We start from the raw sequence: 72,089 nt of genomic DNA, 5'->3' as shown, positions 1-72,089 counted from the left end.
TTAATTAACTAGACTTCTTAGTGATTTTTATATTTTATTTTTTTAATGCAGAACGTCGACGAGATTTTAACATTAATCGTTCTTCCCAATAATGACACTTTAAGATATACAGATATTGTATTGATAAGACAGGTTCGGAGATAATTAAAAGGTCCCCACAATTTGTTGGAATCTCAATATTTATCACAATTCCTAAAGGCACATATATACATGTAACAGGTTGATAAGTAAGGAGATCAAGCATTTATTCTATACAATGTCGGTCCTCTGGTATGTTCTGGTTTTCGTACTCGTCATGTGGACTGCAATAACAACAGCATCAGACGTTGAAGAAAGTCCTCATTCCAAGCATGTAGATGACGATGTGGTTTTAAAAGAGCTTGTGTACGAAATGAGACAAACCTTAAAATTCCAGGCCTCTCGTATCGACTCTTTAGAGAAGAGACTTACAGCTTCGGAGAGGAGGGTGAATTTACTTCTAGACGAACGACAACATAGAGAAATACTCTTCGAAAAATTAACAAGCCGTCTAACTAAATTAGAGTCCGAATGTGATCCTATCAAATCCAGGTTAATTTTACCAAAAGATAATGCCACCGCTAAAATCAGCCAGAGAGAAGGAGAAAATGTTAAATCACGGACAGGTAATTTCACCGTTTGTATTAAAAAATTTGAAACATTTTTAGATATTAACTTGTTAATAATTATGTCAGAAGAACGTTGACTTCTTTTTCTAGATATAATTATTATGCCATCCACTTGAAAAGTGGAAGGGTATATAGTGATCGGGATATTCGTCTGTCTGTCCATCCGTCGGCTACGCTTTGGGGTACCCATCTTTCATCCGCAACTTCACTTATACGATTGAATGAATTTTAATGAGGCTTTCGTAGAATCTTTGTTACATAGGGCCTTTGTGCACTTTCTATTTTACTTTTTCTACGGAAACATCTTTTGGGTTCCCATAACAAAACATGGACACTGCCACTCTTTCCATAATATTTAAGAGAACCTATCTCTTATCCACATCACATCGTATCCCACTGATTAAAATTAAATCATATATACTATTTATTACAGAATGCCATTGTGCACCTCCTGTTAAGTTTTTGATCTGACTGTTATTTGGCGTCTCCCAATACACAACAATGGACTTTACGGGGGTATCATATAGTAAACTCATTGCTCGCAGTACCTCCAGTTTTTTTTATACTAAAGATTGACATGAAACATGAAAAGCATTTCATAACTTACATGACCTGTATTTTTCTATTTTTAGAGCGCCTCCTTGCTGCTCCTACATCCACATCCCTACCTTCATCTATGATTGCCTTCCACGCATACATGTCAAGTACATTAAAAAGTCCCGGGGGCAATCAAATATTGAAATTTGATGTCGTAAAGAAAAATGCCGGAAATGGATATCATCCAGCTACTGGAGTATTTATTGCTCCAGAATCGGGGCAGTATGTATTTTCATGGACAGTAAGAATGCGAAATAACGCATATCATGCTACAGAACTAGTAGTAAATAACGATGTTTATGATATTATGTATACCAGTGCTCAATCATATGACGGTCATTTGACTGGAATAATCGTGGCTGATATCCAATCTGGAGATGATATTTATGTGCGTATTAGTGCGACATGTTCAAATCACGGTGAAATTTGGAGTGATCGTTGTGGATATTCTTCATTTAAGGGGTGGAGAATCTTTTAGTGCAATGTCTTTCACTTTAAGCCGAAAGAAGTTTCAAGAAGATTTTATTGCTATTTAGAATGATGAATATCAATTCATTGTTACACTGAAAAAAATAAAGTTATTAAGAAGACAAGTAAATTTACTGTCCATACAATCACTAACTTAAAAGTAGTTTTTACTAGGTATCGGGTGGATTTATTTGATAACATTGGTAAATATTGAATTTATAAGTAACTATCACTAGGTATCTAGGGATTTATACGACCCTCTCCACGTGACTACTACTACATACTATCTCGGCCCCTAAACAGAATAATTACTAATCATGACGAACGCTTTGCGAGGCATACATTGTACTAGTTAAATTAAATAGATGTTTCTTTCGATACAATAATTTACTTTTTGTAAAAATCCAAGCTTTTCTTTTTGGAGATAACGAACAGTAATCAAGATCAAAAGTCCACAAAACAATACGAAATAGGAGCAGAGCAAACACGGACCTGTGGGATCAGGTGCCATGGAGAAGTTTACATCCCCTGCCGACCGGTCATACGAGGGCTGTTCGGAAATTATTGAGACAATTACATTTACTCCATAAAGGATGGAGATAATTTCATGAAAATTCATCAACATTTTATAAAGAACGAATAAAACACTTATGCAAAATTTCAAATTCCTTTGATAATAAGAAAAGTTTCGGTGAAATAATAAACTTGCATATGTCTATCGACCCGGAGCAGCATCGCTACGTCATTTAACGTTACGTCAGTCGGAGATCATTTTGCATGTGAAACGATCGGGAAGCGTTTAATACTTTTCCTTCTTTGTTATTACATATAACATGACAAAAATTATACAGTCTCTTTTCTTAAACTATTCTTTAAAAATGTTTGCTGTTGCTACCCCAGTGTGAAATTTTTAATTGTGGGAAAGGATGACTTAGAATCATGCAGTGCCGATTTATGCAACGCGGGTCAACGATATTAATACCGTAACGATATTAATACCGTACGTAATAACTGATGGTCTTCCGGGGCTTTTGATTTTACTCTGGTTGAATAAATTGTAAAAGAAAAATCTATACCAATGAAATAACAACTCTAACACATTATTTTTTCTCATTGCTATTGTTTTAGCAGGTCGTTCTTTCTGGAAAAGACTTCTACATTGAGCTATACAAAATTTAGGTATGTTGGCTGCTCCGCCCTTGACGTCAAAAATCCATTTTTTCGTTCTTACCAGATTTCTCTAACGCACTTAATTTTTTTTATGATCTCCGTATTTCTGATCAAAATTCTAACAAAATTGCACAACATGAATTTGAAATAAAACTGAAAAATTATACGCATAAACTGAATTATTTTCGCTCTTATTATGGGTCCAAGAAGAGTTAGAACGTTGGTGTTACATATTTTCAATATCTGATTTCGTGACTGCTCCAGGTACCCCTACTATTGACGCATTTATATATCATTGTACAGAAAATATCTGTAAAATTTGTAAAATATTTTTTGCTTTTATTAATTCTTAGTGTATGGCAAATGTATATGCAAGTTTTCACCGAAAGACGTTCATTAGAAAGCAAAATATACACGATGTCTCAATAATTTTCGAACAGCCCTCGTACCCGCCGTGTGCTCCCTGTCATGATTTCCACTTTTCTTTCCATTCTACGTTGCTTTTTTAAGAATTATTTCACGTAGGGTCTGAAACCCAGGACATTTGCTGAGAATGAAAAAAAAAATGAATCTCTTTTAGGATTTTACGTTGAACAAGTTAAGCAATAAATGATTTAAAAAATTATGTCAAATTGAAATGGGAAACAATAAATAAACATGGTGGAACTAATTGCAATAGTCAGTAGTTTCTGGACAGTATCAACAATCCCGCATATTATTGTCATTTGCTTCCAAGGCCACTGGTACAGATATATAGATTACCTGGGTTCCGATAAGTCATTTGTCAGCTGTGGTTATGCTTCTAATTACCTGGTGAATTCTAACTGTATAGAAATTACAGGTAAGCATTTGCTATCTTTCATTTACTTTAATATTGGCTAAGGTCTGATATTCTCTTGAGACGCAAAATTCTTTTCTACCTGACAAATTTCAAATCTTACACAAAATATTTATCATACCCCCTCCCCCACCCCTCACTTGAAAAGTGAGATCGGGATATTCGTCCGTCCACATAGTGCCATTATGTACCTCCTTTTTAACTTCATGATCGGAAACATATTTCGAGTTTTCCATACCAAAACATTGACACTGCCATTTTTTAAAGAATATTGAAGGATATCCATCTCTTATTCGCAACTCTTCCTATACCACTAAATAAAACTGAGTGATACTTTCACAGATTTTTTTTGTCACATAATACTTTTATACACCTCTTATATTTCCATTTGATCTGACACTTATTTTGGGGATTACACAGAGCACAACATCGACTTTGCCATTATAATTATATAGGAAGTGGGGTATCACGTAGAAACGTAGTATGCTCATTGTTCACAGTATCAATAGTTTATACCGTTCATAATATTAAAGGGTAATTGGATATGATTACATATGTAATTGCAATATGTGTTAAGAGAAATTGTTGAAGGTGCATTGTTTATTATTTTGTACATTACAAAATATTGAGAAAGGAGAAGAATGGACATTGTACTGATATGTCCCATCACTGAAAATGCTTACTTAATTTAATTGGTGTGCCTCGTAAAGCAAAGCGTTCGTCGTGATTTGTAACTCATTCTGTTTATTAGCTAAGGTAGTGAGTAGTAGATGTCTGCGGTATAGCGGTCGTATAAGATACCTAGTGACATTCTAGATTTACTAATGTTATGTAGTAAATCTACCAAATACTTAGTGAAAGATAATTTAGGTAGTGATTGCATGGACAGTGAATAAACTAGACATCTTAGTGATTTTTATAAATTATTTTTAATGCAGAACGTCGACGAAAATTTGATTTTAATCGTTCTTCCCAATAATGACATTTTAAGATATATGGATATTGTATTGATAAGGCAGGTTTGGAGATAATTATAAGGTCCCCACAATTTGTTGGAATCTCAATATTTATCACAATTCCTAAAGGCTCATATATAACAGGTTGATAAGTAAGGAGATCAAGCATTTATTCTACACAATGTCGGTCCTCTGGTATGTTCTGGTTTTCGTACTCGTAATGTGGACTGCAATAACAACAGCATCAAGCGCTGGAGAAAGTCTTCATTCCGAGAATGTTGATGATGATGTGGTTTTAAAAGAGCTCGTGTACGAAATGAGACAAACCTTAAAACTCCAGGCCTCTCGTATCGACTCTTTAGAGAAGAGACTTACAGTTTCGGAGAGGAGGGTCAATTTACTTCTGGACGAACGACAACATAGAGAAATACTCTTCGAAAAATTAACAAGCCGTCTAACGAAATTAGAGTCCGAATGTGATCCTATCAAATCCAGGTTAATTTTGCAACAAGATAATGCCAGCGCTGAAATCAGCCAGAGAAAAAGAGGAAATGTTAAATCACGGCAAGGTAATTTCACCGTGTGTATTAAATATTTTGAAACATTTTTAGATATTAACTTGTTAATAATAATGTCAGAAGAACGTTGACTTCTTTTTCTAGATACAATTATTATGCCATCCACTTGAAAAGTGGAACGGTATATAGTTATCGGGATATTCGTCTGTCTGTCCATCCGTCGGTTACGCTTTGGGGTACCCATCTTTCATCCGCAACTTCACTTATACGATTGAATGAATTTTAATGAGGTTTTCGTAGAATCTATGTTACATAGGGCCTTTGTGCTCCTTCTATTTTACTTTTTCTACGGAAACATCGTTTGGGTTCCCATAACAAAACATGGACACTGCCACTCCTTCCATAATATTTAAGGGAACCTATCTCTTATCCACATCACATCCTATTCCACTGATCAAAATTAAATCATATATACTCTTTATTACAGAATGCCATTGTGACCTCCTATTAATTTTTTGATCTGACTGTTATTTGGCGTCTCCCAATACACAACAATGGACTTTACTGGGGTATCATATAGAAAACTCATTGCTCGCAGTACCTCCTGTTTTTTTTTATACTAAAGATTGACATTGAAACATGAAAAGCATTTCATAACTTATATGACCTGTATTTTTTCTATTTTTAGAGCGCCTCCTTGCTGTTCCTACATCCACATCCCTACCTTCCTCTATGATTGCCTTCCACGCATACATGTCAAGTACATTAAAAAGTCCGGGGGGAAATCAAATATTGAAATTCGATGTCGTAAAAACAAATGCCGGAAATGGATATCATCCGTCTACTGGGGTATTCATTGCTCCTGAATCGGGGCTTTATGTTTTTTCATGGACATTAAGAGTACGAAATAATGCCGATCATGCTTCGGAGCTAGTAGTAAATAATGACGTCTATGATATTTTGTATATGTATGCTCATACACATGACGGTCACGTGACTGGAATAATCGTGGCTGATGTCCAATCTGGAGACGATGTTTATGTGCGTATAAAAGCGGCATGTTCAAATCACGGTGACGTATGGAGTGATGTTTGTGGACACTCTTCATTTAAGGGATGGAAAATCTTTTAACAAAATGTTAAACCTTTAAAGTTTTTTTTTCAACTATATTAAAAAACGATACTGGAGTATGATATTCCGCCTTGCAATGGAGTTGAAGCGGATAAAGTAATGTAGTTGTTTGTGTGTTTGTTTGTTTATGTGTTTGCAAGGATTTGCATAGGGGTCAGCTAGAATGTTATGTCATAATTTATAGATATGTTCGGAAGCCCATTTAGGACCTATCAAAGAATATTTTTGAATTCGATATAACGATTTTTAGAATTCGTTATAACGAATTTAATTTGTTATAACAGATTTATTGAATTCGTTATAACGAATTTAATTTGTTATAACAGATTCATTGAATTCGTTATAACGAATTTAATTCGTTAAAACAGATTCATTAAATTTGTTATAACGAATTTAATTTGTTATAACAGATTCACTGATTTGTTATAACGAATTTAATTTGTTATTACAGATATATCGAATTCGTTATAACGAATTAAATCTGTTATTACAGATTTGTTGAATTCGTTATAACCAATTCAAGAATTTGTTTTAACGAATTTTTGAATTGGTTATACCGAATTCAAGAAATCTGTAATAACGTAGTCCTAAATGGGCTTCCGTAGATATGTTCCTTACGAGGAGATGCTTTAATCATTTTGCATTGCCCTTAGATCTCGCATACCGATACACAATTTTAATAGGAGTTAAACTATTTTGACACACAAGTTGCTGAAACAAGAATATTTTAAGTCATAATTCCGTAAGTTCTATAGTCGGTAAAATGACCTTGTCAGCTATATACTAGCCATCATATACACGCTTAATTGTCAGCGGGATTATCCGTTATTTTCCGATCATGACTAGAAGCACACGATGGGTTTGACCGATGGGTTTGACCGATTGGTAGGAGTTGCTCATTCCTCTATGGTATTTCATCCCACCTCTAATGTTTTGGAGGTCCTTTTTTGATCCTCTCCTATTTTTGAGCCTGAATACTGTTCATTATCTCCATATTATTTATTCAATATGAACTTATTCTTAAATAATGTTGTAAGTATTTAAATTGATTTACTGAATTTGTCATATGATTCAATGTAAATGTATTTATTATTCATTGTACCCTAGTTTAATTTAGACTGTTCGTTTTTAGATTGATTGATTGTATGGTGTTTTACTTCCATTGATAATTTTTTTCACTCATGTAGAGACGTCACTATATACCGGTAAAGGGTTTCGAAATTTGACCTATACTTTGGACTAAGGACTACTGATAAAAAAAAAGTAAATTATCTATGTACGTTTCAAAAAGCTATGCTTTTTGTCTTTTTATAAATAAGTAATACGGTTAAAAGTGATGTACTGGAGGTCAGGTATAGCAAAGCGATGCATCACTTCGCAAGAGGACTTTTCTATAAATTAAGGCAACATTTGATTTTTATCTCGATTCAAATTCGTCACTTCCGTTACGCACAGAAGAACAAACTAACCAACTAACTCGTACACAAAACGCGATGAGATATCCATAAATAGATGAGGACAACACGATGTGTTTGAGAAATACTTTTGCCCCTTATAACAGCATATGGTGAAGGTTGAAGTGTCTCGAATGCAAGTCAAACTTCCAAAGTCAAGGTCAAAAGCTCAACATTCTTGGTGTCAAGAGGAAGGTCTTTTCATCAGAAACATATGTGAGAAGCAAGAGAGCCCTAGTACTAACTGTTCAAAAGTCATAGCCAAAGTTAAAAAGAATTACAAAATGGATCAAACTCTAAGGTCAAAGTCAAAAATATTTTTGCCAATTGAAAGGTCGATCTTGTCACAATAAATATATGAAAGCCCTTATACTAACCGATAAAAAATTATGGCCAAAGTCTAAGTTTGGTGTATTTTGTAAACATGGATCAAACTCCAAGGTCAAGAGGTAATATTTGGTGGTACCCTAAGAAAGATCTTGTCCCAAGTGTGATGCATGAAAACCATAACTCTACACAGTCAAAAGGTTACACATATGTAATTCTTATAACAGGACCTTCCTTTAGATACTAACAATTTTCACCTCTTGACCTTGAAGTATGATCTACTCTAAAAAATGATCTTTACCATAGCATTTGAACAGGTGGTGCTAGGGCTTCACAAGTGTTAAACATATTTGATTTGCATTTGAAAAATTTTAACCTTGGCGATAAGTTGCCTTGATTTTTTTTAAAAATATTTACGAATTTTTCCGTTGTTTTTCTATCGTAACAAGAAGCAAACGGCGGATATGACCGGTCGGCAAGGGGTATTTACTACTCAATGGCACCTGATCCTACCTCCAATGTTTTAGAGGTCCGTCTTTGCTCTGCTCCTATTTTGTATTGTTTAATGGATTTTAGATCATGAATACCGTTAGTTATCTCCATATGTGTCATGTAAACCTGTATTTTATTTTGTGATAACAGACATACAAAACACATTTTCATTTTATTAAAGTAATTTCTCTACCGAAAGTTCCCAAGTTACTTTGAAAACAACCTTCATTCCCATTTTGATTTATAGTGTTATTTCCTTAATGTGTCAAGAACCTTGTCGATGTCAGACGTAAAACGTGCATTAATAATTCTGATCCTATCGTTCATAACAGTATTCATATTCAAGAAAAAAGGTCACTTAAATAAAAAAAATGCAATTACTTCTCTCCTTAATGAGCGATTATCAAAATCATCATTATGTAAACAGTTTCCTACACATAACAAATAACGTTGACATATCCATAACATGATGTCGCCGTGAAAGTAAAATTAATTTGTAAATAAAAGTTTTTACTGCAGAATTTTCTTTCAAAATTTAAAATTTAAAAAAAAAAATTTTAATCTGAATTTATAATAAGGTTAGAGAAAAAACTGAAAAAATAAAAATATGATGATATCGTTCAAATTGAAAAATAAGCAAAAATTTGGAAATATAAAATGATAATGAAGTTTAACTCAACCAAATCGAGAAGTTTCACACTGAAAATAAAATATGCATGTGTAAATCTATTTCATTGATTCTATTTGGGTTTTCACAGAAAATTTTCTTTTAGTACTTTGCACTATACAAATTATATCTTAGATTTTGTGCCAAGTTATATTGAAATCGCGAAAACTGTAGGAAAAAAGCATTAAATTTCGACAAAAATTTTGACAGTTAGACGTTATTATGTTAGTTTTGAATTTAGAAAAAAAAATTTGCTTTGAAATTAAAAATATTAAAAATTTGAAAATATAAAATGATATTGAAGTTTAACTCAACCACATCGAGAAGTTTCACACTGCAAATAAAATATAAATCTATTTCATGATTGTTTTTGAGTTTCTGACAATTTTCTTGACTTAACACGATCAAAATATATTTTCTAAATTGCGAATTACGAAAAAAGCGTTAAATTTCGACAAAAATGCTGACAGTCAGACGTTATTATGTTAGTTTTGAATTTAGAAAAAGCTAATTTGAAATTAAAATATTAAACTTTGATTTTGTGCTGAAGTAAAGAAATAAAATCTACAAAATTTAGAGAAAAGTGAAAAAGTGATGTAACCTGTTTTAAAACGAAAAATAACTAATGTGTGCATTTTAAAAAAATTGGCATAAAGTGTCCTTCAAACATTAAACTGTGGCTTTGACATTTGAGATCACATCTCCTGTTTACAGCGATTTCCAGGAATTATTCATGTACCTAAGCAAGAATCAGTTCTAAAATATAATCAATAAGACAAATTATAGAACTATATATAAACTTTGTATTTCGCAAATCTGTGTATTTTGCCAAAATATTCCATAACAAGGCAGAGGTTAACGATATGGATTGAAAAAGATTTATATTGAAAAATTAGCATACACATATTCAAAGCCGTAAATTAATGAAATAAGGAGACATTTAATTTTTTTGGAAGATAAGAAAAAGACAAATTATGAATGCATTCAGTCACTTTCAGCGTCTTGTAAAATACCGTCTGATGCCAAATTTTTGCATTTTCGTGATTTCCTTGAGTTAAAACATGCTTATTTTTTCTAACAAAAAGTATAGTAGGAATAAATTTGTTTTAGGAAAAGTTGAAATTTTCTGTCACCATTTCTCCTATGACCTTGATAAAAGGTCAAGAAAAATTTTTAAAACAACATCGCAATGCCTTGAATTTCTTTGTTCCTTTGTTTTATACATATTTTATTGCATAATTCATCCAAAATGATTGGTTACAAGCTCTTGCAACTAAGAAAAAAATTGTTTTGAACGTAGAATCATTCTGTATTTTTATTCCTTTATTTTATATGCTTATATGTGTACTTCATATGCATTCTGAAAGAAACAATCAAGATACTAGTACTAGTATATAAATGTATCCATTTTTAGTAAGTAAATCTTGTACAGATACATAATTGGAGTATTATGTTAACATAGAACCTACGTTGTATATGCATGACGTCATATCTAGTGAATTTGTTTAGCCTTTCTTTTTGGTGCTATTGATTTTTTTTCACTAATTCAAACACCAATGCAATGAAAGTACATTGTTGAATTGATCTATTGCTTGGAGAAATACCTTTGCCAGCACAGTATCTTCAGCGAAACACAAGATAAATGAGGTTATTTCATTGATATATAAGTCTTGGAGCCCCTTGAGGAAGATTTACAGACATTGGCATGAAAAGAATGTTTTTGAAAGACCACATAAATCAATTCACCGGACTAGAAAATGGCATGGATACAAGAACAACTCTCATTCTTAAGGAAGTCATGAACGGTACATACTTCGGTGAACCACTTATTTGCATGACCAAATTTTGTACTTTTCCTACCAGCTATAACACTGATTCACTTTTAGAAACGACTTTACACGTGAAATGTACGAAATGAATAATTTAACTCTTGAAAGTGAATCCCGTTAGACCGGAATTACTCATTTAAATCACTTGACTTATTTTAATATAAAAAAATTGCACATAGGATAACTTGAACATAAAATTTAAAGAAAAAAACTTAGTATTTGGTAACAGTTTCTGTAGCAACATTTAAAGAATAAGCTTTGTACGTACGCACAGTACTGAGTGATGAAAAAGTTCCTTATTAATCATTATTTTTTAATTTTGATTTCAAAGAGAAAATCCAGGGTTACTTTCGCCTAAAATCCGAATTACTCTAAAGTATATCAAATATATCTTGAACATATTAGCTTTCGTATTTTTTACATTAATCATCAATATATGCATTATTTTGTCGTATTTTCGATATCAGCAATGTACAACTCCACAAGATAGATAAAGTATACAAATTAAATGTTAAATAACAATTATAGGAAATTACACTTCTGAATTAGGAGACCTTAGAATTTATATCTTTTTTAAATTATTAAATCATTAACACAGAAATAGAGATAATTTTGATCAATTTTATTACTTCAATCTAACATTAATGGCAAAGACTAGTAAGCGGTCAATTTTCAAACATAATTTCATACCGTATATTGTTGTTGCTCTTTATATAAGATAAAATTCCATATATATTTTTTTTCAATTCGAAAAACCAAACTAATATACATGTACTAGTATCTGCTACCACATATTAATTTCAAATAAAAAATATAAGTGCATAGGCGAATAGAAAGATAGACCATTTCCTTCCGTTGAATAAATCTAATTTTTTAAGGGAAAACTGAATCTCGTACTTTTTTGTGATATACTGGAAAGACTTCATCCCTAAAGTTGCAATTTTGAATTGTTTCTTCAAATTTTATAATTGTAACTCAACGATTTGATCATAGTCTGTGAGTGTCAGGATATCGTTTATAATTTTTTTTAGAATAATTATTAATTCGAAAGGTTAACATGCACAAAGTTTTTCAGGCAATACTTTATGTTTAATGTCCTTGCGGATTTTTTTCACTCATGTTGAGCCGCCTTCAGCTGTAAGTGTAGGTGGGGGTGCATAGACTTACACTCCTCCCCTTTCATCTTTGAGCAGAAAGGGGAGTTTTTTTGGTACCAGTACCTACGACGATACAAAGCCTCGGTTTACACAGTCTTATTGAAAGGACCGGTCTGCACATCCTGTAGTTAGATTCGAACTTACTAAACAAGGAACAACTCTTTGCACCGCGCGATTCTCGAGCAAACACGTCAACCACTGCTTCAACTGGACAACTCATAGGCGTTGTTTATCTACTTTGTGAACAAAATCTTGATTTATCATTAAAAAATATTTAGAAAGCATGTAAAAGAGAAACATATTTTTAATTGGCAAACTTAAATCTATTCCAATCGCAAATCAGAGAGTAACACTTAACTCTCTGAAAATTAAACGGAAATCTTTATGAAATCATTTTTATTTGTATTCATAAGAAATTTTGATAATTTATGATACAGGTAGTAGTATTTCTATTTTGTAAATTTTATCCATTCTCATCAGAAAAAAATGGAACTATGTACTCTAAAGCTTATTAACATAAAAAGTATAAATATATTCCATTTTTAAGGAATTTATAGCCAATATTTATTTTTCTCATCAAAATGACAATTTTGTCTGACAGCTCTTTGCTTTTCATTTTGTATTCAAAGGAAGGAAAAAGTACTATTACACGACCTCTGTTAAACATTTTTATGATAAAACATTGAAATTATCAAATTATGCAACTGCAAAACCAATGAAATCCTCCCGCTGAATGTTCAAACATTGTTTGACAAGCTAAACAGTTCCTTTTGTATAGGTGTGGCTAAACCACGATTTTAAAGTTATTTCTAAGTTCAAATGGCCGAGATTAATTTAGATTCATTGAAATAAGACGATAACTATTCTCTGTTAAAATAAATTCAAAATGCACTTTCTCTAATTAAAATTCAACATGCAAGATCGTTCTCTACTTCCAAATATACTCAGACAAAAGGCTATGTTTAAAAGTTTGCAAAAAAATTATTAATATTCTTTTTATGTTCTGTTAAGTTTGATGCAACCCATTGATAATTAACATATATATTAAAACATCAGAAGTAAACATGTATTATGAAAGATATTGCAAATGCACGAGTCCGGTAAAATCGTGTATAAAGCGGATTATTGAAATATATAATGCGAACATTAAGCTGAAATTTGCCGAAAAGATCTACAATATTTGACAATCCTAATTTTCTTGGATAAAATATACAAAACATAACGACCTTATCTCAATGTGTATAGGTTATTATCTTAGGGCACAAAACCAAAAATGCAGGGTTTTATCAAAAATGCGTTAGATAAATATTACTTGCTAAATTGAGAGTTACAATTATCGTATTCAATGTCTATAAGGTCGACATTTTTTTCAGTGCATTTGTCTTATTTTGACATTTCTGAGTACTTTTAATGGGAAGAGATAAGAAATGAAAAAAAAAATGTCGGCATTTGACGTTTTAATTATGGTGCACCTTGGTTGCTTCCTAGGTGCAGTGGTTGAAGCTTTTGCTCTTCAGTCGCGGAGTTAAGAATTTATTCCTGATGTTGCGGGTTTGAATCCCACTGCTTGGCGTAGAGACCGATCCTTTGGATGAGACTGATTGGATAATAAACTGAGATTTTTTGCTGCCTAAGATGTTAGTACGAAATACAATCCCTCAAGGCCTAAAATCAATTTCTAAAACGATCCAAGCTAGTGAAAAAATAATTTATGACATAGGCAGGGATATTTAAGGTCTCATTTGAAGTTCAATTTTGCAAATTCTATGACCAATTACAATGCTCTCATCGGCAAATTCGATATATCATAAATGCTGACTGACGTTTTTTATACTAACTGTTGGCCTATTTTACACAAATGAAATATCAACGAATTTTTCCGTTTGACCTTTCATGACAAGGAACAAACGGCGGGTTTGACCAGTTCGACAGGGAATGCTTAATTACTATCCCATTACACCTGATCCCATCTCTGATGATGCTTTAATTTTAGAGGTCCGTGTTTACTATGTTCCCGATTTTTATTGATTGAATGGACTTTTATTCTTGATAGCCGATCGTTTTCTCCATACTCCATACTAAATTTAATTGAACGTCCATATCTTTTTCTTCGGCTTACAGCAATTTCCTTCTTGGATCACATAAATTTTATTTAAACAAAAGCAGACAAGCCTTTGATTATCATGGATCTTTACTCGTTCTAAGTATCTGATCTCAACTCTGGAATTTCGAAAGGCGTGTGTTTTATTATGCTTAATAATAAATCATCTTTTTTGATCCACTGCTTTTCCTTATTTAAACATTTTTATATTGAGATTATTTTTAAGGATTAGACGCTTTTTATACTGGAATATTTTGAACATACCGTTTCACATCCACTTACCTCCCCTTCCTTTTACTGAATCTCAAGGTGTTTATGAGGAGTTGCGAGAACATGTCTGAAATTCAGAAAATTCGTTTTCGCGTTAAAATATAAAGATAGAAATTGTTACCCCCAATAAAGAAATACTAGTCATTTAGAAAGAAATCATTTCTTAAAAAATAGGTTAAACTGCGCCACATTTTTCTTTAAATTAATTTCAAGATTTCCTGCACGTTTTGCACGGGAGGTGTTAAGGAAGGCACTTGATCGTTGTGAGAGATATCCAGTAAATCATACAATCATCAGACATAACAGCGGAAACCATGACGGAAAAAAAGTGACTGGGACAAAATCTCCAGCTATTTTTAATATTGAATTGTTGAACGGGAAAGACTGTTTGAGATGTAAGATGTTCGAAAACATTTTAAGATCTTCCTTAATTGGATCGATTAATTTTCGTTCCTGTAGGTAGAGGATGATTGGTAAAACTGTTGGTGTTTTCCTGTTCTGTCATGATGACACTGATCTAAAACGTACATTTAACATGTCGAAGATTTCGAACTGTGAAAAAGCACTTTCAATATGAGCCATAACTTCAAGGAAATAGCCTCTTGTAAATTCACATATAATTCATTTAAAGTACTATGGATCATTTTTTCTGAATATATGCATGCAAGTGTTAAATTTTGTAATGCATACACTATATGATAAAAATTAAGAAATCCCAGGAATTATTAAAGTAAAAAGGTGAGTATAATATAATTTTAAAAAAACTTCAAAGTTAAGAATACAAATTTCTGAAAAGGGAAAATTGTACAGATATTTTTTTTTATCTTTCTATGAATTTGATCTTCAAGATATGCATGTGCATATGTGTCAAATATGTAGAAACTCTAGGTTGATGCTGTGTCCTTTTATAATCCTCTAAAAATGGTTTCTCCTTATAACTCCCACACATTCCATTCCAGTTAAAAGACCTACTTGCAAAAATACGTTTGATTACAAATATCAAACTATGCAGTTAGCAATGATTATTCTAATGATCTCTAATATTAATAATTCATTACAGACATGTTAGTTATATAACACGTAAACATACGTAAAATAACGTAATCCTACTCGATCAGAAACAATATTATTCTACTTAATGTCAACTTTATTTTTTCTTTTTAAAATGCAAACACTAGATAAACAAGTAGGATTCTTCCGTAAACAAAATGCAAGCTATACATGATATATATTGTCACTGGAAAATCATTGACCTATGTTTATATGAATGCTTGTTTATAAGTAAGGATGGTTTTTTGATCGGCGAATATATCTGTTTTTTCAGTGATTTCGAAATAGGTCAACACCGTAGCAATTTGTACGGAATGTTGTTTGTGATTCGAATCAGGTTAAAAAACAAAAGATACAACTACTCCAGACTTGGAATTTGGAGTGTTCATAGTATTAGATGAACTACTATTCAAACCAATTCAATTTTAAGGATGAAAATACAGCGATACAGTTAATCAAACATTGCTCTGAGTGGACACACAGCACAGCGTGACGCGAATGACAGTATACTATCCAAAACATAAAAAATTAAAAGTACGAACTATATTAATGATAAAGTAGCTCATGAAACATATGGAGATAACGAACTATATTCAAGAATTAAAGTCCATAAAACAATACAAAATAGGAGCAGGGCAAACACGGACCTTCAAAACATGAGAGGTGGGATCAGGTGTCATGGAGGAGTGAGCATCCCCTGCCGACCGGTCACAACCGCCGTGTGCTCCTTGCCAGGATCGGAAAAATCACGAAAAAATCCGTCGACAATTCGGTGTATAAATAATGGACTAACAATTAGTATGAAAAACGTCAGTCAGCATTTCACTCAATTATAAATTGTATTTGCTGACAAGGTCATTGTATCGACCATAGAACATACGAAATAATGATTTTTAACGAGAATGCTGAAATTCTTGTTTCATCAACCTGTTTGTCAATAATTTACCTCGTTCTAGAAATTGTTCATACGTAAAGCATGCTCTTGCGTATCGGATCAACTAAAATATATAAACTCCGCATGCAGGTAATGAAGGTATATTGCTGCATAAGTAAGGGAAGCTGATGATTGTAAAGTTAAAGTTATTACGTTTATCATACAGCTTGGTTGTTAGATTACCACTAACAAGTGAAATATCTAAATATGATTAGATGTGTCAGACTCTGTGGTATCTTTTATCTGAAGCTCACCGAGATATATCGTATCGACATAAGAATGAGAATTACCATCGTTAACTGACAATACGTCGTCGATATATTTGAAAGACGAGTTGAAGTGTTTTCTTCTTTTCACGTATAAGATATTGGACAAATTCTGCTTCATATGAATACAAAAAGGGTATGCTTATAACGGGGAGCAATTGGTAACCATGGAATTCCAATAGATTGTTGGAAAACCTAATCTCCAAAAACCACATATACATTGTCAATCAGAAACGCATACAAGCAAAAAGATCTTTTTACTAAAATTTTTCATTTGAAAAAAAAAATCCAAATCAATATATCAATTCTAACTTGTTATTGTATTTTTTGGATTGACGATGAAAAACAAGAACCGTTTTGAAAAGATCCCAGGAGAACTATAGACGAAGGTGACTTTGAATTTTGATTTCCAAATTTTCTTCATTGCTTGCATTAAGTTTGCTAGCTTCTGATACATGCGTCATAATTCAAATCAATGTTAAATGTGCTTTTTGTTTTTAATTTTTAAAGTCATATTATTACAAGCCAGGATTAACATAATCAAAATGGTTGCTTGATATTTAGTCTACCATCTTCATTGCGAAAGCTTAAGTGTTTTTTTTTAATTATGGGAGTCACTAAAATTGAATATCTGTAGCGTTTGTCAAACGAAGGGCAATTTTTTTTAATTCAAAGAAAAAAACAACCATTTTGTGAGAATATCATTCATGTGAACACTGAATGCAATCATTCTTTGCAATATTCAGACATCATTTTAATCATATATTGATGAAAATTTCATAAATTCATTTTGATTTTATTACTATAAATGTTTTAAGTTTGAAGTTTATACATCAATGAAAACTTGTATACATGTATATCTCTCAAGAAATGTATTGTCTTTAACCATAATCAATGTAGGTCACATTGTACATTCCATTCAAGGTCAGTTTTTATGACAAGACTTATTTTATGACCTTTCCAAATTGTTCTCAATTAACATAGATCTTGGGGTAAGCTGTTAAAGTATCAATCATCTTTTTGGACCATAGAATGCCAATTAAAAGATAAATTTGCAATTCTCGAACATGGTTTGTTCTACTGACATTTTGTTGTGCTCTTTGGTTTACCACATTCAACAATTCATGTGTTACTGAACCAATGAAATTATACAGATAAAATGAAAAGAGAAAGTTCGCATAGCAGAAGGAGAGTTTTATAATTTAAAAAGAAATATTTCCTGCAGGTGCAATCTTCCAATCTCTATAGAATAAATAGATTGTTCTTATTTACGATTATCATGCTGTTTATTCTTTAAAATATTGTACATTTCATTTTTTTTTTGTCTTTTTTTTTTGTTTTTTTAAGAGAGTACGCTTGGACAAGCACAAAAGAAAGAAACTCGACTTGAAATTCAATAATTTATCAGAAAATTATAAAAATGTTCAATCTTTTAGGTCATCTAAGTCACTCCGTTGAACTATTAGTATTACTATCCGTTTTCGATAAAAGTACGTCATTACATAGAAAATATATAAAAATAAATTATAAGATTGATTTAATAGTTTATTACAACAATCCTTGCAAGGAAAACATAGATCAAAAACCTTACTGACAAACAGAAGTTCCTGACGGGAAGTTAAGATCTGTTGTGAAGTCACCTTTGGAAAAAAATGAATTTATCGGTTTTATCTAATTATGAAGATAATTCAAACCAAAGTATTTTTTTCCATTACTAGAAGCCATGGAAGTCATAATATATCTTTTAAAAATTAAAGAATTAATTGAATATAATCCATAGCAATTTTTATATTAATATGCATATTTAAAGAATAAAGGAAAATCAGATTTTTTTAAAAGGATCGAAGTTCAGTAACGAAGGCTAAAATATTGTCCGTGTACAGGTATAAGTATACTTTGTTGTGAAAAAAAAATACTCGGGCTTGTTCTTCATGAGATATAAGCGATAAATTTAATATTTCGAAGGTGATTTCACGCGACATCAACATCGGATTACTTTTTGTGTGACCTAACAAATATAATTTTTTTTTTCACTTTTGAATTTTGATATCTTTTAAAAGAAAAATACTTTGGGGACATAATTTGACAAAAGTTGATACAATTTATGAACAATTATTTTTCAAGAGGAAAAACGAATATATTTTTTCGCGATTGGAATCAGACTAAGCGGCTTTAACCTTTGCCCGTCACTGTTTATGATCGATCATTTTCAGCTTTTTCTCTGGAACCACTTAATATTTCAAATAATTTCATAGAACAAAATTTGTGTAATTCATCATCCCTGGCCTCCCCATCCTCTCGTTTTATGAGTGGTGGGTAAATAATTAAAAAAAAATTATGCAGTTTTTTAAAAATCTTTTTCATTGAGCAGCTAAACCATTGGCATGACTGCGATAACGCACTTAGCAATTTACTTAAAATTCGTTACAAAAAAGTGAAGAGTTCTTGCGGTAGAATAGGGATCTTTACATCGAATAGTAAAAATGCAAATTCAGCAAAGAAACTCTGTGATGTCGAGATTAGATAATGTGAATTCATGGTCCTTTGGTCAGTTGGGATTTTTGAAGTTTTAAAACTCTTTTGGTTATATAATGGAAAAATTCCTTTACTCCTTAAACATAGTCTCTGTTTCTGAGTTTTTAAGCAGGTATAATTAGTAAATACATGTACTGTATCTATGATGACCAAAACCACCTTTTATATAACAAAACAATGAATATCATTACCCTTTGGTCAATTGTTATGGAGAAGATGGGTGGGGCTCAGTTGATAATATGTAAAAGCGAATTTTCGTCTTCGAAAATACTTTCTGCTTCGAAAAGGAAAGAGGGGAAATACATGTAAGTACATTGTCAAGATGAGATTTTTTTTATGAAGTTAAGAAATTCGGATACCTTGTCATATAATTTTTTATTTTTAAAAATAAAGTTTATATATCTTTCAAATATGAGTATAATAAGGGAAAATCCTTATTGTCTATTTCTCTTTTAAAAATAAATATCTTTGTCATAGTGGCTTATGGTTCTTCTAAGAAAAAGTGAAAAAAGAAATTCTTCAGTTTAAATTCCGCATATTATGACTCATCTGTTTCTATGATGAATGTTTTATTACAGAAGGATAGTAATGACAAAGGATGTATTCGCTTTAGGAGAGAACAATTTCCCGGAAATAGTGACATTTAAAAATCAATCTTTATATGTTGTTTTCTACCGTATATATGTCTAAATTCTTTAAATTTGTATTTTATACCTAAAATTTATTATTTACAACTTTACAATAAACCTCCAAAGTTGATCGAAACACCATTTTGTCCTTTAAAGCGTTGAATTTTGCATGAATTTTGGCCTTGACGTCCATCAGGGCAGGCCTGCCCCTAAATAAAATTGTCATATTTTGATAGGTTAGGATGTAAGGAATAATTTAAGATAAAAATTTTTTAGGGGCACCCCTGCCCTGGGGTCGAAATTCACAAAAAACCTACAAAAAATAAGGAAACCAGATTTTCATAATCTTCTTTAAATTTATGCCATTCATTCTTATAGTCAGATTAGCTCAGTTGATATATGCGCTGACTTTAATACGTTGAATACTCTCTTTTTAAAGTCGGGGGTTCGAATCCACCTGATACAACACTTATAAAATTTTAAATTTCGCCTTTTCAAAGACTATTTAAATTTTTTATTGTAGACTTGTGTATTTTCCCTTCAATTTTTTATCCCTTATGCATGCCCATTCTTGATATAAGAAACACTAAAGAGATATCAAATCGTAACAATCCAATGTACAGTTGTCAGTCAGGTGGAACGAACCTCAGTATAAGCACACTTTCTCCGAGGACAAGAATAACTCGCTGTGTGTTACTCAATAACGGGTATTCTTGGCAGCATTGAGCTGCGATGAATTTCAATTGTATATATTCCTTAGAATTTAATCACATTGATTTTGGCTACATATTTCATCAAATGCACTTCCTTGGATTTCATTTAGGCCTTTATAATTTACACACATTAATAACAAGTTTTTTTTTATTATATCCACGGATAAATAGCCTAGACATAAAGAATAGAATTTCAGAGACAGTAGACATTACCTTTATGCACAATGAGAAGTAAAGACAAATATCAATTATTACATTTGGAGATAACAAACTCAGAAAATCAATAAAAAGGGTTCCTCCTATCTCTACTCACTGAAATAGATTTAGGAAAAACAAATTGTTATATGTATTCAGCCTAATGTCATTAATCAGAACGGAAATCGACAAGCTTTTTGTAGAGAATAAAACCAAGCCCGGTCCTATAGGTCAGATCCCTATTTATAATGAAGTGATCCTTAACAAAATTCCATGAGCCTGCTGCTTTAATTTTTCTTTTATCAATGTAGGTTGACTGTCTTCTGGTGTCTTCAAATAATTACGTCATTATCAGCCATTTCTTTTTTACCGAACGGTCAACCGATTTCTTTGCCTATCCTATCTTGACAAGCGGCTTACGGTGGATGTGATGATTCGACAAGGGCTTCATATTTCTTCATGGCAACAGAACCCTCCTCCTCTGATCCTTTTGATTGAAAGATATAATTTCTTGTTGTAAATCTATCAAAAAAGAAGCAAAAAATCAAAGATTCCATACGTCATTCATGTTAAAAGTAAATTGGGAAGAAATCTTTTCTCTTACATTCTGTTTTATTTAACAATTGCGAGAAAACTAAACCAATTAGTACTCATTAGAGGTTTGTGTGACAAAGAACAAAGAATTCTATTCAACAATACCTCCCTTTAGATGTTCTTTGAATGAGCGTGTTCATATTAGATGTACAAATCGTTACGTATGTGGTAAGCCACCTTTGTCAAAAAATAAAAGTAATTTAAACTAATGCTTGTGTTTTGTAATGACAAGAAAAAAGTGAATATGATTAACTGATAAAACTAATTGTTCGATGTTTGATTTGCGCAGGAAATTAGGTAGAATAAAATACTATTGTTTCGTGTCATTTGTCATGTTTGTTCAACAAAGAATTGAACCGAAATAAAATCATGAATTCTTTCATCTCTCCCCTCTCTCTCTTTCTTAGAGAGAGAGAGAGAGAGAGAGAGAGAGAGAGAGAGAGAGAGAGAGAGAGAGAGAGAGATCATATTAAATCATTATTATTGTTTTATTGTACCAGTTATTCCTCTCAACTTGCAAGTCCCTTATCTTTATCGTTCAGTTTCTGACGGATCAAAAGCGTTCAAGTACCCGAGGAAAGAATTTGTACAATGTTCATATGTTTAAATAAAACATTTTTTCATCTACAGCGAAAAAAGGGGAAATGTGTATTTAATGGTCCCCGGCCTACCCAACCACCAGTTTCAGGAGAGTTTGATACTGTCAAAATGAATACAGTCTTTTATTTTTTCCCTCATTTCTGGACATCAATCAATCTAATTAAATATTTGGAAATAATATAATTCAAGCTCGAAAGTCCATTAAACAATACAAAATAGGAATTGCTCTAAAACATCAGATGTCGGATCGGGTGACATGGAGGATTTAATCAGAGGTGGGACTCGTGTGCCATGAGGAGCGAGCATCCCCCGCCGACCGCAGCTTGGGATTAATAATTTAAATTCTGGTTGGACCGCGTGATTTTACTGGATCAAAGAAATTGATAACATCCATTAGATCTTAAACGTACCAGTCTAATATTCATTCCCATTCTTACATTGACTTGATATATATCATTGTCCTAAAAATGAAAGACACCGTATTCTGATTCATCTGTTTCACTGATTGATGTTTTATAACAGAGGGACATAGATAACACATAAATAAGAAAACTTCATGAGCGTGCTGCTTTATTTTTTCTATTATATCAATGTAGGTTGACTGTTTTCTGGCGTCTACAAATAATTACGTCAGTATCAGCTATTACTTTTTTACTGACCGGTCACTAAGCCCTCCGCTGATATACTTTTAGAAATCTGTGTTTTATTTGTTCATAATCGTATTGTTTCACTGAATTTCGAATATGATTGTTTAACATGAGGAATGATTTTTACTGTGTTCAAATAAATGGAATTTCGACAACAATTTATTATTTTCATTTAACGATATAAATTAATCAAAAAATAATTTTAATACTTAAGGAAAGTAGACTTATCAACTGGGTCAGAGTAGTCTAAATATTTTTAAAAACCGCATCGTGGTTTCTAATGATTGACTTACCAATGTCATACTACAAAATCTTTGTCAGTTCTTAATGACTATCAATGTGAGCGACATAGGCAAATATATACATTTAAAAGACATATAAATCTGTGACTATGGTTAAAGACAGGGACCACTGAAAATTTCAGTGGTCGGATCAGGTGCCTGAAGGAGTAATGATGCTCTGTCGATACTAAGTAGGATACCCCATCTGTTACATGTAGTAGCTCCATATTTTGATCAAGTAGGTGGAATAATTCTATAAAATGATGACCCAATTAGTTTTAAAAAAATACCAAAAATACACAACACGGCCCAATTATGCGCTGTTTTGCGAACGAGGTTATCATCATAACTATTGAAGTTACAAAATGCTGATAAATCTTAGTGAATAAACTTCCTACAACAAAATTGACTCTTTTTAGTATGCATTAAAAATATAATGAAAAAAATACCGGTTTGAAGAATACATGTGCATAATTTTTGTCAAAAATAATACAAAAATATTAAAATCTAGCGCTTGAGAAAATCCTTCTTGAAAATAAAGAAGATAATAAAGTGGTGCTAATGAATTTGAACCTTTTTTGCGATGTTAATAAATACATGTTATTGCTATGGTCTTTTATTTAACACTTTCATTTATGTCAACATGGAAAGAATTAATCTCTTGTTGTAAATCTATCAAAAATGAGCGCAAAAAATCATAAGTTCCCATACAACATTCATATAAACAGATAATGGGAAGGAGGATGTCATCTTATACACTCTGCTTAACCTAACCATTCTGAGAAAACCAAAACGATTAGTACAGGTGATTAGAGGTTTCTAGCTGTCGCAAAGAACAAAGAATTCCATTCAATAATTCCTCCCTTTAGATGACACACTTCTTTGAACGAACATGTTTATATTTGACGTACAAATCGTTATGTTTGTGGTAAGCCACCTTTGTCAAAAACCCAAAGTAAAATATTGCTTGTGTTTTGTAATGACTACATTACAGTGAATAAAGTTAACTGATTAAACTAATTGTTCGATGTTTGATTTGCGTTTACAAATAGGTCAAACAGGGAAATTTTGTGTTACATCATCTGCACAACGAAAAGAGGAGCCAAAATAAAAATCAGGTTTAAATTCTAAAATCCCTCTCCTTTATCTTTTTCCTCATTATATTCTTGTGTCCAGGTTTTTTCCTCGCAACATGCAATCTATCAAATTTATCGTTCAATTTCTTGCAGGTCGACAGTGTGTTCAAATACTTGAGGAAAGACGTCTTAATGTTATAAATATTAAAATAGTAATACCTATGATTGAAATGTTACTTCCAAAAGTTCAAGAAGAAAAAAATCATTCAAAAAGATAATTTATGAGCAATTTCATTCTCAGAAGCATAAGGTGAGAATATTTCTTATAATTCTTTCAGTTTCAATTCATGTCAGAAACTAGTGATGCTTGTGCTTCTCCAAAACATTTCTTTCAAAAGCTCAAAGAAATGACACCTATCCGATACAATATGTTGATTTGTAAGAGTTGTACCAGGTATTAAACGGAAGCTTATATATGATTTACGTCAAGTGAGGAATGTAAATCAATTTTTAATCAATGCTATCTTAATTAATAGCTGCCATAGGGTAAATTACATATATTTTATCTTTCATGTTTTGTTATGGACCTTGTCAACTTTGATCATCTTTTTCTGTGACAACAACATTATATATTTTTTTTTTAATATTTTTTTTTCAAAATGTTTGAAGTAGAGTAAGAGCTTACTAGAGATTTTCCGCTAATTATTATCAGAAATAGTTTAAGTGTTATTTAGTTCGGCTTCAAAATAAACATTCTACGAAAAGTAAGGCAGAACAAAATAAATAAAGGTATTTTCAATATCTCAACTTCTATTGTAATTAAGTAGTTTTTAACCAATTCGAAGATTAATGCATTTTAAATACGGTTCTGAATTATGTATCAAGGAAAAAAAAAATCTACAATGGGGTATGCAATCATGACATCTCATACATTTATTCTTAAAAAATATTTAACATTGAAGGAGATCTGTAATCAAAATTCAATAAGGATTCGGTTGCCATTTGTAAATTGTATCTTTATAAAAAAAATTACAATATCATTGTGTTAGAGCAACATTTTTCAAATAAGAATGCTAACATTTTCAATTATTCCATTCATAAGCATATGGTGAAATTCTGAAATGTGCAGATTGAAATGAAATTTTATTGCAGATAGTATTTTAACGTATTAACTTACATATCAGGCTGTACGATTAACAACAAGCTGTATGCTGTGAAATCTACAAAAATGATAGCAAGATTATTCAATTTGTAAATAGATACACAAGGCAAAAAAGTTATCTGGAGTAATACAGGACATAAATGAGTGTAATTCTCTTTCTCACATAATCTGCTAAATAACTAAGAATCAGAGTTGCTCACTCCATAACACTAGTGTTTTGGTATTATTTCATACACATTCAAAATTAAAATAAAGCGTGAAATCGTTCCTTCTTTCAAAGTTGTGGTTGCATATTTGCGGTCAAGTTGACTTTACTAAATGCTGCAAAGCTGTTAATAAATTGTTCTTTCAAGATAAAGTGCAAGCTAGGATTCTGATTTTTATATAATTTAAAGCAGACTTAAAATGTTAATGAATAATGTCTACTACTGAAAGTATTATAATTTGATTTAAGTGATATTATGTCTGATTGATTTAAATTAAAATATATAGTAACTGCCAAGCTAAGAGTACTCAATAATGTGAATTTAAGTTTAAATCACTAAAAGATTGACAAAAGAGACACATTTATTGACATAACTTTGAAACTTCCGTTCAACAGGAATAATGTTATATGGCTCAATCTAAAAAGATCACGACTTAGCAGAATCAACTACTTAATTGCATTCCACATATATATTATAGAGTTACTGACCTTATATTGTTAAATATAAGCACTAGTTGGCTGTACAAATGTACAAGCCTGCGTTTCAATCACCGGTAAAAGATCTAATGCAGTACATGTACTATACACCTATGTCTTGCAAAATTGCAATGAAATAATTTGGCAATCGATGATCTGTTTTTCATTTTTGTTTGAAGCAGAATTTATTAAAAAGACTACTATATATCAAGAGAGAAATACTTCCTATGGTTATCAATTCGACATAAAGATATACATATAATTATATGGACGACGTTTTATCAATTAGCAATAGTTTTATTTTCATTCATATGTAGACGACACGATACCAGTAAGCTCGGAATAAAAAAAAATACCACAGAGTCTGTCACATGTGTTTCGTATTTGGATTTTTTTACTGCTTATTAACAATAAGTGGGGTCAGATAACAACTAAACCGTTTAACAAACGAAATTGCGATCACTTTTAATACTACGGAAACTGCTGGAAGATCATAGGTTTATGTTTGGGAGTTTAAGGTCCGCATTTGTAAATTCTATGGTCGTAATAATGATCTTGTTAGCAGATATAACCTCTCACTGGGTCATGTTTCATACATAATGCTAGGTCTTTGTTTTTATACTACATTTGAATTTTCCGTTTTCTCAAATATGACAAGAAGCACACGGCGTTAATGACGGGTCGGCAGGGGATGCTCACTCCTCCATAATACCTGATCCAACCTGTGATTTTTTGAAGGTCTATGTTTGCTCCGCTCCTATTCTTAATGTTTAATAGACTTTTAAGCTCGAATACCGTATGACATCTCCACATATTTCATCCATGACCAATCCATGGGCTGACTGCAGATGTGGCCGGTCGACAGTGGAATGAGGGATGCTTGCTCCTATTTGGCACCTGAATTTATCTCAGGCATTTCCAGGGGATCGTGTTTAAGATCCTTTTAACCTATTTTAAACGTACTATATTTTCAGTCGATCACAGTTCGCTATTATCTTATTTTAAATTCTTTTCAACCACTTTTTCGATGTAAAGGTTAACCTTTCTTATTATATTCTTAGCAAAAAGAATTTTTTAATCATAAGGATAAAATGATAATGCAACTCTAGTCCTAATGAATGAAACGTATGGAAAAACGAACAGTATTTAACCTCAAAATCCATTAGACGGTACAAAAGAAGAGCAGAGCAAACACAGACCTGCAAACCGTCAAAGATTGGATCAGGTACCATTGAAGGGTGAGCACCCCCTGCCGACCGGTCACTCCCCTCATGTGCTCCTTGTCATGATCGAAAAGTAACAGAAAAATCCGTCGAAAAATTCAGTGTGCATTTGGCCTAGTATGAAAAATGCCAGTCAGCATTTGACTTAATGAATAAAGCGAAATAACTCCAAAGTAATGTGTTCGTGAAATAAAATATCTTCAATATACGAAGGGCATTTGTTAGAATTATACAGTGTACATTTAGGTACTGGAACTATATACATACTTACCACCATAAACCTTTTGGTACGTTGAACACATAGGGCATTTACCAGACCGCTGCAAGCATTGCATACCCTGTACCAAATCTGAAAGCAATATGGGAGGAAAATGATTTTGCAATGCTTCATCATTTCATTACGGTATGCTAGAATTTAAAGACTGTGCAGATTTGGACCGTTTTTAAATTCAATAAGAAAAGAATCTGTACTGCAAATTGTTTTGTACATGTATATAAAATAATTTAAATATAATACTTCTGCTTTGTAGTTGTCTTCAGTCAGAGCTTTTAAACACACACATGTCAACCACAAAAGTTTAAACTCTTATTTTTTCCAACATTAAAATAGTAATAAAATTTGTACGATAAAATGTTTAACTCCGACAACTTCAGTTCAGACCATATTGCTCGAACTCTTTGGAAAAAAATGAATTAAACCCCAGAAAACGGTATAGTTTGGGATTTGTTTGTACGAAGCAACATTTTATTGCTCGAAAAGCCATAGTAGAAAAATAACAGAAAAATCCAGTAATATTACTCATATTTAGAGTACTTTTAACATTGAAATTACCTAAATTATATGATACTCGTAAAATGAAGAATGACTATCCACGCTAAATTATTGTCATCGCTTTTTTATCGTATAAAAAAAATCTTTTTTAATGAAAAATCACTGACAGAATAAAATAAATTCAATTAACATGTAGCATTGAAGCACAAGATTTGATAGTCATTTTTTTGGTTTGAATTGAAACTGAAAAAAAGTTTTTGTCAGTAAACAGAAAACAATAATCATTCTCGCTATGTAAAAAATGTCAATTTCATTCTGACAAATGGTTTAGAGTTTCACGTAAATTTCAAAAAAGACATGTACATGGATGTATATTCGCACGGATAAATATTTTAATTTGGTTGTCTTAAAATATATATATAGAATAACTTGCTTTATTAAATCTCCTTTTTAAAAATGTTTTATGATCATTTATTTGTGATACTTTGTTCAACATTTACCACATTTTTGGCCCACATGTGAATCTGTTTTAAACTTACATGATTTCATCTAATAAATATATAAATTAATAAGTCATATAGAGATGTATATAGAAACACAGTACAAAAACATGCACTAGGTATTGTTTAACTCTTCCTCTCGCCATTAGATTAAGTATATGGGTCATTCTCAAATTTTGTCCAGATTCCACCAACAGAATTCAGAGAAAATAAATCCTGAGAACTAAATATTTTAAAGTTTTATGTTAGTAATGAAACATCAGAGATGCGTAAATAATGTTGAAACACTAAGAATTCTATCAACATTTACTATAAAATCTATTATAAGTACATGCATTCAACAAAAAAATGTCCATGGTGTTACTTACTTAGAATTCGCAATAAAATAATAATTTACAAAAAATTAAGGTTTATAGAATCATAATCTCAACATCCTAATAAAAAATATTCTATCAAAACAAATTGAGGGTTCTTAAGAGAAAAATTTTAGATGACATAAAGCTGAAAGTTGTTAAAATTATAAAATTTGATTATTCTAACAAATATACCTTAAGCATATGTCATTATACCTCAGCATTAAACACTGGCTTTGTGAATATACTTTGTATTAGAAGACAACAGGATTGTGTGGCAAGTTTTGATAAAATTGTGGAAAGATTTAGAGTATAGATTTAGGAAAAATGGTTTAGTAACACCAATGATATTTTCATAACACAAAGGACATAAAAGTAACACAAAAGACATTTTGTTCAAACCTTAAGAAGAAATAATAAATTTGTGCCTCTTCCCCCGCAAAAAGCACAACAATGGCATTATCTTATAGATGTTAATGAAAGTATATGGTTTTAAGAAAAATATTTCTTGGGATTTCATTTCTTTTTACATTTGGAGTCTGACAAGTAACACCAATGATTAAAAAGTAACAACATAGACATAATTGTCTAATTATAAAGATACGTGAACATCAACAAAACATAAAAATAAGCTATGCATGAATAATAAAGGATTACTAACATTGGACCTAGAATCACTGATCATCGGTACATGTACAAGTATTTGTAAATCAAACAAGTATATACTGACAAAACGTCAGAAATACTCAAGCTGTAGAAAGTCAGTTAGGAAGTATCATTAATTTATCCTAAAATGGTAAAAGATGAGGGCTATCGAGTTCAATTTTCTGTTGAATAAACTACATGACTGTATATATACATGAAACAACATTCATATATTGAATTTTATTAGAAAAAAAAACATTATTATTAATCGTACTACTTTTTAAGATGAATTTACGTGACACACTTTCATATTTTATAGAGCATAGTAACGTTTCCGTTTCTGAATGAAATATTTTTTATGTAGACATTTAGTATACATGTACTTCAAACTATATACGTTTTTGTATTTTTTGCTTAATGACGTACATCTCATTCAATATATACATCAATTAAGATAGCTTGCTAAAATCCTGTAGAAAAGTTTTTCAAAGTGGAAGGGGGGGGGGGGCTCCGCGGGCTCAAAAATCCACGTGAGTACGGGTTCATCCATCGTTGCAAACCACGGACAAAATGTACGATTCTCTCCTACTCCGGACCGTGGCTTGAGACGATGGGGTTCATCTATCTGAGCAGCATGTCCAATGCATATTCCGTACGAACCAAAAGAAGTTATTTAAGTTCCGGTATCAAAGCTTAACACGAGAATTTAACATTGATTTTGTGCTTTTATTTAAATGTCTTTCAAATTACACATCATTTCAGTAAGGGGGTACAGCCATACATTTTCTGGCCATGCATTGTAGAATTTGTTAACAGTGGGGTAACCTGCGTCACCTTTCAGAGTCTGCAGTGGACTCGTCCAAGGATGCTTTGTCGGCGACTGTAAAAAGTTACCTGAGATTCATACGCAAAGGAAAGCGTGAAATCTCTGTATAGAAACTGTTGCGGCTGCGACGCTTCACTCATTGTTCATTCGCCATAGAAAATAATCCGCTATTAACACTTAATATCTTTGAATATACAGACGTTTTCAAGATAAGCTTCATTTTTGTTTTTAGAAATATTTTTATCTACAAAAATAATATATTTTTGTAATTTTAAACTGAGTAATTCGATGACCTAGCATCGTTTTAGATAACTCAAGCCCCTCTAGGGCTTGAGTAAAAAGAAGTTGTAACACCAAAGACAAAAGATAACACAAAGGACATCTCATTTTGTTTGTTGTTTTACATACAGACTCCTTCCACACTGGGCTATCTATTTGATATTTCCTACCTACAGGATGTGGAGGTCGAATTATAACCAAAGCATCACCTATATTGTACTAATATTCATCTTTTAAAGTTCTTGGTCGTATTTAGTTTTTTTTTCATTACTGATTTGATCACACATGTATGCATTCTGAAGTTGTCTCTGTGTTTCAGCATCTTTATCTGGTTTCTTTTTCCTGGTTCTCAGTTTTTTCAGTATTTTTATTCGAATTTTTCTCCATTCTGGAACTCTGGTTGCTCTGGTTTCTCTTAATATGAACTCTTTTGTCCGCTAAAACCCCGACTGTCTGCCTTTCCTATTCATAAATTACTATTATTTGATTTTATGTTATATATGTGTTGATCAGCTGTATGTATACTCACCAGAATTAAAAGAATATACCTTTGCCCAATGCCCATTTGTTGTTTGATATGAATTTCAAGACATGCTGGGTTCAAAAGATAGAGATCCATATAAAGTGCTGCCTCTACTGTAATGTCCACTCTTACTTCAGCTGCTCTAACTTCATTTCTAAAAGCTTTAATATACTTCTATAGTGCAAGGTTTACAAACAATTTTCAACCTTTATGGGGAAAATTAATTAGACAAATCTGCATGAAGAGTATTTTCATCTACATTCAAACATAATTTCACGATTGGTGACTGATGCATTGTTCCTCGGAAAGATAATCTTTTGATATCGCTTTTGATATAGTGATGAAAAATCCGTAACTATTTCATTGTCGGAAATACACATTCCAAGAATAGTCAAATGTTCTCCACCTGAAGTTACTTTTAGGGTTCCTTGGATCTAGATTTCACTTGTCTGGCCCTCTTTTTTGCAACTTTTAAAATGTTTCGTCCTTTCAATACATGTATTTTCATCGAGAGAACATGACATAGAATCAACAGGTTCAGAGTAAAAAAAAATATCATCTTTCATAAAATCTTGGTTTCTTATTTCACATTCCCTTGTGTTCCTAACCTTCCCTGGAGTTACCACTTTAATCATCTTATTTTTAAGGCCTTCATTATTTTTAATGTAACTTAAATTGTACCATCTCTCCGCAATTATTTTGTTTTATACATTGAACACAATTACGACTTCATATGTGATATTTTTATTTCATTTTTCTATCTTAAATGCTTGGTGTGTCCCTTGAGTAACTGAATTGTCTATCATGTTACCACAGCTAAGTATTACAAGGTTAAAAGGCGTAAAGATGTATTTCATAAGAAATTTTGATATTTCAATTTACTCAAAATAAATAAAGACTCTCTACTCTACTGCTGAAACAGGTGTAAATACAAGAGTATATTTATAATGTAAATGTTTCATCATTTTGACGTCCATGGAGTTACCAAATTTGTCCTTTGTGTTACTTGTATAGATTATTGAATTAATTTGTAGCATGTATGAAACATTATATGTAAAACATATGAACAGATGATACAAATATTGTTGATATATTATTTTTGAGTAGGAAGATAAAATAGATGAATCGAAATTGCATTCTTATTAATAAAATTCTGTATAGATTGTCCATAGAGTAATTAAAAACGTCCTTGGAGTAACTTTTCCTACAGTAACAAAATGGACAGTAACGCTAGGGAATTACTACATCAAAAGTTACAAGTATAAAAGTTATGGCTGACTTAAAAAGATAGAGCACAGTTCCTACATCATGTGTATTTCACTACAAAGTCGCTCAATGCATCACAAACATTATATATTAATTTATCTTCACATTATTTAAGTAACTCCAAGGACTTAAAAATAAATTACTCCTTCAACCAAACTCAACTGAAACCAAATATTGTGTCTACAGGGTGAAACACACGTGTTTTGTGTCTTTTTATATTTTGGCGGGTAGAAGATGTTTAGAAGGCAGCTGATGCTGAAGAGTTCCTTCAGGAAAAATAACTGTTACAGATAACTTTTATGTCTTGGTTACTCCAAGGACACGGAGTTTTTTTTTTAAAGTCTATTGTTTAAAAAATTATATTCTTACTTTTTGTCAGTCACCTTTTAGCATGTTTTTAAACAATGTTAAGTATTTACAATACATTAAAGGTATTTTATACTCCCAAATTATATTTACTGTCTCAATAAGGAAGGTTGAAAATACACCCTCGGCGAAATCACAAGCAATTTTCTTTAATTTAACTCATGTTGAAGGATTTTTTTTCAGTGTTTATATCAATTTTTAATCCTACTTATATTTGTCCTCCCAATTTTAGATCATTGTTAAGTTCATGAGCACAAAAAAGTTTTTATTTTATTAAAATATTTACCAGAAAACGTGATTCACTGAAATCTGGACATTTTTTGAGAATGACCCATATCGTCTCTGTCGGCACACGAGGTACCCTGTAAAACTTGCATTTAATTGCAAAATGTAGGTGTACAAGTAAAAACTTTATATCATTAACAACTACAGGTGTATTTAAAATCGATTCACGTGACCTTAATCACCTGAGAGTTTGTTTACCTTTCGCACAAGATGTTTTAAAGCGCGATAATTGACAAAGCTAAAGTGGATAGTTTACTCCTATTGGTGGTGTGTTAATGTTATTTTTATTGTGTGATCTTTAACCCTATGTATTCACCTCCTCTTGATGTGTAAACGATCTTTGTTGTGATGTGATCTCCATAAAGCATGCAGAATGTGCAAATTGACTGCTGACTTTAATACTAACAAAACATTATGTCGGTACGTGAACGCAGTGATGCATTGAACGTAACAGTTCAAAACGATGTCGATGCCGCAAACAATGAAGGACAACCATTCTTTCAAAATAAGGAGAAAAGTACAGACAAAATTTACAAGAGGCGATGGTACGTCCTTGCTGTATTTGGCTTAGCTTCCTTTCTGCAAGCCGCCGTATGGAACACTTGGGCCACTATAACCAAGTCGGCAGAAGTGGTATTTGGATGGGAGGATAGTCAGTTTGGAATGTTTGTCAATTGGGGAAATGCTGCCTACATAATCACTGTTTTCCCGGCCAGTTATTTTATGGACACAAAAGGTATATAAATATCATATGTTAATTTTCTTGTTGAAGTGACAGGAAGTCATGCATTCAGAAAATTGTCGATTGCACTCAATATTCCTTCCGGTGTTTTCATATTCTAAAAATAAATACCAGTATTATGGTTAATGACATATATGAAACAAAAATTTATGTGAGGCAACTGAGAATTGACCTTGTTTGGTTAAAGGCAGTGTGTAAATATATTAGATAAAATTTACTCAATATTATAACTATCTGAGATAAATTAACCTAACACATAAAACTAACAGAATAGATGAAGTTAAAATAGATGTACGAATGATTTATGCATACAAAAGCTAATATAAATATGAAGTATACATTAAATATCAAATGAAGTATTTACTTTTGTGGTTTTTACAAAAGGGTTACGAGTATCTTTCCTGATATGCACGGCTCTGATTCTGGTTGGTACAGGAGTAAGATGTATTACACATGAACCTACATACGCCACATGGTAGGTATGTTAACTACAACTTACGTGTGATTAAAATCAATAAGCATAAAATAGAGCAATACCAACCCTTAAAACACAAACTCTGAATACCCTATTCCTGGTCGAAGTAAGTGGTGAAAATGAAATTTTGTATTTGGAATTACTACCTTTGTTTTATTTCATTATGGTTTCTATAATTTTCGATGTTAAGGGTCATTTTATTCCCCTTTAAGTCAAGTAGAAACCAATCATTTTATAAGTTGCAGTCACGTTGAAAACCTTCTGATGTCAAAAAATTAAATACTCTAATTTAAGAAGAGATGAAAGGATGATATGAATGCCAAACAACTATTTTCTTGGTACATGTATATCAGAACATAATTGTTCATATTAGACAAGTAATGTTTTCGTAAAATATTTTCATAAACTTTCAGGTTAATGAATCTGTGTGCTGTTTTGAATGGAATTGCCGGAACAGTCCCAGGGGCTGGGCCTGCACAGGTCGCAAACACGTGGTTCCCGCCAAATCAGAGAGCAAGTGCTACAGCTGTTATATACGTTTGCAATTTCTTAGGCTCAGCTATGGCCTTTCTTATTGGTAATCAACAGGAATTTCAAAGTCTAAAAATCAAAACGAAAGTGATATTTCATTTTGACTATAAACACGATAGATTTGACTTCATTGCATGTCTATTTCTTGTTGTTATGTGTGTTTTTTTTCAGGTCCACAACTGGTTGATTCACCAAAGTATGAAAGTAAAACTCCTGTCCAAAATTATACACCTACAATCATCAGGTATATTTTATTGAAATGAAACATGGCATACAATTTTAATTAATACGCTCATTTGTATTTATAATATAAAAAGAAAGTGTTCTTTTTTTATTTTTAGCTTAGAAGAAAATCTAGGTGTAACAATAAAAGACAATTTTAGAAACACTTCAAATTCAACCCAAGGTACGGTACATTGCATTGTATCAAATTGATAAGGACAACAAACTCTGGATAACTTTTTGATTATTATGCAAATATAGTGTGTTGTAATCAGAATGGGCGATAACATATTTAGAATGACAGTTCGATATTGACTAAATATGAAAACTAAGGACAAAATGTAAGATTTATTCTCATTGCAGAATTGATAAACTTTACAAAAATGCGTCAAGACATCATGCACTTCATGTATTATGGTAAGTAAGATAATTCAAATGTAACACAAGAATTAATTTTTGAATGCAAAATTGATATTTTGCTGCGTATCTAATCACAACACTTCTTGCTTACCCCTTCTTATATTCATTGCAACATTTTGCTCCAACATTAAATTAATCAGCATTATAGTTGATCTCCGAACAGTGAACAAAAAAGTCATTATCTATCTCTGATAGTGTATCTTTTGAAGCTATTTTCGAATACAGAATATATGTTTAGGATGCTCTTTTTGAACTAAATGAATATAATAACTTCTTTTATAATGTAAAGCTTGTTGCATAATAAAATGCACAAAATATAAGGTCGAAACTTTGACGCATTGACACATATGTACATGAAGCTTAAAAACAAAGCTTAATTGAAAAGATGTTCACTTTAAGTTTAAAAGCATCTTTTGATCCACAATAAGAGTAGAAAGAACAAGAGCCACTTAAGGCCTTTTTTGGCCTTGAGAATTTCTGAAAAATCAAAACTGCTTAGTTTAGGTTGTGAATGCAGTATTTATCGCATGGATTGTTGGGACTGCGTATCTATTGCACATGGCGTAAGTTTCCCTTTCGTCAATGCATTATGACGTCATAAAATGAGTCAGTTTCACAATATCCTGTAAGTTCGTTTGAAAATGGCCTAAAATTGAAGTGTTTTTAAAAATATTTTTCATAGCGCACAACTTCTGATCCAAAATATGCAGTTACATAATGAAATATCTATTTCTGAAGATTAAAAAAATGTTTTAATTTTTAGATCGTGGGCTGTGCTCATATTTCAATTGTTTGTTGAAGGTAGTCAAATAATGTGTTTTCTACAAAATTCAAGAACAATGCATTTTCTCAAAGCCTGTTTTCCAATACTTTGATTCTCAAAAAAGAAATTTTATTACAAAAAATGAAAGCACTGAATCTCTTTTTATTTTGAGAAACAAAATGGGAAAAGGGGCGATAGTTTATTAATTGATATAAGGACAGGGCCATTTTATGCATGTTCAAAGTGAACTTAGCTCTTTTTAATTTGATCAAAACTTTATCTTAACTTTGATCAAAATACTTCACAAACCTTGGCTACAGCTTCATCTCATAAATATTTTAAAGAATTATTGCATAATTGTCCTTCTTTTAGAATTTGCAGTGGCAGGGCTGTTATTTTTAGGAAGTCTTTTAATGCCAGCAAAACCCCCTACTCCACCAAGTGTGTCAGCATCAACACAGCGTGTTGAGTATAGGAAGGCGCTAAAGAACATTGTTCAGTAAGTTTAAAACATATACAGATAACGGAATACATTGTTCGGTAAAAACTGCTTTTCAACACAGACTTAAACAGGTCGAGACCACTAGATTTTCTGATGTCAGCATAAATTTGCATGTAAATTATCTATCTATTTACTTTACCTACTGCTGAATTAGCCGCAATGCATTGTGGTCTACTACATGTACCCAGCTGTGTTGAAAATGAAGGGCAACTTGAATTGTCTCTTGGAAATTTATTTTCAATACTTTTTTTTGAGATTTGTGAAAGAAATATTTAAAATGGTGTATAATCTTTCATTTCTATGCTCACATTTACAAAATTTGCTTTATGAAGCCTTATATCAACTTATAATACATCGGCGTAAACCATTGTTCAAAGAAAGGTGCTATCGTTGATAAAACATCATGATATACTTATTTTTTAGCAGGTATATATAGGTCCTTGGTTTTATAGCTGTGCAATTCTTATTTAACTCAAAATTACAGAAAATATGCAAATGTCAAAGCGTTTGTAAACTAATTAGAAAAACTTATTTGATTATTAATATTATAGCAGGAGTTTTTGTTATAATCTTTCGGAATAAATATAAATTATATCTTTTAAGAATTTTCATAAAAAGTTAAATATTGTGCAGTAAAATAAGTCTGAAAAAATTTGCCATTGAATTTTTTTAAACACGTAGAAATTGTCATGCTTTGCATGCATCAAGACACATAGTGTAAATAAGAAGACATGTGGCAAAATGTTGAAAATTGCCTTCCATATGTGTCAAGATGTAGTGTAAACCGACCTGTTAAAGCGAATAGGCACAATGTATGTCGAATTAAGTTTTCAGAAATCAATTTGGCATTATTTTAGCAAAATCAAAGGTTATAATAGATGATTTCAAAGGGTGAACGTTTTTACCCTTTATCTTGTTCAGTACTTTATTATGGCGTCATAACAGATATTAATTTAAAAATCCACGAATTATTCCTTTTTGTGTCATTACTTTTCTTGGTAAGGAGCAAAGCAGTATGGTGTATAGGATTGGTATATGGTATTCCAGTGTACGGAGCATGGGGATCAGTTCTTGGTGTTATCCTGAAACCTGTAGGAATAGGCCAAGTAAGGATTATAATGATTTGGGCAGCTTTACATATTTTTATTCCTTAAAATAATACTTCACACCCATCAAAGTACCCTTATTATTCTCCAATTTAAAAAATCTGAAAAAAATTCTATACGAATATTGATTTTTCTATGACTAAAGATATTAGCAGTTAATTTCCTTTCAGATTAGCATTGATAGTTAATACAGTCATATATAATTGATTGTAATATCTACAGTAACTTCTAGCGAAAAAAAGATAGTTGGTGAATACTACTATTTCATTTTCATATTTTTAGCTTGTGACATATACAACTATATTTGTTTTAGACGGAGGTTGGATGGATTGGTTTTTACTCAATGATAGCAGGTTGTGTCGCAGGTCTAGCAGTTGGAAGGTAACCCATAAATTCCCAATGATTTATTCTAACACTTACTCAATCTTTTTTCTTTAGCAAGGGTTTATTCTTGGGTAATGAAAAGTGAAATGTAAATGTTGAATTTTTTCAAATCAAAATGTGATTTTTGGTTTTTATTTTAGATTTTCAGATATGTTCATGAAGCATATGAAACTGATTAGTATGGTTATGTTGGCTGCAGCCGGGGTATCATTTTTATGGTTTACACTATTACGTGTCCAGATTATACCGTTTTCTACAGGTACGCTTTTGGATAGTTATGTGCAATGACTTTCTTGTTAAATTAGGGGGAAAATCGTGATATAGGCCTTAGTAAAGGCAAATCGTTAATGCTTAGCAGACAAAATGATGTCAAAACTAAGAGAAATGGATTTTTAAAATATTTTTAATATATTGAATCCATGATTCATACTTTGAAGTTTTAATTTGATAAATACTGTAGATGGTGGTATTTATGTACATAGATCCATTGGTTATTTCATTTTATAACATTGGAAAATTTAATTTTTACTAATTATCAATTGAAAAAAATGCTCTGCTAATTTATTGAATTTATAAAAGATATCAACAAAGAAAAAATATGTAGATAAAATGTCTGGACAGTCATAGCTTTAGCGATGTACATGATGATATTTCACACCGAGAAGCTATGTATAAAGTAATATCAACTTTACCAGCAATACAATGTTAAAACTCTTTAAACAAAATTTAATCTCTATTGTATTTTTTTTAATGTAAATAAATTTTATGATAAAATTTTTCTTGTAATTTTATTTTCTTAGTTGTATTGTATTAATTGATAAACAAAGTATATTTCAAATTTCAGAACAAGTTTATATCTCCATTATTTTTGGAGGGATGTTTTTTAATGGATTCACCCCTCTGTTGTATGAATTGGGGGCGGAGGCAGCTTTCCCCGTGTCAGAAGGGGTAGCGTGCGGATTTCTAACGTGCCTCTCCAGCATAATAGGAATTCTGTATTTATTAGTACTACAGATACCAAATATAGGTAGGTATTAAAGAAAAGAAAAATGAAAAAGTTTCCGTATTGGATCAAAATATCATAACTGAAATCTTAAAAAATTAGGAAACTGTTTTTTTACCTCTCCTCGTCTTTCTTCTTGTCTTCGCTCTTTATTTAAATCACAGGTTTTAACTTTTATTAATGACATCGATACAATACTGAATTTATATTTATTTTCTAGGTACAGCCTGGATGAACTGGACATTGGTGGGCAGTATAGGTGTATCTTTGACTTTACTGTTTATATTTCCAGAACGATACACTAGAACTGATATAGATTTGAATGTAAACAAAACAGAGACTGGTCAACCAGAAACAACGATCGTAGTCAAACAGAATGTATACAAGGATGCGTAATAATAAATTATTATGCTAATGTCTTCATCTCTTTCTTGAACAAATACATGTATTTTTATCTGTGGAATGCTCGAGATATACATATCCTATGGAAAAAATTCAAAAATATGATTAAATGTTAATTTGTTAAAAGACAAAATATTACGAGATTTTGCTCCAGCAGACGGAGATAACGCGTGTCTTACAATGTGCAAAATCAGATTTGCCCGCCGCATCTCAACAAAACGTAGTGGCGAATCTAGAGTGAGTTTTAGGGTTTTTAACGTCCGCTAAGAGAAAGCGAGGAGCCCCACATATTTGTTGCATTTTTATTAAAGTAAAACTATCTCTAGTTAAGTTAGATAAGTTTAAACTTTTTTGAATTTTTTTATTACCCCATCACATGAATACTGTGATCAATAAGTTTACATCCAAGGTTGGGGAGCCTTGGATTCCGCAAACTAATTTGACAAACTCCTTATAATAACAAACATCTTGTAAGTTGTGACAGGTGAAGTTTTTATATACAAAAAAGAAAAAAAAACAGCACTCTCAATCAATCATAAATATATGTATATGCAAGCTTAATTATCTAAATGATACAAAGAAATTCGTTGTTTCTATAGTAAGTAGTTGGAACAGCAGAGGTTTTTAAACAAAACAATTTTGCAGTGCTTGTTCTAATCATACACAGTTCCATTTTCTATCAAATTTCTCAATATCACAGTTTTTCTTGAAAATAAATATATTTCTCGAATTTATAATAACACAAAATTTCACTTTTAGCTCCTTCAAATGAAGAAATTGATTGAAACATCGTTTTTGGTATATGTCCTTCTTTGCAATACATGTTATTAAATTTACAATATTATAAGACTTATAATAATTTACAATAATTATGTCCAATTTATTCATTGCAAAATCAATACCAGACATTTTTTTTTATCCAATCATGAATTTCTTCTCAGATCTCACTTACATATTCACATTCCCAAAGATAATGTTCCAGTGTTTATGGATGTACATTAAAAAAGTACAAAATTCTGATTCTACAATCCCAATCTTGTTTAAAAATGTGTTTGTTGCAAGAATTCTGTGCATAATGCGATATTGAAACCATCTAATTTGCATTCCACCTGTAACTTTAAAAATAACCCTACTTTTAATCTTCCACGAACTACTGTTTACATCTAGATTAAACTCCTTTTCCCATTTTATTTCACATTCAGGTTTTTAAAACTTTGATTTAAGAATACCTATTAGTATTTTGCTAGGACATGTAATAATGTGTATAATAATTATGTATGAATAAAACCTTGCAATGCATCATACTAGTGTTTAATGCCACGAGGATATATTAACAGATTAATACTAGAGGTACTGTGAGCAATGAGACTAAATGATATCCCCCGCCTACCATATGAATATAATGGCTGTGTATTTTGCCTCGGTTAACCAAAAATTTGTGTCGGATCAAAAAGTAAACCAGGAGATGCACAATGGCAATATGTAATAAAGATTCTGTGAAAGTTTCATCGAATTTCATCCAGTGGTATGAGAGGAGTTGCAGATAAGTGAAGAGTACCCCAAAGCGTAACAGACGGACGGACGGACGGACGGACATACCGATTACTAAATACTCACCCGCTTTTCAGGTATAATTAGGTGTTTTAATAACAGATAATGCATTTCAGTTTCTAACTGCTTCGTGAAAGGAACAATGAATTCGTTTGCAGGCGATTTTTGACGCTTGCGTCAATACGTTTCTTGTATTATTTGATAAGCATATGAATTATTTTACAATCTAACTGCTTCTATAGACCCTTTTCCTATGACATATTTTGTCTAGGAGTTATTCCCCTCAGGCGCCATATTGTAGGGCAACATATCCAGATCCCTTCATTATTCAACCAAGTTCAATTTGTTATACTGGTTAATGAGGTAAAGATAACACTATTTTTCTTATGAATATACGTTTGTCAAGGCTTCTATTAATTCATGATTTTAAAATTTAAATATTTTCTAACATATATTTCTTGCATGCATATTTAAAATTGGTTGCTGAAAGAGGTAAATTCACTACTTTGCCCTACAAGATGGCGGCTAAGGGGAATAACCCCTAGGCAAAATATGTCATAGGAAAAGGGTCTATATATTTTGGTTTCAGAGAGGCAGAATTTTGAACAACATAGAAGGTTTACAATTTTTTCATTTTCTAGATATGTAGTATTTGCATCATTTGAAATAAAATAAGGCCAAAATATAGATACCATTCCGGGCATTCATTTATTGTTTGCATCATAATCTGTCCTAAAGAGAAACATTTGACCATATGTCATCTAGCCGTCCAATGTCGTATCACTCAAGCCACAAAAATTTTGTATTAATCTGGCAAAGAGGATTTACTTTATACATATCAGTAATGGTCTCAAAATTACATTAAAAGTCAGGCAATATTCGATGTAATGTTCATTGTAAAGACCAAATGAGATACAATTGAAATTCTTATAGATGAAAGCAAGCAATTCTTTTTGAAAAAAACAGTTCATTTTTTGAATATATATTTCTAATGTTAGGATATTTGTTCCCAAGTTTATACAAGATAAATTCCTTCACAATATGAAATATTTAACTAGTCGTTCTTTATGAATAAGCTCCTAGGATAACAAACAAGAATTCGTTTAGAATTTCGTCACTAGCATAATCAAATGCAGTTTTTCCGAATTTGTCGGCAGCATTGACATCTGCTCCATGCTTTAGTAAAAGTTGTATTACACCTGTATGATTATTTTGTACTGCCATATGCAGCGGTGTCTGACACTGTAAATCAGCAGTATTCACGTTTGCAAAATTTCTGGAAGAAAGTCCAACAATGTCTTCGTTTCCATTTTTTCTGTCGCATTTATTAGTGTCACAGCCTAGGTCAACCAATCTTTGCACTATTCGAATATTCCCCAACCTTGAACCTAAATGTAATAGTGAAACATTTCTGGAATCGAACGTATGAATATCTGCACCACGCTTTATAAGAAGTTCCATTATTTTAAGTCGTCCATTTGCAATAGCACAGAATAGAGGAGTTTCCCCCCCTTTCATTTTTACATTCAAGTCAGCGCCATGTGTCAGGAGAAAACGCACTATTTCGTAATTGCCTTTAGCACAGGAATTGTGCAAAGGAGATGTCTTATTTATATCGAGAATGTTGACAGACGCTCCTTTTTTAACTAGATATTCAATAACAACTTGCTTACTATTTTCTGTTGCCCAATGCAGCGCAGATTTTTGATGAACATCAATCTGGTTCGGGTTAACTGCTTCGTTTTCAATTAAGAAGGAAACAATGGAGAGGTCTCCCTCACCCGACGCGGCGCACAGCGGGGTAGTGTGTTGTTCATCACAAAAATTGACATCGAAACCATTTTTAATAAGATAATTCAATGCATCAAATTGAGCATTCTTACACGTTACATATACCAGAAAATTCATATCTAACTCCGGAAACTGTGCCTTTTCTTTCTGCTCATTTATATATTCTAAAATATCTATACGACCAAATTCAGCTGCCCTGTACATTATCCTTTCAATATTTTGAACAGAAGAAGGACAGTCTACAATAAAGTGCAAATCCAAAACTGATATGGACTGTTTGTCATCGATGAATTTGCTTACATCACTTCCCTTCTCTAGAAGGAAATTTACAATTTGAGCATGACGATTTTTTATCCCGTAAAATAAAGCTGTTTTACCTTCCATATCAAGAAATTCAACATCAGCACCATTTTCAACTAATAGTTTAACAATTTCTAAGCTTCCGATTCGTGATGCAATAATTAATGGTGTTTCGCCATTCAAGTTGCATTTGTTAACATCAGCTCCGTATTCAATAAGAACTTTAACGACAAATGTATGCTTATTTTTTACAGCAATTAAAATGGAGGTATCACGCACATTATAATACGCATTTTCTGTGGCATTAACATTTGCTCCAGCACGTATAAGAGCCTCTACAACGTGAGGATATGGCGTTAGACAACTGACAAGGATTGGGACATAAAGCCCAGTAGGGTATTCAATCTTCAAACAATCATTATCGAAGTGTCGAGTCACAAAATTCACAATTTTTAATTCTCCACTTAGACATGCTAACATTAATAATCTTGTTTGCTCTTGTAGGTCATCTGTGAGGAACAATTCCCAAACTTCGAGTCTTGTGAGTTCTCCATGCATTTCTTCTTTTGCTCTTTTTATCAAATAGCAAAGTATTTCCTTGTGACCGAATGCCAGTACCCAGCTTAATGCTCGCACTTTTTGCATATTTTTATCAGAGCTGTGACTCGTAAGAATTCTTCGACGGAAGCTTTTGTGTCCTTGAAATGAATACACATCCTCAAAATCAAACCACTTTGAACTATGTAAATGATCTACCAGAAACATATCTACAATTTCCGCAAATTGGACCCAATCCAGAAATCGAAGAAAAGATGTTATGAATTTAGTGTCTTTAAGAAAAGACTTTTTTGATCCGAAAACTAAATGGTAATTCAATTGTCTTATTTCATTATATATTCGTACTGACAAATGAAAACAATCTTCTAGTTGTAGCTGCAGGATTGACGAATTTGAACTGATTTTTCTAGATGTCACAATCTCAACATTATTGTTAAGGTATTCAAAAGATATGTTCTCGAGAAAATGCCGTGTGTTTTCCTTTCCATACATATGAGATACAACTTCAAATACTGAATCGTGGGTAAACGTTATCCTGTCCTTCACGTCTGAGAGGTAGGTTCCTTCAAGTTTAATGAAAGCATCACGTATTGCTGATATAGGCGTGTTATGACTCAGTCCACAATTTGATAGTAATTCTGATAATAATTGTCTGTTTTCATCAAGGAATTTGTCTGCACAAGTATTATTTCGAAACACGCATAATACTAGAACGACGAAGGTAATGGATTCACACTTTCGCATAATTAGAAGCTCCTTTTGCAAGCATTCTATAGGATGGTTTAGTCTCTGGTGTATGTCCATTCCCTCACGAAGTAAGCTACATAAAAGAGGGAACATTGGATAATTGTTTTCAACAGAAATATGTTCATAGGTAACCTTGGGGATGTTTCTTTTGATGCAGTAAGTTTCTAGAATTCTTAATCTTTCTTCACCATTTAAATGGTATTCATTGCTTTCTATATCTATAGTACTTTCTGCTTCGAAAGGAAAAGGCTCAAGATCGTTGCATTCTACATACACATTTTTTCTGCAGGTAAATATAATTTTTGTAGAAGATACTTTTGAAAGACAAGAAAGATAGTCAAACAATTCCATGAAGCAATCATACTTTGACATATCTAAACCAAAGCTTCCGAATGGGTTGTCAAGGACAAACATTTGATTTATCACAGGATACAAATATTGCCGGATTTCATCAGGGCTTCCAACAGGAATGATTTCCCACTTTTGTGTCTGAAACTGAATAGCTAAATGCCTTGCAATAAAGGTCTTCCCGCTTCCTGGACCACCAACAATAAACAGAACTCCTCTTTCGTCGATTATCTCTTTCGCTCTTTTATAAGCCCTTGTTTCTTGAAAAGATTCCCCATGAACTATCCATTTTTGCAGTACCTGCTTGTGTTGTTCTGTATTCATAAGAACATAAAATTATATATGCTTGTATTACCATGTAAGAAATAAAATATTCATATCGATGGATTAAGATGCATGAGAAACATGGTACCGTTTAATTCTTTTTTTTTTAAAACATGAACACTATTCTTTCGCTATTTTAATATTAAAGAATGTGTCAATGTAAAATTCCATGACCGAATGTATTTCACACATTGTTAATTTTTCACATACCTTTTATATGAATAGGGATGTGACATTCTTTTTCCAGAACCAAGAGTCTCCTACCCATTTGCTTTAACTCTTCCATGACTCCATGTTGTGAGGATCTATCAAATTTCCTTGTCAACAGTGACTGTGTTTCATTGGCAAGGGCACCATAACTTAGACGGTATATTGCCTATACAAAATACATATTCGTTCAAATTCAGTAAGTTATGCTTATCATAAATCTTAAATTTTCTTGTTACGAAGATTTGTTTTACAAAAATAGGTTGTTATTTTATATGTGAAAGAGTAGAAGTATTTTAATCTGCATCTTATAAAATATGAATTATATCATTTTCCAACATAAAAGTTTTCAAAAACTCTTGGCAAACTCTTGTCACACACTGATGCTGAGAATGGTAAATATGTATCTTTGTTTGACAAATACAAATTTAACGTCTATATTTTCACATTTACAAAAGTTATTTCTCTTTTGCTGAGTCAATCCGGGGTCTACCGGTGTAAGGCACTATTCTCCTTCTGTAACCATAAAATCTGTATGAATATGTTTATTATTGTTTTCATGTTGCCCCATACCCTGGCAATTAATACAGGTACAGATCGAAACTGCCCGATAACTTTTGATATACTATGGAATAATCTAGTAGAATGGATAAATGATAAAACTGACCAGAACATTGAAATAAACCTTATAGATGTAATACTTGGTAGAGATGGTAAATACCATATTATACTGAACCTTTTAATATGTATAGTAAAAAGACATATTTATAAGAAAAGACTTTGTAAGACATTACCAACCATTGATGGAGCTAAAAAAGATTTATGTTTAAAAAAATAACCATCTGCCTGTATTTGAAAAGAGATGGGGTGTTTTTTCCCACTGTTTTCTAATGGTTAAAATTGTACTTGTACATGCTTATAATAATGATGTACTTGTTTAAAATCACTATGCTATCCGTTTTTGTTTGTTTTTTGGATAACTTATCTGTCAATACATACACGTATTGTATGAATGTGGTGTGAAAGGATTTGTTAGTTGTTTTTTTTTTGGTCTTTTTTTTTCTTTCATTGAAAAATTGTCCTGATCGAATTTATAGTGTTCATATTAAAAGTAGTTCACTTACAAATAATAGTGCCATGTAACATGTTCATATATACATGATAAAGTGAATAGTCATTTGATCAGTATCATCATATATCACAGAGATGTTAATGTCATTTCTTGGAAATATTTTTCATCTTGAAAGTATGACTACAATGTATATCATTCAATTTTTTAAATATTCTATGTATATGTACTATGCACTATAATGTCTTTAAATTAATCTGTCTGTCAATTTGGTGAATCCAGTGCTCCCCAACATTGGCGCCATTCATGTAATCATATACTGCTGGGGCAATAAAAAAAACTTTTGAAGATTAAGAATATGAGCAAGTAACTTACAAATGATTGATTGTGTATTGTTTAACGTCCCATTCGAGATTTTTTCACTCATTCAGATACACCGTATGCGGGAGAAGGACTTCAAATTTAGACCTATACTTGCACTCAGGGCCATTGAACATTGAGGATTCTTTATTGTGCAAACGCCTACCGTGTCATGATACCTTCGTTTATAAGGTCATATCCGAAAGACTGGGAGGTATATAGTTTTTTTTTCTTTCTGTGTTTCTAATTGTCTATTTGTCCACAGAAACTTTAACCTTAGTCGTAACATTTGTTTGTTTGAGGCTATAACTTTCATATTTTATATGTGCATTTATGTAACAAGCTCTTTTTATGGGTCCAACATTTTATCTCTTGACCTTGAGATTGGAGTTTGATCCGCTTTTGAAAAAAAATTACCCAACTTTAACCTTTGTCATTACTTTTCAAACTTTACTTTCTTATTGTCCCCCGCTTTCATGAAAGCAAGTGGACATTAAATCTCATTCGTCCGTCTGTCAATAACTTTTGATTTAGAGGAGCTATGACTTTCATATTTCACATGTGTTTTCCTTGTGACAAGACTTTTCTTTGGGTACAATGTTCCTACGAATTTGACCTTGACTTTGGAGTTTGACCCACTTTTACAAAAAAACACCAAACTTTTACTTTAGCCATAACATTTGAACAACAGATACTAAGGCTTCACATATGTAATACTTGTGGCAAGACCTTACATTGGATATAAAAACTTTGACACTTTGACGTTGACCTTGGAGTTGGTCCTACTTTTAGAGAAGTTTGACCTACTTTTTTTAAATGTTTAACCGTGGCCATAACTTTTGAACGGTTCGGGCAAGGAATTCACCTATCTAAAATTTGTGACAAGACCTTTTTTTAAGATACTTACAACTTTGACTCTTTGACCTTGGAGTTTGACCTATCTTTCAAAAACTTATCCTTGGCCATAACTTTTAAAAAGATGGTGCTAGGGCTTTCATATTTCAAAATCGTATTTCTTGTGAAGTGGCCCTACATTGGTTACCAATATATTTAATTTGCTTTTAAAAAAAGTTAAATCTTCGCTATTTTGTCATCTGGGGTTATCATTGTTTCACTTCCTTATTACTTTTGATTGAGAAGAGATAGGGCTTTCATATTTGACATGTGCATTACCTATGACAAGATTTGACACAATATGTTATATAAAATGACGTCCCCTTGAATTTGCCTTTTTCACATGAATATTCATTGTGACAAGTTCTTTCCACTTGTATTGATATATGCATGTTTGACTTTGTGACCTCGATCTTTAAGTTTGCCCACTTTAAAAAAAACTTCAACTTGGAACATAACTTTAGAAATGTAAGTACTAGGGCTTTCAAATTTCACAAATATACTCTTTATGAAAATACCTTACGTTAGATATCAACAATTTTGACTTTGACCTTTAAGTATGACATACTTTTGAATAAAAAACATTAACCGTCCCATAAAATGCCAGGAAATTTTTAAATTTTGCATTTTTAATCTCAAGGTCTTACCTTGTGTACCATTAAGTTTGATGTTTTGACCTTTATCTTGGAGTTTGGCCCACTTTAAGAAGACATGAATATTGACAATTAACTTTAACCTTTGCCATAAACTGCAGTACGGGGACATTACTGTTTCACAATCATATCTTGTTTATGTTAAATCTCTTTTTTTTTGATAAAAAATAAATTTATGACAAGGAACACACGGCGGGTGTGACCAGTCAGCAGGAGATGCTCACTCCTCCATGGCACCTGATCCCATGCACCTCTGATGTTTCGGAGGTCCGTGTTTGCTCTGCTCCTATTTTGTATTGTTTAATTTATGGACTTTGATATTGAATACCATTTGTTATCTCCATATCCTTCTTTTAAACTGAATTTTCATCTTATACTTTGAACATTATTAACTTCAACTGACAACAACACTCTTCAAAATATCAAGTCAAACATTTTCGATTGTCAAGAAGAGCATGATCTCTAATTTAATTAGGTTAACGTTTACATTTACCAGAGGTGCTCAATTCGTTGACTCTGCACATATGAACACGAACTGACAAGATAAATAAATTGGTTTTTCTTTTTCAAATTCCTACTCAATTTCTTTTCGAGCCCCGTGGGGATCCGGGTTAGAATAGGTCCTCAGTACCCCCTTGCTTGTCGTAAAAGGCGACTAAATGGGGCGGTCCTTCGGATGAGACCGTATAAACCGAGGCCCCGTGTCACAGCAGGTGTGGCACGATAAAGATCCGTCCCTGCTCAAAGGCCGTAAGTGCCGAGCAAAGGTCTAAATTTGCAGCCCTTCACCGGCAATGGTGACGTCTCCATATCAGTGAAATATTCTGGAGAGGGACGTTAAACAGTATATAACCAACCAACCAATCAATTTCTTTTCGGGATTATAGTTTTAATATTTTTAATAAAAGCCAATATTTTTTCCATTTCTATTCAATTTTAAGAGTTACGTTTGCTTCATGAAAGTGTAAGGATACATGTGTGAATCAAACATATCCAGTGTAGTTTAATAATTCCCAGATAATACAAGATTCGGAATACACTTTTATTATATTTTAATTTAAAATGTTCTATCAAGTCATGATATTAGTTTTAATATTTTGGAAAATAATAACCTCAAATCTATGTCCAACTTATAATATTTTTTTTTACTTTTTGTTAAATTAAATTAACATATTAGCAGTCACTCTGTAAAGGGCACATTTTGGGTTTCGGTTATGTTTCATAAAGAGTTTCAACTCCGAAGCGGTGTTTTTTGCATGAGGCAGATATATTTGTTAAAAAATGCTAATGAGTTCCTGAGGGATAAACGATATGCCATTGATTGTAAGAATGTAATAGCTTCCAAAACTCTGTTTGAAAGCGTTACGATTTGTGCTAGCACTCCTGGACAGTTCAGTCGACTGGGAAAAGTTATGGTTTCGCTGACATTCTTTGCTCTTTACTTTACCTTTACAAAACGCTTGTGTAGAGCTCATTTGAGGATGGTAGATAAAGACTGATGCATAAACAATCCATGCATTTTTTTTTCTCTATTAACAATCTTTATTTGTAAAAGAAGGATATGGAGATAACGAACAGTATTCATCTCAAAGTCCATTAAACAATATACAAAATCAGAGCGGAGCAAACACGAACCTCCGAAACATCAGAGGTGGGATCAGAAAAGAAAAGAAAAAAAATATAAAAGAAATATAAAGTTTGTGGCCAAATTATACTGTGCCTAACTCAAAGTTTGGCATCAAAGGGGTTTTTTCTTGTTAAATCCTTCTTATTGCCATTGTGCACCCCCTATTTTACTTTTTGATCCGACACATATTTTGGGTTTCCCAGCCACAGCAAAACATGGACTTTGTCATCAGTTATAACGATATGGGAGACGGGGGTATCATTTAGTGAGCTCATTGCTCACAGTACCTCTAGTTTATTTTCAAGACTATGTAAATCCTGGTCCATTCCTTAACCAAGAAAAATTATATGACCACAGGGAAAGCAAAATGTTTATCAAATCTATGTGCAAAGATTTACAGATATGAACGCTCTTTCACGAGGCACATTGCGTCTCATACACAAGGAAACAAGTTTCTTTGTACATGTAGCAAATGTGGGAAGGAGTTCATATCTGTAAAACATTCAGTTCTTTATGAAATCCATTGGAAATGTAAAAGAATTCACACCTAGCCTTTTCACGGCGCAGCAGAATACATAGTAGGAATAATAAATTAATTATAATTATGCATTCTGAGTACTCTTTGAACATCAACATGTGTGTTATATTAAAACATGCAATTACCCTGTTAAATATTTGTAAAAAATAACAAATGTACGCTTATGCTTAAATTAAGTCCTCATTTCCCCCTCGCAATTTTGTTTGATAATCAATATCACGAATGGCTCTTGCCTTTTTTCAGCAAAACAGTTCTAAAAGACACTTTCACATAACATAAGAGGTACTGTGAGCAATGAGCTCACTAAATAATACCCCCGCCCCCAATATGGTTATAATGACAGTATCAGTGTTTTGCTCTGGAAAATCCAAAATTTATGTGAGATCAAAAAGTAAAATAGGAGGTAAACAATGACAATATGTTATAAAGATTCTGTGAAAGTAAATTCATTAAATTTCCTTCAAGTGGTATGAGAGGAGTTGCGGATAAGAGATGGGTACCCAAAAGCGTAACAGACGGATGGACGGACGTACAGACGGACGGATAGACAGACAGACAGACGGATGGACGGACGGACGGAAGGACACACCAATTACTATATACCCTCCCACTTTTCAGGCGGGGGGTATAATAAAAATTAATGTATTAACAAGTATAAAGAGAGAAAATTAGAAAATGTTTATAAACACTGAATTCTTATTATATCCCCCGCTTGAAAAATGGGAGGGTATGCAGTAATCGTTATGTCCGTCCGTCCGTCTGTACGTCTGTCTAGCTCTTATCCGTATCTCCTCTCATACCACTGAATGAAATTCGTGATAATCACACGGCGAAAACGACGGTTTTCAAATTGCTGGTATGCACGGGGCCAGGCACTGTTATACGACCAACGATATCAAAATAAAAAAGTCAATGCTTAAATTCTTATAATTAACGCGTGACATACAAATATTTGGCCTTCCATGTGGTTATTCCTCTTTCTTCGTAGTAAATGGACCAGGATTTCCATATTCTTGAAAGAAAACAAAGATTAAAACAAGGTAAAAACCTTGAGCAGAAACCCCCTTTGGTGCTAAACTTTGAAACCCTGAAAGGAAACTTTGGCTACAGAAGTTTACATTATTTTCTAACAGAAATAAATAATGTTAATCGAGAAAAAAATTTCATAGATTTTTTGGGGTATAAGTCTTTATCTACCATCCTTAGAATGACGTCTGCACGGCCGTTTTTGTAAAGTGAAAAAGCAAAGAATGTCAGCGAAACCACAATTAATTTTTCCCAGTCGACTGAACTGTCCAGAAGTGTGAGCACAGTTCGTAACGCTTTCAAATTGGAAGCTTAATTAGCTTATACATTCTTACAATCTGTACATATGTCATTTGGCCCCTAAGATTTCATTAGCATAGAGTTCATAGAGTAAATATATCTTCCTCATGCAAAAAATCGCCGCTTCGGAACCCTTTATGTTACATATAACTGAAACCCCGCTTGAGCCAATTTATAAGGTGGTAGTGCACTTACCATATCCAAATTCTGCCACATAGAGTTAAATTCCTTTTCTGTATATTTCAAAGAAACGGAACCCTGAGAATGGGCAAGATCGTTCCTGAATAATCTGATCCTCTCAAGGTCATGAACTGGTAGGATGTCATTTGGCCCAATATCGTCTATACTCTGCGCCCATGTGTACTTAGGTGGTGCTAGGTTTGTTGTATTTCGAAGCAGGGAATACATGATGGTGATGTCGAATTGTGTCGATGTCACTGGCGGAGAATTAACTAAATCAACCATAAGAATTTTTCATTGTTTAAGCCATATTTAGCATTAGGATTCCATTTTTATCGGGTTTTGTTGAGCATGACACTTGAAAAAAATGTATCCATTTAGTTAGTTCCATTGTATAGCAGAGCAGGAATGCATGATTGTGACAAAAACACTTGGGGACCTCTGTTTGTATATCGATATATTTTCAAACTTTTACAATATAGGGATAATTGTACATCAACAGGTGGACATGTATGTTAATATACTATTTTTTTTTATTATGGTGTAAATGGTAAATCTTTATTTCTTAAACGTTCTGTAAATGTTCGATCAATTATTTCATTAAGCCAATACATCCAATTATTATCATAGATCAAAAACGCATATATTCTGTAAAAAATAAACTTACTCGGGAAAACGATGTCTATTTGGGATCCGCTTAATTTACATTTCCTCATAATATCACGTTCATGGTTATCCAAATGCTCTTCCAAAGTAGAAGGAGGAATTGTATTGTCAAAGAGGATACGAACTGCTTCAGTACCGTATTTTTGGCATAACATATATAAACGAAGAAAGTTGTTCTCCTCGCCTGATATCATATTTGGATCCAATTCTAAAGAAAGAATTATAACACCCGATGAAATTTTAATTGAAGAATGATTGTTTAATTGCCGCTTAAATATGTTACGTTGTAGTTCCTTAAAATAAGAAAAACAAGATATGTTTATAAAACACTATGCAGCCAGCGGCAACAAAGTTCGAAAAAGCTTTTTAGCATATAGGTCACAGTCAAGGTCACAAGGCCATTGACCTTGGTTTTGGTGGCGTTTGAAAGAACTTAATTAATCGAGTAGGCATACTAAATATGAAGACCCTTTCTCCTATGGTTCAAAAGTAATGGAAATAAAAAAAAAACCTATTATTAGCATATAAGTCACAGTCAAGAATTTAGCTAGTGGAGTATGCATACCAAATATGAATTCTCTATCTCCTATGGTTCAAATGTTCTGGCAAAAGTTTGGGAAAAAATTAGCATAAAGGTCACAATCAAGGTCACAAGGTCATTGACCTTGATGGCATTTGACAGAATTTTTTGGTGCTATATGCATTTTAAATATGAAGTCTTTATCTCTCACGGTTCATGACTTATGACATGTATACTGGATTTCATCCAGGATTCAGGCGAAAAATTTGGGACATGCAGTCTCTGGAATATTCTAAGATAAACTCATAAAACATGACAAACAATAAAACTTGGTCCCAACTAGAAAGTCAACCTGTCACTGGCAATTCAATAACTAACTGCAACATTAAAAAAAACTTGAGTCTTACGCGTTTTAAGAGAACTTGTCAGTAATCATCTCAACTAACATAAATCAATTCATATTTATCTCAATAAAAGATATTTTTGTCAATTATTTATGCGAATTTTAAAAGCAAAACTTCTTAACAATAGGCATTCTTCTGACAAGTATTTCGAATGGAATATTTATCGGTGTATTAACCCCCTTTGTATCACAAGTAATTGATTCTTTGTGACATTACTATCAATCAATCATATGGAAGTTGTAAAATGGTATTTCATTTTTAGAAAGCACCAAAGACTATTCGAATCAGATTTTTTTAATACGGAGAGTTTGAAATATACATTTTCCAATAAATTAATAATGAGAAATCAATTTATGTAAAAACAAGAAGTGTTTGAAAAATACTGAGGTCCTCGTTTGTCAGGTTATTGCAAAGGATCAAGATCTCAAACAAGTTTAACTCCAAGGTCAAAAGGTCAAATTTGCTAGTATCCTAAGAAATTTTTGGCACAAAAATATATTCTTGTGACATCCCTAGTTCTAACTAGTCCAAAGTTATGACCAAGGTTAACATTTTTTTTAAAAGTGCGTCAAACTCAAGTTAAAAGTCAAAAGGTAAAAAATATTTATCTCATTGAAAGATGTTTTGATTTAGTGGAGCCATGGCTTTCATTTTTCAACTTTAACTTTGACCTTGACCATAACTTTTGAACGGTAAGGGCTAGGGCTTTTAAACTTCAAATATGTAATCCTTCTAGGAAGACCTTTCATTTAATACAAACATTGTTTACCCTTTGCCTTAAATTTTATCCTACTTTTAAAAAGCAAACATTGACCATAACTTTTAAAGGGTTAAGATTAGGCTTTCACACATAACATATTTAATCCTTGTAACAAAGCCCTTTATTGGATACCAAAAACCATGACCCTGTGACCTTGGTGTCTGACCTACTTTTTAAAAACTTTAACCTTGGCCATAATATTTGAACGGTTAGAGCTATTGCTCTCAAACTTCATAAATATAATTCTTGTGACAAGACCTTTTTTCAGTAACCAACACTTTGACCTTTTGGCCTTAACGCTGGAGTTTGACCTATCTTTCTAAAACTTATCCTTGGCCATATAACTTTTGAACAGATGGTGACAAGGCTTTCATATTTCATAACTGTATTTCTTTGAAAAGACCTTACTTTGGGTACCAACATATTTAATTTACACACGAGAAAAGTTAAATCTTTGCCATGTTACCTTACGGGGGCATCAATTTTTCACAAACACATCTTGTTACTTTTAATATGATAGAGTGATATATTATTTTATTTTATCAAATGAATGTTATTCGTATTTTTTTATGCCTTCGGGGGTATATAGCTTTTGCCATGTCTGTCTGTTTGTCTGCAAAAACTTTAACCTTGCCATAACTTTTGATTTTGTAGAGCCATCACTTTCATTTTTCACATGCGTGTTCCTTAATTGTGACAAGCCTTTTTCGGTGGGTACCGCCAAATTTGACTTTTTGACCTCGACTTTGGAGTTTGAGACAATTTTACACAAAGATTTCAAACTTTAACTTTGGCTTTAACTTTTGAACGGTAGATACTTGTAGTAGGACTGTCATACTTCGCACATATATTCTATGTAACCAGACCTTTCATTGGACACCAACAACTTTGACATTTTGACCTTGACCTTGGATATTAAAAAAAACTTAAACCTTCACTAAACGCTTGAATTTGCACTAGAAATATTAACCTGTTCATTCTTTATCTGAAAATGCAGCATCCAAAACTTTAACTCATACATACAAAACAAATAGAAGCATCGTCTATGCAATTCTGATTAATATAAGTCATAGGTAATTGAACGGAAATGTGCTCCAAAAACTTTATCTTAGGACGCTTACATCAACGCCGAGGGAATTTCATAAACTCTCCCCAACTTCGTTGAGGTGAGTAAAAAATAAAAAGAATTTTTTTTTATTTCAAATTGAACGAAACATAAGGAGATAACGAGCAGTATAGATAGAAGCATTCCTTTTTCATTGAATATTAAGGTTTCTTTGTATATAAAGTTCTTATTTTATTTTGTGCCATCAAAAAATAATAATAATTTGTTTTCTTGAATTTCCAGTCATTGAAACAAGATTATTTTGATTGCTATGGCAACCAAGTTTGGCATAATACCAAATTTTTTTTACCCGACTTTTACGCCAGTTTCGCTCATTTACTTTACTAAGTACATGTACTCTTATAATATATATGTAGCGGACAGTATATAGGGAACTTATACTGCCTCGCCAGTGAGCTAGCTTTTCTGGTGATGCGGTAGAGTCTCCCTCTATTTCAGGCAAGTTAAGCAACGGCGAGCCTGTTTAACCCTTGGATGGGTGACCGCTTCACGTTACAAAATTAGTGGCAGCGTAGTGACTCTGGGTGTCTGGTGTCCTGCTTCAGGAAGTCTTAGAGTTTGGACTTAGTGTCCATATACAGACTTCGTGTCTGTGGACGGCAGGGGTTGCCGTATCTGAAGTTAGGTTTCGATCTGCTTCAGGAAGCTGTAAGGCTAGGACTTTGTGTCCAGGTACGGACTTCGTGTCCGGGAACGGCATTGGTTGCTGTAGCTGAAGAGGCCCAGTCACTCAGAGAGAACTCATGCTAAGCTTCGGGTCGAAGCTTCCCTGAGCGGGGGGAAGTGTAGCGGACAGTATATAGGGAACTTATACTGCCTCGCCAGTGAGCTAGCTTTTCTGGTGATGCGGTAGAGTCTCCCTCTATTTCAGGCAAGTTAAGCAACGGCGAGCCTCTTTAACCCTTGGATGGGTGACCGCTTCACGTTACATATATGCATTTTAATGTGACAAGTATTTTGGAATTTCATAGTGTTCTTCTAAGAATCTAGACACACCTGATGTGTTTTATGCTTTTTTTTCTTTAATTTTTATCAATGCCGTGTATAACTATACGACTATCTTATTTACTAACTAAACTTAATTTGCACTTTTTCTGTCGCGGATTAATTCTGGGTTCATGGAGCATGCATGGAGACCGGTCTGTGGCAACGCACTTTGAAAAAATTACGCACTTTGAAAAAAATTTTCAAAGTGCGTTAAAATTGGGACAAAATCAACGCACTTTGAAAAAAAAATTTCAAAGTGCGTTAAATTTGGGACCAACTCAACGCACTTTGAAAAAAAAATTTCAAAGTGCGTCAAGAGTCTACATCAATATTTTTTACCATGGACACACTTAACGCACTTTGAAAAAAAAAATCATATTTTAGTCATGAAAAGATTTTATTTGCTATTTATCTTTCAAAAAACTAAGCCTAACCCTAACCTCAAAAATGAATTGATTTACTCCCGTCGAAAGGAGGATGAAGACGGGTATAAGATCCCTCAGTCCAAATCTTTAATTTTTCCAATACATAGGTGTCGGTAACAAACGGTGGAGGGGAGCAATGAACCTAAAAACGGTACGCTGCATTTTCAATGCTGATACGATGTATAAGTGGGGGGCTTAACCCCCCATCCCCTCCCCTGGCCATTCACCCATTCTCGATGTCTATGCTATACTCAAAGCATTCATATAATTATGTATTTACCTAACTGCTATGACGTTGAAAACTTTCAATAATAAATGAGTTAATTAAAACAGATGAAAACTAGAAATTTTTAAGTACAGTAAAACGTATGAGAGAGAAAAATTTTTCATAGTTTTGAACAATCAAATTGGTCCCTTTTTATTATGTTAAATGTTAAGTTGCTTGAAGCTGTCCACTGTTAGTGCCCCCTATACACCTTTACATCTACTTATCAAAGACTAGAATTAAAAAAAAAACGAATCAATGAACTTAAACAATCGTCACTCTTTTTTCAAGACCCTTTTATTTTCCCTTTATTTTATCAAAACCTTAAATATTTAAAACGTCAATATCTCAGGTCCTACAGTGACTTTATCATAAAAAAGTTATCAAACCAGGATCTGTTATTTATCATACCGATTATTTGAAGGAATATTGATCAATCTTTACATTTTTTCAAAATGCGTTAATATGATTGATATTAACGCACTTTGAAAAAAAATATTTTTTTTCAAAGTGCGTTAGCTTAGTCCCAAATTTTAACGCACTTTGAAAAAAATTTTCAAAGTGCGTAATTTTTCAAAGTGCGTTGTAACACCGGTCTTTTGGGTGAGACTGTATAAATTGAGGTCTCGCATCGGAATAGGTGCTGGCACGAAAAAGATTCTGTACAAACCATTTGCAGCCTTCCACCGAAAAGTAGTAGCGTCTCAATATACGTGTAAAATGTTCAAAGGGAAGCTAATCAAACAAATAAAGCAATATTATCATTATATAAATACAAATTACCTCCAATTACTTTAACAAAAACTTGAGAACTTTCTCCAGCTCCTACAGAATTTTTAACAAGTGCCTGATACATTCCTTCGTCGCTTTCATCGATGTTGTTTATTTGCAATACTGTTGACTGACTTCCTGCGTATTTTAGATCTTCTGTCTTTAGAATGTCACCAACATCAGCATTTTCATGACCATATTTCCACCATACTTCAAAGTTCTCTTTTATATTAAGGTGTAAACGTAACTGAATAGTTCCACCGACTCCAACGCTAATTTCACCCTTCGGATAAATTTTGACCGATGGCAATACTGCATCAAAGAATGGATGGAATAAAAAATTAGAAAAACTAAAAATTAAATACATTATCAGCGAAACAAATGACATCCGTAGTTGTTTTATTATATACATGTAAATCCATCTCATTAAAACCACAGGTCACTTTTGTATTAATAGAAACCCTTCACATACACTCTAGATCTCTTCAGCAAGAATACTATGAAACGACAGCTCTTTTTCATTCCAAGGTGTCAGATTTCCTTCCAATATTAATACAAACAAACAACATAGATTGTAGCTAGCAGCCAATTACAGCAGCTACTAAGCCCATAGGCGAAGCCTAGGTCAATATTGATATTTTTCTGGTGAAAAGCAAACCATTTTCAACATCAAAAGACTCTTCATAGTTGTTTTATTATATAGTCTGAATTTGAATAAAAAGATATTTATATGGAAGGCTTCATGGGGACGCCATTTTCATTTACAAACATCCTTCGTTGAAAATTAAAAAAAAAATTATCCAGAATACAGTTTGTAACCTCCGTGTTTTCCTTTTCTAGTTTGCTATTTGTAAGACTTCCAAATGATTAAAAACAATCCTGCGATAGGTTTGTATTATAAAACTAATTACCCCTTGTGAGGTCAACATGGTGAAATAAGGACCCAAGACCTGGCCCACGAGGTGACCTGTCCTGACCTCGGCCGCGTCGCGGCCGAGGACAGGGCAGGTCATCGAGTGGGCCAGGTCGAGGGTCCTTATTTCACCATGTTGAACTCACAAGGGCTAATTGATTGTTTTATTATACCGATATATATTGAAAAGTATGAATCTCTAACCGTTATCAATTCTTTCTTATATATATATATATATATATATATATATATATATATATATATATATATATATATATATATATATATATATATATATATATATATATAAGGTGTTGATAATCTAACATGCTCTGCTGTCCTACTTATCACTTCTTTAGCTTAACAAGGATACTTTTTATGCTTCCCTACCCTTCCCGAGTGTTGGTTTGTTTAGTTTGCAAAAGATGGTGAAGAAAACAATGAGGGAAATACCGGTATGCTCTGGAGCCATTTCATAACTTAGTGACACCACAACATGGCCCCCTTTTCAACAGCAGTATTTTTTCTAATACATACTCCCATATAAATCATAGCCCTATCGACCTACCTTATCGGCCCCGTCCTATTCCTGAGACTCGTCAAAGAGCTTAAAAGGGATTCTCCTGTGCAGGTACTTATTATAGCCTATTTCCAATGCTGGTTTGTTCTTAAGTGGTCAAAAATGGTGGCATTGTTTTTGTGCTTTAAAACTACATTATTTTTATGCCTTATATAATAGCCTTATGGACCTAGCTTTTCGGTTCCGTACTACTCCTGAGGTTCTTAAGTGGTCAAAGATTGAGGAATTTGACATTTCTTTTTTCTGTTTTAAAACTACATTGTTTTCTTATGCAGGTGAACTTTACTTCTTACGAGTCCTTGACTCATAAAGTGATTAAGCCTTGCATTGATTATCTAATTATGAATTATTATTTGTCTAAAAAAAAGTATTAAATTTAAACAATATTGCATCAAAGTTTTCTCGGTTCTTTGATGAATTTTCATAATGGCTGATAATTCAAAGGGCTGAGTGGCTGCTGTTATTGTCTGCTAGCTTTAGCCTAGTACAGAAGAAAGCTCCCATCCACTTATTGCAATACCTTTCTGTTCATTTGTATTGTCTGTTTCTGAAGTTCTCCTCGGAAGTTTGACGTACAGTCTGGAAAATGCTTTTCCCATCTGCTCCTTGCCAAATGTTGTCTTCAAAACTTTTACAAAGTATTTAGAATATAAACTTCTAAATATAAATTTTATACGTGCTATTAAACACGATCTCAAAAGAATGCATTAATTTACATTGAATTTGTATTGTTTTCTAAAGAAAGAAAAATTAGAATTAAAAAAGAAATGAGCTACCTTTTTTCTGCAGAAAACTGGACATTGAGTGGAAGACTTTAATTGGACTTGACACTTTTCCTCCGCTGACTTTTGTTTTATCTTGTAAATTAAAAAGATTAAGTTGGCAAAATGGGAATATAACTTTGAATATCAGTTTCTTCCTTCATGAATCATATTCCTACCTTTAACTTTCCTTGCTGTTTTAATAATTGTCTGACGGTCACAATAAGATTTTATTCCTATCTCTTTCAAGTCATCATGCGTCATTTCTTTCAATATGTCCATGCTTATATTTTCTTCTTCAAAAATATCTATAAGATGATCAAGGTTCATTGTTTTTAGGAAGAAGGCTACATCAATTTCCTCTTCAAATTGTTCTTCTTTTTCTGGGTCCCTTTTAGCCATGCTGCGTACTGTATTACAAAAGATCATACTTATAGAAGGATTATAAGGGTGAGACTATAACATTAAATCAAAGTTTGTCCTTGAAATATAATGGTTCCCGGGGAATGGAGAGGCCAAACTCGTAGTTAATCAAACTTTTAGATTGAAATATATAGGGAAAAACTTACCAAATAATATTTTCAAGAAAAGAGTGGGTTGATGATAATTACATGCACATAAATATCAGATATGCTCACGCTATCTTTTCAATAAACAAAAAAGCGACTGATTTGAATTAAATGTGCTGAATTGACGACGGATTTTTCCTTTATTTCACGATCATGACAATGAGCACACGGCGGGTGTGACTGATCGGCATGGATGCTCACTCCTCCATGGCATCTGATCCCTGATGTTTCGGAGGTCCTTGTTTGCTCTGCTCTTGTTCTGTATTGTTTTATGGACTTTGAGATTGAATACTGTTCGTTATCTCCATATCCTTCATGTATAAAGATATCCATAAGAAAATAATTAATAAACAAAAGAATACAAAGATCATGTTTTTCTTAATGAAATGTATCTAGAAAAGGACAAAGTTTATGGTAATACGTTCCTTGTGGAAATTACATATATACTTTTAGTGTATCTTTAATTTATTTTATTTAATCCTAATCATGTTTTTCATATTTATATTAAATAATCAGGTATGAATGGCTTCAGTTTTTTTATCAATAAATTGGTTTAAAACCTTAAATATAATGAAAATAAATGTTTAATTACATGCATTTATCATTTTTAATATCATCCTATTTTTTTTGTAAAAGATAGTTACATGATGACATGAGATGACAGGCGTTAGCGTCCGAGTTTGCAATAAGGAAACGTTATTTCGAGACTGTATATTAACCTAAATAGGAATGTACCTATAATCTACATGTAAATCTATGCGTAGATAGTGCATAAAGCATGGAAGGTCAGACATGTAATTCTTTTGGATAATTATGAGAAACTATACTTATTGTTTGGCGAGCTTGTCATGGCCGTTTATTGCAAATAATTCAAATAATATCAATGACAAATTATGCGCCGATCATACAAAGATATGGCAGCATACACACAAACATATACACAAGCAGTAGAACTACCATCTTGGCCCGAGGGACCTGGAAAAAACAGTGCCCCCCGGAGATGGTATTCTATGCAAAATTCTGCCATCAAGCAATATATTGTTCATCAAAGTCTTTAACAGGCTTGTCACTGGACCAAACATCGAGAATGAGACCGTCTCCATGAAACCTTGGCCATGACGCTGAAAAGAGAAATTAGCAGAGCGAAAGAACCTTTTCTTTGAAAAACACGAATTCAAAATTACACCTTAAATACGAATAGTATTAACATTAATTAATAATCAAATCTGTTTTAATTTATATGCCATCATCATGTTTACTATAAATATGGGCGGTGAGGGTGGGGATTCTTCAGCAAAATTTTCCCGGCCTACACCTTCGGAGAATGACGGAAAAGGAAGCTGAAATGGAGCATGCTCAATGACGCTAAATTTGTTGCACCAAAATTAGAGTTATCCTTCTTGACCCATAATAAAAATAATACGCAAAAAATATTGTGCTCGAAATAACCTGGCTTATCCATATGATATAAACCTAATTATTTCGAGACTGTATATTAACCTAAATAGGAATGTACCTATGATCTACATGCAAATCTATGCGTAGATAGTGCATAAAGCATGGAAGGTCATACCTGTAATTCTTTTGGATAATTATGAGAAACTATACTTATTGTTTGGCGAGCTTGTCATGGCCGTTTATTGCAAATAATTCAAATAATATCAATAACAAACTAGATATCATTGAGATGGTGGCCATCTCAAAGGGCCCCGCTTTCAACAATGATCATGAAAATGTAAGGTAGTTGAAAAGGAAAAGAGGAACATCTGTGTAATACAGTAAAAGTCATTTAGTACGACTTCACGGATATTGCGAATTTACAGATATATATCGAAGCTATCTTGTATCCTCAGTTATATAAATTTACTGGAATTAAGGGGAAAAATTATGCATCAAACAAAGATTTTAAACCGAGAGGCTAATTCTAACCATGACCTGGAAACTTGGACCAAAGTCACTGCACATGCATTGACCAGTGGTATTCTGTGTGTGAAGTACGAGCCAGATTGGGCCAAGGAGAGTAGTGGAGTGCGCGTATATAGATCACGATTCAAATTTCGCGCCAATGACGTCATCAAACTTTCAACCAATCAGAAGACAGCATTTGAATTTTGGTCACGTGACCCTATAGGCGGGAAAACCAGATTTTCAAATCACCTATGTTTCATCCCTGGGGTGGTTCGGGGTCATTAAATGCAAATCAAAAAGTTACTTAAAAGCTATCGTGTGACCTATCAAATGGAAGATCTCGACGAGGAGAGGTCGTCCCGGGGTTGTTCCGGGGTCATCGAGTGCAAAAGCAAAAGGTTTCCCAAAAGGTATCATGTGACATATCAAATGGAAAGTCTGGACGAGGAGAGGTCAGCCCGGGGGTGGTCAGGGGTCATTAAGTGCAAAATAAAAAATTACCCAAAGGGTATCGTGTGACATATCAAATGGAAGGTCTCAACGCGAAGTGCTCAGCCCGCGGGTGATCTGGGGTCATCAAGTGCAAAATCAAAAGATTACCCAAAGGGTATATTGTGACATATCAAATGGAAGGTCTTGACGAGTTATGTTCAGTCCAGGGGTCTATCGGGCATATCAAGTGCAAATAAAGAATAGATATCAAATGGAAGGTCGAGTAAAGATCAGTCAGGGGTTGATCAAAACAACACATTGTTTTTGTTCATATTTTATTGCATGACATGAAGAGCAATATTTTCGACATAAGTCTGAATACATATAATTTCAAGGCAAGCAATGGTATTTGCACTACATTATGTAGCCATATCATCAGCATTTATCCAAGAATTAAACTTCTTTGGCCAATGCAGCCATTTCACAAAATATTGCTTGTTTGGTCCTCTTCCACGGGTCTTGAGGATCTTTTCAATCTTAAACGTATCCTCGTCTCTAACATCCACTTTTTGGAGTTCCGGTTGATAGAATGTCCCCGTAATGGCTTCGTCATTGTAGCCTTTGAGTTTGTACACTGGAATGCCGTTCCTCAGGAAACGTTGAAGCACGATGAAAATTTCACCAGACCACTTTTAATCGTATTCCCTGTCGAAAATGGATGATATTTTCGAAATGCGCACTTTATCATCCACTTTGTACTTGTAGGGCCGCTTTGATTGCTTGCGAGGGATCTCCTCTCGAGACAGGAATGTTGATACGCGCACTTCTTCTTCGTTGTTTGGTCTAACCAGTTCTGGTTCAGTGTCAATGGTGCGGTGGTACGTCTTGTTGTAACTCCGAGCGAATTCCTGAAGACGATCAATGTATCGTTGGGATTGTTTGAATGTCATGTAACGATACATCTTAGTTTTAATCGTCTTGATGGCTCTCTCTGCATAGTTGGCTTTCACTTCGGTGTTTTGAGAATAAAAATGTTCTATGTTGTGATCCTTTAATACATTATTGAAGGCTTTTGATCGGAATTCTTGTCCTTTGTCCGTGCGAAGCTTCTTAGGTTGCTTCCCTTCACGCAATACGTCTTCGAACGCCCGGGCTGTCGTTGGCCCTTTCTTATCCTTTAAAGGTCGCATCCACAGGTACTTGGAGAAGATATCGATGACCAAGAGTACGAACTGCACACCCTCATTTTCTTTGCTGAATTTGGTCATGTCCATAAGATCAACGTCCCATTGATCATCAAGGCCAGCGACGACGACCTGATTGCGACGATAATGTCGTCTCACGGGTCGCTGGAGACTGTAGGGTTCCTGTCTCTGTAACCATTTGCGTACCTTGTACTTGCTGATATCATATTTTCCCTCTTTTTGAACGTATCTGAATGATTTATCCACTCCGGTAAAACTACCAGCTGCGGATGGATCGTAATACACTTGCTTGAGATAATCCTCCCAAGACATGTTTCTTCTGGCATGGACAACGTTAACATGAAGCTTAAGTGTACCCCAACCCCTTATATAATACCTAATCACGTGACTTATGATGACATAAATAACAATACTGTTTTTTTCACTGTTTATTCAAGTAAATGCAATAATATAAAATCGATAGTCCATTTTTCAAACAATAAATGGACATAGTCTCAAAATGTTATTTAGACTTCTTAGGATTCATCTTCTTCCATCTCGCTATCGTCATCCTCTCTCTCTTGGTCTTCGCTTTCGGAAGCATCGTCGATCTCCATATCACTCTCGGGATCCCACATTTCTTCAAGGACAGGACGATTCTTATTCAAAGCCATTCTGATGGCTCTGCGTTCGTCATAGCCTTCGGACATGAAATCTTTAACATCATTCATGACCTTAGTGTGAATGGATCCGTTTTGTAACTGTAGGATGTACAGGATGAGTTGTCCATACTTTTCTGAGAATTTCTTCAGGTCTTTTGAGTTCATTTTTTCCTCCGTTTGAACTCTGGCGTCTTCTCGTGATAGACCTTCCTTTATGTATTTATCATATTTCAGGTCCCATAGTTTTTCGTTGTCTTCTTTTGCCCTTTCCATGAGAAAGTTAAAGACTTCGTGTTCGTCATCATTTTCTTTCTCTGGTTTGACAGGGGAGGCATTTGTCTCATCCATCTCCATGGGGGCAATATCATCTTTCCTTTGTCCGTTTTCGGGACACCATCTTTTCACATGTCTTTGAAGGTCGTGGACGTTCTCAAAGACCAGACCACAATCGTCACAGGAAGGCATATCTTCTGTAGGTATGACGTGTTGAAAATTCGACCCGATAGATTGGTAGGTTGAAGGAACCAATGCCTGGTACGTCCGATCGGTATGAATATCTGTCAGAGAATGAGGAAAATTCTCTGTTCCCGGCTGTTTTATAGGATTCAAGACATCTATGGATTGGTAGGTTGAAGAAACCGGCCCGTGGTACGTCCGCTCGGTAGGAATAGCTGTCAGAGAATGAGGAAAATTCTCTGCTTCGTGCTGTTTTATAGGATTCAAGACATCTATGCGCATGCGCAGATGTTCGGGTGTAGTGAGCTTCAAATCCACTAACAGGTATCCATAAGGCTTGGAAGTAGCGTCTTTAAAATGTCTCAGCAGGTGCTGAGGATTTTCGGGATACATCTGCCGAGCCAAGGTCATGACTTGCTGTCTGTCCACAGGATTGTTAAACAGGACCAGGTAGTGGCAATTTCGTCTCTGGGTGGGATCTTTGTTATAGTAGAGATTTTGATTGATAGCCACGACCGATAGATTTCTGTGATGACTGCCCTCTGTAAACAACTCGTTGATTCTTGAATCTTTGGTCGCCGTCGACATGAGATCGTCTAAAATGACGAGATTCCTCGTTCCTGGGTGAACGAAAGAATCTTGCTCCAGGTCTAACGGAATGCCCTGTATGAATTCGACCGAGGGATACACGGTGGCTTTGATGATGTCATACAGGGGTTGCCATCTCTTATAGAGCCACAAGATTCTCTCTGGAGGAGGGGAAATCTTGCTCATACAATGTTGCAACAACGTTTTTACGAAATACGTTTTGCCCGAGGAGGTGGGTCCCGATACATTAGCCGTAAAAGGATGTTGAAACATAAATTCCTGTTGTTGTTGCTGCTGCTGCTGCTGCTGTTGTTGTAGTTGCTGCTGCTGCTGTTGTTGCTGCTGCTGCTGGTGTTGTTGCTGCTGCTGCTGCTGCTGTTGTTGTTGTTGTTGTTGCTGCTGCTGGTGTTGTTGTTGCTGCTGCTGCTGCTGCTATTGTTGTTGTTGTTGCTGCTGCTGCTGCTGTTGTTGTTGTTGCTGCTGCTGTTGCTGTTGCTGTTCTGTGTGTTTGTGTTTAACATGACGAATCAGGTCGTGAGGCCAGACGTAAGCTTTCGAACAATGTTGGCAAGTATACATGTTGATCCTTTGGCGTCCTCTCGCTAAATGACATACATGAACGGTTAATCCCTTTTTATAGACGAGATCACGTCGGTGATTGGCTCATTACACTTTACAACCAGATTAACGTTTCCGGTAACCTGGTATTCCGGAATGAAAGGTCGCCGGAAACTCCTGAGCTCCGGATATTAGGGATCCGGAATCGTATGGATCCGGAAGCCCAAAGTTCCGCGGCGGGCACCCCCGGAAACCTATGTATTTGTCTTCTGTTTAATTCTTGTTGTCACAGGATGTGAACGATCGATTGATTGTTTAACACCCTTTCGATAATTTTTCATTGTCTGCCGATGAAGGGCTTCAAATTTAGACCTATGCTCGGCACTCAGGGCCATTGAGCAGTGAGGGTTCTTTATCGTACCAACACTTACCGTGACACAGGACCTACGTTTTTAAAGTCATATCCGAAAGACCCGTGACTCTCACATCTAGTGTCGAGCGCTTGACGAAGGAAGAGTCACTACCTATGTTTAACGTCAAGGTATGACGCGGCGCCGAGATCGAGAATCGAACCCGGGCCTCCCGATCACGAGACGAACGCTCTACCACTAGGCTACCGTGACCGGTCGACGAAGACTCTATGAAAAGTCATATGGTTCGCTATCTTCACCTTTTTCCTACCCAAAGATACTTCTCATTTTTAAAAAAAAAAAAGAGAGAAAATGTTTTCATCATTTTAATACAAAAAATCATTTTACAATATGTAATTTACATCAAAAATACATAATTGTGTGTTACCAATACATCGAGATAGAAGGACATAATAGCATTATATGATACAAGAGATCATAACATACTTACATTACAGATTCTGAGTACAAAGTAAGTTATCTGTGATACATTCAATATACCCGTATATTACCAATACATCGAGATAGAAGGACTATCATCATAGCACTTTACGATAAAATAAAACATAATATACATACATTACAGTTTCTGAGTACAAAGTCATCTATGATGCATTCAAATATAACTGTGTATTACACATACATCGATATAGAAGGATTATCATAATAGCATTTTTCGATACAAGAAATCATAACATACGCACATTCCAGTTTCTGAGTACAAAGTAAGCTATCTCTGATACATTCAAATATACCAGTATATTGCCATTACATCGAAATAAAAGGACTATCATAATAGCTTTGTTTGATACAAGAAATCATAACATACACAAATTACAGTTTCTGAGTACAAAGTTAACTATCTATGATACATTCAAATATCCATATGGTACCGATATCAATCCACTTTGCAAGACTCTTTTGTCGAAAACAAGTTTGTAGTCTTTATTTTCCTTTCTGGTGACGATTTCTGTGGTTTTCGTATCTCGGGCAATTTTGTAATCGTTCCGGACCGTGACGACAGACGCTTCGCTGGAGGTGATCATATTTCTGATGGTATCAAAGTTGATCTCCAAACTGTTCTTGTAATTCAATGTGATGCCTTTAACCTTGCAACAGGTACTTATCTTCCCATCTTGGTCTTGGGCGGTATACGCATAATTTTTCGGTCCACCGGTGACAAAGGAAAGGATTTTCTTACCAGGGGTCTCGTCTGTCATGTCCCCCAAGTAATCACCTAAAGGCGGCGACCATTCCCCCGTCCGTGCGGTAAAGATGACCGAATCTGTGTCAGCATATAGAGTCCGATCGCCTAATTTTTCCAGGTAGGAGTATAATTTTAAACGGGCCTGTGCCGTAGTGTACGCTGCGATGACGACGTTGGTTCGACCGCTGGTCTCCACGAAATCGTCGTCTAAGACCCACTGGAGTCGTACCATCTCTTCGGACACATAGCTGACGTCTTTGACCTGCTGGTGATTGCTAGTTAACATATCGAAATATTCACAGGGATCGGTCACATACATTGTTTTGGGCATGTTTTCTCGCTGACCAAATTTTTCCAAAAAACTATTCAGCATCAGTTTTGCCAGCGCTCTGAGACCTGGGTTCGTTACGATGTTGTGATATTCGAGACGAATTCCTTCTCTTTCGTGGTATTCTTCTATGTACTTGCATCTGTCTTTTTCTGTTTGACACCATTCTGGCCAACCAGATGCCTCTTGCTTCATTTTGAGAAATGTATTGACGTAGTCAGTGAATGCCCCGCCCGATTTTGTTTGTGCATCGTACTGTGATATGCGATCGAAATGCCAAACTTCGAAAATCTTGTCTATCACGTAACCCATTTCTACGGCTTTTTTTACCTCATCGGTGACCCAGGTTCCAGTAATCATCCTTTCCCGATCGGTGTGCTCACAGGTCTGTATTTGTTTCTCCATGCACGTTCGACAGAGGCCAAACAGGAGCTTATTGTTGATTTTCGATGGAAGGACTGGCATGTATAGATGCTTTGGGGGAAGGATGCGGCATTTGATGAGGCCTTCGTAGTTTTGAAGAAGATCGAAATTTTCGGTCACGATCTGGGGGCGTCCCAATGGAATCTTGCCCGTTTTATTGATGAAGGGATAGAGTGAAGTCACATCAAAATATTTAATTTCGATGTCTTCACCTGCCTGGGCATGCAGTTTAAAGGCTTCGGTTCTTCCGCCGAAAAAAGCATCTCTAGGTTGTAAGGGCGAGGTTAACTCTAGGTGCTCTATAAAAGACTTCATTTCGTCTGCGGACTCTACGGCCCGATCAAAATCAGACTCCCACATCTGCAGATAAGTATATCCTAAAGATTCCAAGTACCTTCTCTTTTCCAAGGTTCTCTGATAGAGGTCTCCCATGGTCATTCCCACGACTTTATTGAGGGTGTTGGCAGAATAGCATTTAGGGTTACCGTGCCAATAATCACCATGGAATTCCATCACTATTTTCTGATTCCCTATTTCATAGTATCCATCGACTCTGTACGGACCAATCGCTTTTTCCCCTACGTTGCCTGCATGTTGAATCTCTACGTTAGTTTGATGAGCATGATATTTTATCCACTGCATGGCCTTGACGGACTGTCTGTCTTTCGGTCGATACCCTTGGGGTGGTATAATGCCGATAAACTCTCTTTCCAAAAAGAGACTGCGAAATACCAGATTACAAGCCGAGGCAATGGTGATGCATCGTTCGAAAGGATCAACGCCGTCCCGATCATCTCGTGACGTCATGTCCATGAAGATGTCGCGGAATTTGAGACATCCGCGCCTGAGAATATCGACGTCAGACTGGCAATATTTGATTATTTCTTTCTGAAAATCAAAGCAATCGTGTTGATGTTCTTCGTACCATTGGAGAAACTTGGTGCGATCTTCAGGCATCATACCATCTGCATTATAATACTGTACGTCTGGAAGGTGGTTCCTGATAACCCTCTGATTTTCTTTCCGATTGAACAGGTGTGGAAAATAGCCCTTGGCGACTTCAGGTATGTCAAACGCCTTTGGCATTTTTGAGAGAGCCATGGGTATGAAATTCATGGAATCCAGGAATTTCATTATGAGATGAGGTATCTCGATGCTCATGAATTTGGATCCGTTCATGATGACCTCAGGCAAGATGGCGTTCTCATACAAGTAACTGACGATGGGATAGCTATCATAACCTCGAAAGTTGTGACAGAAGACTTTGGCGCCTTCGTTTTCCTCTGAGAACAACCATTTACAAATATCCTCACGTGTGTTTGGACCGTTGAATATTCGTTGCTTGTATTGGCATAAAGAACAGTGGCTATGTTCGTTGATCTCGTCTTCGTCAATGCATTCTTCGCACACCTTGTGAACCACACATAAATTGGGCACGTGTCGAAATGAACCACACGATGATTGGTTGCAATTTTTGCAGGAAGTGATTTTCCTCGGAACAAAGCCTTGTTCGCACGGATTTGAGTGACAGTTTTTACGATGACAATTTCCACACCTGATGGCCTTCTGGGGATAATAACCCTCAGCACACTGCATCATATCATCCTGCGTGCATTCAAAATCGAAAAATATCCACTGTTTGAGTTGGCTGTCGTCTTCATCGACCGTTATCTTCCGTTTTCTCTTCAACTGCTTGAATTCTTCTTCCTCTGCCGTGGTTTTCATGTAACACACGTGATCTTTGGACATAAACATTTTGCAAGTGTCACATTATTTGTTTCCACACACGTGTGGTTGCTTAGATTTTTTTCTGTTCACTGTGGTGGAGCACTGGGGGCAACGATAGTATGTTTGACAGGTTGAATTGCCTTGGGAAGACAGTTCAGCGTGTAGTTGGAAACAGGTCGTGTTCTTGAAATGGCGATTGCATGTAGAACAATACTGCCAATCTTCTGATTGGTCGTCATGGCATTTGTGACATAGATGACATGGTTCATTGCAGATATGATTTTCTTTGTGGTCATATCCTTTCTGGCATTTCTGACAGAAATAATTTCTGTTCAAGAACCCTGACATCGTAGTGATCACATCATAATGATTGTTGTGATGATACAAGTAGATCTTCTTCTCTGCCTCTGGGCCTTGGTACACGATGGCATTGAAGCAATCTTTAGAGACAACGTGGAATTGGTATCCAGGCAACGCCAACTGAAAGGCCTTCACATCATCCACATTGCATTGCCGTAAAGGCACATTGGCCATTTTGTGTAAGTCTTCGGCCAAGGTTCTCTGTATACTTAAACCTGATGCATAGGAGAATATACTACAGTATGTACATTTCATTTCATGAACAATTGGTAAATAATCAGACATGTCAGAAAATCATAGGATACAATGTGTTACATAAGTTCTGACCTTTCCGTATCGAATTCCATTTTGGATGTTTGTCAATTCTAGCTTTGGCCGTGACAATGGCCCTTGCACAGCAAAGATGGTCTCTGTTGATAATCTTGATGAAGCTTTTCTTTTCTTTCAGGAACTTTTCAAGATCAACGTAGGATTTTTTTTTATTTCCTTTTCCGGAGGGTAGTTTGACGTGGACCACTTCAATTTCTAATGACTGATCGACAACAAATTCCTCATAAGACTGCAGCACACGTTCTATTTCAGATAAAAGTCGATCCGCTGATAGCTGCTCTACCCGCATGAAGGGTAAGCTTATGGGGTAATCCAACTCAGGGCATTGGACAGTTAAGCGAACTAAATCTCTGGAGTCCATGAATCCTGTTTAAAAAAAACACCTTTAGAAATTTTGCCTTTTGCATCTATTTAAATTGGAGAAGATCGGATATGACACTTTTAGCAAATGTTGGATGAGAAGGCACGTTTTATTGTCCAACTTTGTTCAAGGTTGTTTCAGAAGAATGTGTTGCATAAATTTGCAACATACATGGACATTGAGGTATCTATACCTGTTAAATCCTTTATCACTGAGGAAAAGAGGCGACGCAGACTTTGTAGAATATTAGGTAGATTCCTAATTTCCAGGTCTTGAAAGTGCACTCGATATCTGTTTGCCGTGGTGTTAAATTTCCGCATTTTTTGTTCACCAAGAGGAGTAACTCTGTAGTTTTCTGTA

General features: G+C 33.8%; 4 protein-coding genes across 4 annotated transcripts; 2 read left to right on the top strand and 2 right to left on the bottom strand.

Annotated features, from left to right (window-relative positions):
* The first annotated feature begins 256 nt into the window (after window positions 1–256).
* LOC134253560 (uncharacterized) lies at window positions 257–6,325 on the top strand. The gene is made up of 4 exons (XM_062736088.1): window positions 257–644; window positions 1,280–1,466; window positions 4,821–5,245; window positions 5,883–6,325. The coding sequence occupies exons 1-4, from the start codon at window positions 257–259 to the stop codon at window positions 6,323–6,325; spliced, it is 1,443 nt and encodes a 480-aa protein (XP_062592072.1).
* A 26,887-nt stretch (window positions 6,326–33,212) lies between these two features.
* On the top strand, window positions 33,213–39,589 carry LOC134253579 (solute carrier family 49 member 4 homolog). The gene is made up of 12 exons (XM_062736106.1): window positions 33,213–33,760; window positions 34,151–34,241; window positions 34,655–34,818; window positions 34,944–35,016; window positions 35,114–35,178; window positions 35,358–35,411; window positions 36,550–36,676; window positions 37,683–37,785; window positions 38,099–38,166; window positions 38,310–38,428; window positions 39,014–39,196; window positions 39,393–39,589. The coding sequence occupies exons 1-12, from the start codon at window positions 33,439–33,441 to the stop codon at window positions 39,566–39,568; spliced, it is 1,545 nt and encodes a 514-aa protein (XP_062592090.1). The 5' UTR covers window positions 33,213–33,438; the 3' UTR covers window positions 39,569–39,589.
* A 2,239-nt stretch (window positions 39,590–41,828) lies between these two features.
* Window positions 41,829–45,564, bottom strand: LOC134253556 (protein TANC1-like). The gene is made up of 2 exons (XM_062736083.1): window positions 45,404–45,564; window positions 41,829–45,183 (listed from the first exon to the last, which is right to left on the bottom strand). The coding sequence occupies exons 1-2, from the start codon at window positions 45,477–45,479 to the stop codon at window positions 42,191–42,193; spliced, it is 3,069 nt and encodes a 1,022-aa protein (XP_062592067.1). The 5' UTR covers window positions 45,480–45,564; the 3' UTR covers window positions 41,829–42,190.
* Window positions 45,565–50,872: 5,308 nt separating this feature from the next.
* Window positions 50,873–60,063, bottom strand: LOC134253559 (uncharacterized). The gene is made up of 5 exons (XM_062736087.1): window positions 59,985–60,063; window positions 57,984–58,283; window positions 52,715–52,921; window positions 52,063–52,319; window positions 50,873–50,899 (listed from the first exon to the last, which is right to left on the bottom strand). Exons 1-5 carry the CDS (start codon window positions 60,061–60,063, stop codon window positions 50,873–50,875), a joined length of 870 nt encoding a protein of 289 aa, XP_062592071.1.
* Window positions 60,064–72,089: the final 12,026 nt, after the last annotated feature.

Source organism: Saccostrea cucullata, unplaced genomic scaffold (assembly GCF_032062105.1).
Source record: "Saccostrea cucullata isolate Sc308-1 unplaced genomic scaffold, CSIRO_AGI_Scuc_v1 ctg110, whole genome shotgun sequence".
Classification (NCBI taxonomy): domain Eukaryota; kingdom Metazoa; phylum Mollusca; class Bivalvia; order Ostreida; family Ostreidae; genus Saccostrea; species Saccostrea cuccullata.
The sequence above is the reverse complement of the archived record's forward strand: the minus strand, read 5'-3'. Positions and strand labels throughout refer to the sequence as shown.

What these genes read in the sequence shown, in the direction of transcription:
- LOC134253560 (XM_062736088.1), top strand. Translation starts at nt 257, where the DNA reads ATGTCGGTCCTCTGGTATGTTCTGGTTTTCGTACTCGTCATGTGGACT. An exon ending in AAATGTTAAATCACGGACAG is followed by an intron (nt 645 to 1,279) that starts GTAATTTCACCG and finishes TTCTATTTTTAG; the next exon opens with AGCGCCTCCTTGCTGCTCCT. An exon ending in AAATGTTAAATCACGGCAAG is followed by an intron (nt 5,246 to 5,882) that starts GTAATTTCACCG and finishes TTCTATTTTTAG; the next exon opens with AGCGCCTCCTTGCTGTTCCT.
- LOC134253579 (XM_062736106.1), top strand. Translation starts at nt 33,439, where the DNA reads ATGTCGGTACGTGAACGCAGTGATGCATTGAACGTAACAGTTCAAAAC. An exon ending in TTATTTTATGGACACAAAAG is followed by an intron (nt 33,761 to 34,150) that starts GTATATAAATAT and finishes TTTTTACAAAAG; the next exon opens with GGTTACGAGTATCTTTCCTG. An exon ending in GAACCTACATACGCCACATG is followed by an intron (nt 34,242 to 34,654) that starts GTAGGTATGTTA and finishes ATAAACTTTCAG; the next exon opens with GTTAATGAATCTGTGTGCTG.
- LOC134253556 (XM_062736083.1), bottom strand. Translation starts at nt 45,479, where the DNA reads ATGGAAGAGTTAAAGCAAATGGGTAGGAGACTCTTGGTTCTGGAAAAA. An exon ending in CATCCCTATTCATATAAAAG is followed by an intron (nt 45,184 to 45,403) that starts GTATGTGAAAAA and finishes TTATGAATACAG; the next exon opens with AACAACACAAGCAGGTACTG.
- LOC134253559 (XM_062736087.1), bottom strand. Translation starts at nt 60,063, where the DNA reads ATGGGAAAAGCATTTTCCAGACTGTACGTCAAACTTCCGAGGAGAACT. An exon ending in AATAGACATCGTTTTCCCGA is followed by an intron (nt 52,320 to 52,714) that starts GTAAGTTTATTT and finishes TGGTTGATTTAG; the next exon opens with TTAATTCTCCGCCAGTGACA. An exon ending in TGTGGCAGAATTTGGATATG is followed by an intron (nt 50,900 to 52,062) that starts GTAAGTGCACTA and finishes TGGATTTTCCAG; the next exon opens with AGCAAAACACTGATACTGTC.